This window comes from Pinus tabuliformis, chromosome 3_1 (assembly GCF_031772625.1).
Source record: "Pinus tabuliformis cultivar Carrire ecotype Pingquan chromosome 3_1, CPIR1, whole genome shotgun sequence".
Classification (NCBI taxonomy): Eukaryota; Viridiplantae; Streptophyta; class Pinopsida; order Pinales; family Pinaceae; genus Pinus; species Pinus tabuliformis.
In genome coordinates, this window is record NC_142301.1 from 889,767,001 (window position 1) to 889,839,089 (window position 72,089).

Genomic DNA, 72,089 nt, shown 5'->3' on the forward strand with positions numbered 1-72,089 from the left:
AAGATCTATCCGAGTACTACCACTTTGGGAGGCAACATCAATCCATGGACCCATGTTGCCCCAGATTCCCAAAAAAACGTCGTTTAGGGCCTCAAAATGGCTCCGGAAGTTCAGGACCCGAAAAACTGCTAAAAATAGTAAGTTGTGCTACAATTAAGGAAACTGAAAATGCTGAGAAAGACAATGGTGGGGGTCCAGGTGGACTTGGCAGGTGGCCACCAATATCCACCTGGATCATTCCTCCCCCCTTAGGAAGCAATGGTCCCCATTGCGTTGAGCTCCTCCATGAGATGAGGAAACTTCTGCTGAACTTGTTCCCTGGTGAGCCACTTGCCCTGCTGAAGGAGTTGGCCTGCTTTGACAACTCGATACAGTTGGATATTCTGTTGGCGAGTGTTCTTGATCTGTGTGTCCATGATCTAATCAGTCGCAGCTTGTTCCATGCAATCTGGATTTAATTCTGTGGGTTTGAGCTGTTCTGCAATGTCGGATGTGTCTAGCAATGGTGGAAAGTATGGCCGAAGGCAGTCCACATTGAACACTGGGTGCAGGCCAAGGAATGGGGGAATGCTGAGCTCAAATGCATTGTCTCCCATCGCCTTAGTAATGGTGTAAGGACCATATCGGAGTGGTCTCAATTTCCGATAGGCTCCAGTAAGGCGTTCCTTTTGCAAATGCAACCAGACTTTGTCGCCCACCTGAAACTTGTGTGGCACCCGGTGTTGATCATGTCGCTGCTTGTACTTGGCATTTGATTTCTCAAGAATGTCATGGACCTACTGGCGAATGTGTTGGATGCGCTCAATGAAGCTGGTGGCCTTATCTGTTTCGGACTGGACATGAGCTGAATTCATGTGAGTAGCTGCAAGTGGTATGGCCACATCAATGGGGCATAGTGGCTGGAATCCCAAACCCACTTGAAAAGGGCTATGGCCAGTGGAGCTGTGAAGAGCTCGGTTGTAGCTGTGCTGAACATAGGGGAGGCTCTCGTCCCATGTGCGTGGATGCTTTGAGTTATACATGCGCAGAATGTGCACAATCATCCTGTTGACAACCTCTGTCTGGCCATCAGTTTGAGGATGGAAGGCTGTGGACTTCGTGAGTTTGGTGTCCAGCATTGACCAGAGACTGGACCAAAATGTGCTGAGAAACCGACTGTCTCGATCTGAGATGATAGACTGTGGGATCCCAAAGTGCACCCACACTCGTTCAAAGAAGAGTTTAGCAGTGGCTTCTGCTGTGATATTCTTCTTGCAAGCCATCATAATGGCCATCTTCAAGAACCTATCGACGACCACAAAAACACAGTCATTTCCATGCTTAGTGGAAGGAAGGCCTGACATGTAATCCATGGAGATGGATTCCCAAGGTCGACTAGGGGTAGGCAATGGGGTATAGAGGCCGTGCTTCTTAATGGTCGGTTTGGCAATGGCACAGGCAGTACATGATCGGATGTACTTCCCAACATCCTGTCGAAGATTCGGCCAATAGAAATAATTTTGCAGTACTGCCACTGTTTTCTCGACCCCGAAATGCCCAGCAGCCCGACTGTAGTGTGCTTCCCAAATCATCTTGGCACGCTCGCTTGAAGGAACACAAAGGTGACCGAGGTGGCATAATAGGGCATCCTGGAGGTGAAAATCTGCAACATGCCGACCCTCCAAGAGTGTCTGGTATGTGTGGCCGAATTCTGGGTCGCTTTTGTAGAGAAGTGGCCAGTCAGAAGTCTCGTGCCCACAAAAGTTGAGCACGGTGGTTAGCGCCATGATCGGTGGCCGACTGAGGCAATCTGCAACATTATTGGTGCTACCCTTTTTATACTTGATGTTCAAGTGAAACTGTTGCAGGTATGTAGACCACTTCTGATGGCGATCATTCTGCAATTTCCCTTGGGTCTGTATGAACTGCAGAGGTCGGTGGTCTGTGTGGATGACCGTTTCCTTCCCCAAAATGTAATGCTTCCATTGTCGGCAGGCCTGTACAATGGAATACATCTCTTTATCATAAGTGGGGTACTTCCGGACTGTGTCTGAAAGTGTTTCACTGTGATATGCCACTGGATGTCCATGTTGAGTAAGGACTGCGCCAATAGCATAGTCAGAGGCATCTATCTCGACCTCAAATGGTTGTTGTAAATCTGGTAACGCGAGCACTGGTGCCGTGCAGAGGCGATCCTTCAACTCCCTGAATGCCTTCTGTTGAGATTCAGACCAAAAGAATTTTTCTTTCGCCCCGCCCTTGGTGACTTGACTCAAGGGCCAAGAAATATGAGAAAACCCCAACACAAACCTGCGGTAGAAGTTGGCAAGACCTAGAAAGCTGCGGAGCTCTGTTAGAGTGGTTGGAGAGGGCCAATCTCGAATGACTTAGATCTTGGCTGGATCGACATGCACCCCCTGTTCATCAATGATGTATCCCAGATACTGAACCTGGGTCATGCCAAAAGTGCATTTCTCCAAATTGGCACATAGCTTGTGTTGCCGCGGTGTTTGGAGAACCTGACGGATGTGGTGGAGGTGCTCTTCCCAACTCTGGCTGAAGATCAGAATGTCATCCAAGTATACTACTACAAAGGAGTTGGTGAATGGCCGCAAGATGTCATCCATTAGCCTCATAAAGGTTGCAGGAGCATTCGTCAATCCGAAAGGCATGACCAACCATTCGAAGAGGCCCTCCTTGGATTTGAAGGCAGTCTTCCACACATCGGAGGGTTCGATTGGTACCTGGTGATATCCTGACTTCAGATCGATCTTGCTGAAATATTTCGCCCCCTTTAGTTGGTCTAGGAGGTCATCAATCCACGAGATCGGGTACCTATTACGGACAGTGATCTTGTTCAGCGCCCGATAGTCAATACAGAGTCTCCACGTCCCATCCTTCTTCTGTACCAACATGATCGGGCTCCCACAGGGCGATGAACTCGGACGGATGTGACCTTTCTGCAGGAGCTCCTGAATCTGCCTCTTGATTTCATCGTTCTCCAGAACGGAGCGTCGATAAATTGGTCCATTGGGTAGCGGCGCACCTGGGGTCAGATCGATGGAGTGCTTGACTTGACAGTGCAGAGGAACCCCTGTCGGGGAGGTGAAGATGTCCTCGTACTCCTCCACAACCTTGTCCATCTGTAGTTGTCGTGCAGAGGGACCCCGTTTGGAGGCCGCGGCCACTGTCTTCTTCTTTCCTTGAGGGCGTATCATCAGGAAAACAAATTTCCTGGTTTTGGAAATGATCTTACTGCATTGTTTTGCAGTAATCAAAGAGATGGCGGCAGGTGGTGCTACCTCTGGTATCCTGAACAACTTATTTCCCAATGTAATAATAACAGCACGGGGCCTTGATTCATACACAGCATGTCGCTTCCACAAGTATGGTTGTCCTAGTAATACATCACAAACTTCAAGGGGAGCAATGTCACACAATACCTCATCCGTGAAGGGCTTGATGTTGTATGGAAGGCGACACTGCTGGCTCACGCGAAGATCTCGCCCTTGGTGAAGCCACCCAATGGTGTATGGTTGTCGATGTGCTGTGGTCGATAAGCCCAACCGCTTCACGACCTCTGCCGAAATGAGGTTCTTTTGACTCCCACTATCAACAATGAACTGTATCGGGGAGCCCTTTACCCACATCTGGGAGTGGAAGAGACGCTCCTCCTCCTCTGGATCTTTGGGTTCATTTTTCTGGATCTTTGCGGTAGCAACAGTGGCACTGGGATCCGCATCAATGATCTGCTTCCCTTTTTCATACCCCTTATCAGGTTCTGACTCAGAGTCGGAACATGCATCTGATTCTGAAACCTTTAGCTCAGCCACCAGTGACTGCTTGGCCCGACACTCACTTGTGTTGTGAGTGGAGCTCTTATGGAACTCGCACCATTTTCCAGTGTCCTTTCTCGGCTTCGCGGCGCTGTTCTTTGCTTGCAGCTTCGGCTGGTTGTCTTGGGCTGTCCCGCCTTGGCTTTGTCCTTTGTTCTATGGTTTAGGGGCACCTTTCCCCTGCTTTGGATTCGCAGATCCAAAGTCTCGCTTCTTTTGTTTAAACTTCTGCTCGACCTTGACGGCATATCGGTATGCTGCGCCGAGCGAGGGGATGTTTAGGAACTGTATTTCTTCCTGGATGTACTTGTGTACGCAGCCACAGTATTTGAGTATCAAATGTTGCTCCGAATCCTTGATACCCAACTTTGTGCGAAGGGTATGGAAAAGATTGGTGAACTCCGGCACGTCTTGGTCCCTGCCCTGCCGCAGCGTGGTCCACTTTATGTATTCATCCTCATAGCTTCCGACAGGGTAGTACTGCTCCTTGATGGCATCCCGGAACGAATCCCAGGTGGGTGCGGCTGAAAATAGTGAGCCAGTACTTTCATCCTTCTGCTCGCAGTAGGTTTCCCACCAGTCCTTGACGTGGGGGGCTGCTTTGAGAAGGGCAAAAACAATCTTTTCCCGACTCGAAAATTCATGAACAGAAAAATAACCCTCTAGCAGATTTAGCCATTTATCTACGGCATCTGCGTCTATCTGACCCTCGAATATGGGGATTTCAAAATTAACTTGTACCTTAAAGGGTGTGGCGTTTCCAGAGTAGCTGTTGGAAGCCGATGCGTTGCTTCTGGGTAGCCGCTGAAGGATCTGGGCAAAGCTGTCCATCATCGCGTTCCGTTGTCGCTCGAGGGCTTCTTCGAGCAAGATTTTGATGGGATCTCCTGCCCCCTCGTCTTTCTTCTCGTCCGCCATGGGAGGCCGTCGGGATTTGCGAGGCTGGTCTTGCAAAGGTCCAACCAGTTCAAGCCCTAACTCCTTATATCCCGACCTTGTTGGGGACATGCAAAGAAAAACAGAGAAAAAGCAGACTGCTCTGATACCACTGATCCGGATTTAAACAGGAACGCAATAGATTACAGAGATAACCATAAATATAGAGATGCGATAACCATAAAAACAGAGATGCAGCGGAAATAATACTTCATTTCATTACTGTAAAATACTGAAATATGCTTACAAATAGAAATAACCCAGCTAGGGCGATGGTAGCTTATCTCTGAGAAGAGATGTGTCGGCTACATGCCTATGAACTGTGTTACAATGAGGCTCCAAGGCCTATTTATTGTTGAGAAACAATGAAAAACCCTTCACATCCCGAAACCTAACCCTAGAAGATGAAACACCAAATTGTGGGCCCCGTTTGGGTAAATTGGTACATCAATTTCCCGGGGTCGTAACTTTGGCATACGATCTCCGTTTGACGCGTACAATAGCTCGTTAGAAAGATCTATCCGCGTACTACCACTTTGGGAGGCAACATCGGTCCATGGACCCATGTTGCCCCAGATTCCCCAAAAAACGTCGTTTAGGGCCTCAAAACGGCTCCGGAAGTTCAGGACCCGAAAAACTGCTAAAAATAGTAAGTTGTGCTACAATTAAGGAAACTGAAAATGCTGAGAAAGACAATGGTGGGGGTCCAGGTGGACTTGGCAGGTGGCCACCAATATCCACCTGGATCAGGAGACCAAGACTTCATAACTAGCAGCCACCTTCCACTTCATCCACCTTAGCCATCCCTTGTTTCACCATCACCCTCACTAGTTTTTCATCATTTTTCATTGAAATGTCCCTAAACACATTGAGTGAATATAGCCATCTCTTATCTTGGATATTGACTCTTGAGTGCTCCTAGACCTTCTAACACTCCATTCCACCCATCACGCACCTTTCCTAAGCTACCTTCTAACACTCCATTCCACCCATCACACACCGCGAACACCTCACAATTAGCTCTCGGCTGTATCCTGTAGGTTTCTTGTAATTCCTACAAGATCATCCTGTAGGTTTCTAGTACATCCTGTAGGTTTTCCTAAAATGACCTATTTTGAGGCCGAATTGATGGGAAACCTCTAGGAAGTCACAAAAAGCCTCCTAGGACCCCTCCACACCATCCAACCACTCCATAAACCTTCTAGCCATCCTCAAACACCTTCCATCCACCTGTCACATCCACAGAACAATTAGTTTGCATACTTGATTTTGCCTTAAAAAACCAAAAAAGTGAAAACATATTTAGTTTAGTTTCTTTGCTTTCACATTAATATGGTTTGATGTTTTTTACTTCTGCAACTTAGATAGTAGCATTTGTTTATTGTTGATTTAGCATTTCTGCTTAGCATAGCTTCTTAAATGGTTGAATAGGGTATGGTGTGGTTTAGCATTACATGTTGGCCTTTTCCATTACTATAGTAGAGTAACTCTCTTAGAGTATATTTTCCTTTCTTCCATCAAAGAATCAAGCTTCTTTTGACTCTATAGAAGTCTGGCTTGGAACCCCAGTGGTCTCTTGCCCGTTGAATAGTGATAACAGGCTGAACCATCACTTTTACCTGTGCATACAGCACTGTCACCTCCAAGTTTGTACGAACCGTGGGTTGATAAGTAAAGTTGGTAGGCCAGGAGTTGCAACATCCTTGCTACAATACTAGCGCTCATCAACAAGATCCTCCCAATGTATTTTTTGTATCAACAATTCCCCCTAACTTGTGGATAGGGGTGTTGGAGTTGTTAGGCATCAAATTCAAACATGTTTGGTCTATTATCTACAATTATACCTCACTATTGGTTATTATACATAGATAGTAGATGATTTAGTTTAGATCTATTTCTTCTAAGAACTCCTTTCACACTCCTATTATCTATTAATGTTGTTGCATGTAGTGACAATTTCATGGTTAGTAGTTGGTTTGACATTGATAAACTACTTTTATCTTATCTTATATTATCTTAATATGATGATTTACAAAAATATCATTATTGATGAAGTCCTTGTAATAGAATTTTTCCGAATTTATTGAAATATGTATTCTTGGCCAAACTTTCCAAGGTGTTGTCCTCACTATGGAACTAAACATAAAAGCACAAAACCATAACAAAAGACAATACAACTATTAAATTGTTGAATATTAATAGATAAATCAATGAGGATATGAGAAAAAAGAAAGAAACTTAATGAGTCCTTCATCAAAATTTCCAGTGGAGGAAGAATGGTTGAGAAAGGTAGCTTGGGGATTGTTGATTAGATGCATGATAGAAAAAAAATGCTTCTAAATCCTTAGGAAGGAGAAAGTGTAAGCACAAACCTTCTAGTTGGAAATGATGTTTAGTAAGAGAGAACATTGCATGGAATACTTCAAGCAAGATTTAGAAAGAATAAAGTTAGAGAAGAAATCATTTTGAAGAAAGTTGATAACAAAATAGGGTCCTGCAATGATAATTTTTATTATTTTCCCTACTTCAATTTCACACTTGAAGTAGAACCCTTTCTCTTCACTAGAAGACATATTCTGTGTCATTAACCCTTGTACCACATGCTTCTATAACCTCCAAAGCTTTTCTCCCTTAATATTCGGCTATCATAGCCCCAAATGCTCAATATTATTTCAAGAAACCGATAAACTTATTCATTTTTACGAATTATCATTTTCAGCAAGTACAAGAAGACACAACAATTCTTATTGGGTATACAACCCATAATCACATTCTCACTATTATAAAACCTCTCTTAAATTAGAAAGATAATTAAGACATTGTCTAATTAAACTAGGAAAACCAAGTACAAGAACCTAAAAGATAATTAAAGCATTGTCTAATTAAACTAAAAAAAAGGTGATACAAAAACCTAAAAAATACTAAATAATATAACTTAATTAATATTTTATAAATAAATACAAATCTAAATATTTAACAAAAATATTATTTAATAATTAATAATCCATTCTTCTATATCATTTTTTCCTATATAAATATTCAAATAAAAAATACTCCTTTTGATCCTATCTCTCTTTTATTTATATACTCCTTTTGATCCTATCTCTCTTTTATTTATGTATATTATATATGGGGACATAGTCAAATATGACATCCTCTCTATATATAAAAGAGATAGTCAAATGAGACATCCTATTTTGTATTTATATACCTTAAAAAATGAATGTGTATAAAATATTAAATTTATATCAATAAATTAATAACTATTTTATTTTTTAATCTCTAAACTATTAAATTCTATATCAAATGTGAATAATGCAAATGATTTAAAAGAGAATCCTTTAATAACTTTTCTATTTAAGGGCATGCCATATGCTACGTCCAGATAGACTAAGGGCATGCATGCGATGAGTACAATTATGGACTACACAGGAACGTGTGTTGGATATAAATTATTTTTGATATTCTTACATAGTATTCTAGTATTACCAACATAGATATATCCACATGGTAATAGTACACATTCATTTGTAACATCGCTTGGATAATGACGTGTAACTTATGATTATAGTAAATTTGTTCACTTTAAGACTGGCTGTCTATATATATATCTATATATATAGCTTTGAACATTCAAAATGGGCCACAACATAAACCTATCAACCATGAGAAAGTGAAATTTCAACAAAGTTTTAACTCTAGCGTTTTAAAGGTCAAAAAAAAATGAGCGTTTATGGAAATATATTTGATGCGCTGTCACTGTATTTCAACACATGTATGGAAATATGTACAGCCAACAGTGGAGAGCAGATGATCTTGAGTGTTTGAATTTCTCGGTCCACTTACACGGCTACGATAAGAATTATTTATTTTTGATAAATTGTATTGTTTTTAAAACTAGAAATTATAGAATGATTTGAAGTTTTTTTAATCAAAGAAACCAAGTAACTCAAAATTTTATTTTATGTAGAGAGATGAGAAGTAACTAATTAGTCGGAGACACAAAATATGATATACACAAGTAAGAATTTGGCTTAAGTAGCAGTGTAGAAAACCAATAACAACAAAAAGAACTAGAAAGAATAGATATGATAGAAATTAGGAAGAAGGGTTTAAGTTTCCCATAACAATTTCGATGGGCTATTTGTTATCATTGAAGGTTTCTCTCGGTGAAGGGGGATGCTGAGATGTTGTTCAATATGCTCCATGAGATGTTGTTCAATATGCTCTATCTTTTGATTGAAGTTGTTCATATGTCAATGTAGATGTTCAAGGGAATGGAGAATATCCACATGATGCTTGTGCCAGTCCAAGGGAGTGTGCCTTGGTAGAAATTTCATGTGCGAGTGAAAGTCAACTCTGTGAATATATTGATTAAAACAACATTTTTGTGACTTGTGTTTAGAACCCAATTTGCACACTCAGTGAGAGAGCCTCTGTATCTTAGAGTGGAAGTCTACAAAAGGTGAGGGCTTCCTAATTGGGTCGTGGCATGAAGACACAAAAGTGAGAGGCAACGTCCTCTAGGCGATGATGCATGTGTGAACTGTATCTTAGAGTGGAAGTCTACAAAAGGTGAGGGCTTCCTAATTGGGTCGTGGAATGAAGACACAAAAGTGAAAGTGAGAGGCAACGTCCTCTAGGCGATGATGCATGTGTGAACTGTTTCTTAGAGTGGAAGTCTACAAAAGGTGAGGGCTTCCTAATTGGGTTGTGGCATGAAGACACAAAAGTGAGAGGCAACGTCCTCTAGGCGATGATGCATATGTGAACTACTCCTGTGAGCTTGCTCTTGGTAGTAGGTTGCACCCTTATGAACTCACCATTAACAAGGCACGGAGGAAAAGTCAAAGAATAGGTAAAGCTTGAGTAAAGAACAAAGTAGACACAGGGATTCAGAGAACTGAAAAGAAGTTGAGCACCAAATAAAAAATCACCACAACAAAAAGACCTCTGATAAAATAAGTCAATTAAGTTAGCACAAAAAAAAAATCAAAAACCAAAATTATTTATATATATAATAATTCTCTTTGATAAATGAATAGATATGAAATTTAAAAATCAAAATAATTTATGTCACAATTTCATTTTAAATATTACCATTAATCATATTGGACTAACCAATCAACTCTTTATTCACAATTTACCCATCCCATTTTATTCGAAACGAGAACGGGTAACCAAAACAAACTCTATCCACAAAAAAATATGAATTCTTTCGCTCACCAAAAAGAATTCTATCCACAAAAAAATATGAATTCTTTCACCATCATTTGCATAATAACAGTCAGTTACGTTTGAATATGGAACAAGGAGCTCCTTTTGACTTTTGTCCTCTTCTTGGAGTTGCATCAAATGTCACCATGATCCGGAAAAGCGTAGAATTTGTGGTAAGAGAATCTATTCTAGAAAGTCTTACACGCCTCCCACATGGGTACTGCCATGGCATTGACCTCACAAAATAAAACCAAAATGCTCGTCCTTTTCGTATCTGCCTGATGATGAAATGAATATGGTTGGTGGGGAGGGCTCAAGTCAAGGCCGGTCCTCCAGAAATTACAGACCTGGCTAGCTTGTCAACGTGGCATCCTCCATTTTCTTAGGGAAGAAAATTTGTGGCATTCTCCATTTTCTTTTGACTTCATGGACACGCTAAATGATTTTAAAGTTTAAATAGTACTCTAACTAATTTAAAGTTAGATATATATTATTTAAATTAATGCTCTCCTAATTACTAGATAGATAGATAGTTTTCATAAACTAATTATTAAATACTTTATTTTATTCCACATAAGAGTGGAAAAGTTAAAAAGGGTTTTGGCACATCTACCAAAAGCATTGTACTTTCGATCACACTTAGACTTATTTGGGTGTCATTTATATGTAATATAGTAGTACAAGTACATATTTCTTTGAAGTTGTTATCCATGATAATGGTTACAAGCATATTCTTTAGGCTAGGCTTATTAGGTTGTCATTTAGATATTTCTTAGATTTATTAGGGTGTCATGATGTGTCCATACTTTTTTGGGAATTGTGTTATCTATCTCTTCTATGATAATTGGTTAGGCTTTGTTATTCCATCACATCGGGTTGTAATAATTAATATTAATAATGGTGTACAATTATTGTCAGTATAAACCTATGTTGTTAAAAATATTTAGAAAATGTTGTATAACATTGATTGTAAATTTTTAATATGAATGTATATTTATCATAAACATAAATATACAAGTATTAGAAACACTAATATATATAATTCATTGTGTATAACTGTCACAAAGTTCACAAAATTGTAAATATTGGGATACAATTACCACAAGTACAAATATGTATGAATATTGGTGTACAACTATCATAAACATAAAATTGTAAGCATCGGTTTACAACTATCACAAGCACAAAAATAAAAGAGCTCATATATAGTGATCATAAATAATGAATATATGTTTTGAAAGTTGCCTAAGATTTGCACCTAGCCACAACTATTAATGCTAGTATTGGTGTACAACTTCCACAAACACAAACATGTGTTGTCAAATCCATCCATGACTTGAACATAGCCGTTGTGCCAAGCACCAAGATGCATTGCCAAGCACCAATGTGCATTTCCAAAGTTGGTTGAGGCCCTAATTGTTAATGCTAGCAATGGTGCACAAACATGCATTGCCAAAGTCAATGGTGCACAAATATCATAAGCCATCTTGGACTTACACATAGCCCCAACAATGAATGAAAACACTAGTGCACAATTATTGCAAGCACAAAATCTTAGCATTGATGTAAATTATCAAAAGCACAATCATATATTACCAAAGTCACTCAAGACTTGGACTTAGTCCCAGTTGTTAATGTTAGCAATTGTATACAATTGTCAAAAGCATAAACATGAGCTACCAAAGTCACCTAGGATTAGCACATAACACCAATAACAAATACAAGTACTTACATAGAACTACCACAAGCACAAAATGGCAAGTATTAGCGTACAACTATTACGAGTACAAAAAAATCTAGCTCTTGTGTACAATTATCACAAGCACAAACATGAGCTATCAAAAACATCAAAATCATCAAAGGCTTGTTCCTAGGCCCAATTGCTAATGCTAGCATTGATGTGCAACTATCACAAGCACACACATTCATTGCCAATGTCGAAAAGGACTTACACATAGCCCCAATCATTAATGCATGCATTAGTGTACAATTGTCACAAGTACAAAAATGTGCAACTATTGGAGTACAAATATCACAAGCACGAAAATGTAACCACATATATAAAACTATCTCAAGCACAAACATGACCTATCAAAACTGCCCTAAACTTACACCTAACCCCAACTACTAATGCTAATATCAATGTCCAACTATCACAATTATAAACAAGTGTTGCTAAAATTGTTAAAAACTTGCAAATAGCACCAACCACCAATGCAAACACTAAAGTATAACTATAACACACACAAATGTAAGCATTAAGTTACAACGATAACAAACACAACAATGTAAACAAAAACATACAACTATCACAAACAAAACATATCTACCAAAATTACATAAAAATTACAGATAACGCGAACTAAAATACAAATAATAATACATAATTATCACAAATATAACAATGCAAACATTAATATAAAACTATCAAAAACATCAAAATACTATCACAATCACAATTATACATACATTAATATAATATACGAATAATATATACACACAACTATTACACATATAAACTTGCAATGTCAAAAGTGTTACAATTATCACAATCACAATTATACATACATTAATATAATATACGAGTAATATATACACACAACTATTACACATATAAACTTGCAATGTCAAAAGTGTTGCACAACTATTACACATATAAACTTGCAATGCGAAAATTCTTCAAAACCTATAACTAAGTTCTATTACTAATACTAAGGTACAACAGTCACAAACACAAATATATTTATATATTACCAACCACTCATGGAAAGAGTCATACATCTTGGTGAAAGAGTTTATGTTTTCCCCAATGTTTGATAAGAAAGATTTTATGTTTTCCCCATCTCATTCTAAAAGGGCCATTACCGAGTCTTAAGGAGCCACTACTGATTTTTCTTTAAAAAACTCACATCGGTATGGCTACTTTGTTTGACCCGTCCAATTGTAAGGCATTAACTACAAATATTTGTTAGGGAAAAGTAACACGTCAGCGTGTCTAGTTTAGATAGGCCAACCGACTAAGTCACCCCCACAATAGGGGTCCTGCATGATGGGTCAACTCCGAAATGCTATGCTCGCCACATGCGCTGCTTGGTTCAGATACTTTTGCTGTTCATTTAAGAGTTTGTGTCATAATGCCATTGGAAGCAGCAACGTGACGTTTTGGCCTCCTCGTGTGGAGAAAGAGAAAGAAAAGACCGGACCGTAGTTTTCACGCAGGTAAGGTCACATGACAGGCTCAATCACCACCCAACCGCAAGTGACGGACGTAGCATGCTGAGTCATCATTTGCCTCGGGAGGGGCGGTCCCCGATGATGGGCGGTAGCCGGTTGCCCGTCCACGCGGAGTCGAAATCGAAAATGAGCAGAATTAGGTACAGTTAATTTGGTAATTGAAGGCTTAGTGTCCGCCCGTACTGCACGTTAAACTCCCCGACGTAAAAGAAAGCATAACGAGGCGGGAATAAAATGGCCGCCGGATAGGGTGGGGCGGCGGCGTCGTGAAAGAGTCAGGGTATCCGGGTTCCATTCGGACACTACCGCCGGCGACCGAATGGGTGGCCAGCGGGCACCAGCTCTTTTCCCCACCCTCAGCGGTATGATTATAATTATCATTATTATTATTCGAACTTGCGTGAGGAGGGGGAAGGAGAATATATTCAATTCTGTCAGATGTATCCTTATAATCAGCCCCATAATCATGGATAGGTTCCCCTGCGCGCCTAACGACAACGGTGTCTGGACGCTTCAGCCGCAGCAACAGTATCACCATGGAGAGGTAGGATAAGCTTTTACCAGGAATTGGTTCTTGGTTCTTGGTTCTTGATTCTTGCTCACACATACATTTGTCGTCTCTTTCTTGTTTCTCTGGTGTCCAACGACCCAGGATCGATTCTCATTGGGTAGATTGATTTGGTTTTTACTTTTGCCCGAAAAACAATACAGGCTGCAACAATCCACTTAGATCAAACCTGTGCTCCTTTGTATTGTATGTTTACAGGGCATTGAAGAGCTGAAGCATCTCTTATTCTGCGCAACCCTGGAGCTGGAACGCGCGCGGGCCAACGCAGAATCGCAGAGCCAACTCCAGGAGGCCAAACTGCGTCATCTCCAAGAACTCTTGACAGTCGCTTGCAGAGAACGAGACGAAGCGCGTGAGCAGCTGCTGCAACTGAACCACAGGCTGGCAGAATATTCCATGCTCACGAATACACAGCATCATGTCACGTCTAGCGATCGATCCCCGTGGCCCGACACCAGGCTGGCCGTTACGGAAGCCACCGAACTGAACCCATCCTCCTCCACCACCACCACCACCACCAGTACTGCCATGCATTCGAATTCCTCTCAGCTCGTCGGATTGGGCGACCAATTCCATTGGAATTCTGGTGGCCATGATTTCGACTTCCTGCATCTTGATCTCCGAGCAGACGTCCACCTGCACCAACCTCAACCTCAACCTAAACCTCCAACTTCATCTTCAAAGGTCCACTGTTCGAATCTCATGGAGTTACAAGAACAGCCGTTTTATCACCAAAAAGAGCAGCAGCTAAGTTTTGTCGAACCAGAGCAGCAGCAGCATCGGCACCGGGTCGAATCCTATCGCCCCCCTCTCGTCGATGATAAATCCACAGACTACGACTTTTGGCAGCAAGACGCAGCAGTAGCAGGCATAAGGCAGCCATCAAATCCATTTCTTGGGATCCTAGAACCATCGGCACACGGTCACATGACGTATCAGGACCCAAAACCGGACCTGCTCCATACATCTCCTGCTTCCATTCTCGACTCCACTTCCCCAACCATGCCCGCCCATCTGCCCGAGCCACCAGAGTCAGATCTTCAGGTCATGCTAAGCGCCTTGCCCGAGAGAGGCAAGCTGTTACAGGCCGTAGTGCAGGCAGGGCCGCTACTGCAAACCCTACTCTTGGCAGGTCCCCTGCCTCAGTGGATATACCCACCCCCAGCCCTGGATACAACGGAGATCCCCACTATATCTATGTCCCTCTCTGCCAATTCTCTCCCCCTCGGTCCGATGGTCCATCATGTGCCCAGCCCCAACATCCCCACTTCTGCTTTGGATCCTCTACAGGTGAACTCTCCCGGATCCTCTTCTCATCAAAGCCTCAGCCCATGTACAAGAATAAACGAACCCCACACTTCATTCATCACTTCTCTCCAGTCCACCTCAGCAGCTGCATCTAGCTCCTCCAAATTTTTGTGCGCGCCAATGTTCAACTCACAGGACTCTACCATAACAGCAGGCCCTCCTCTAAAGTTTGCCAAGATACACTAAACATTATTATAGTATTATGTTTCAACAGAGCCTGCATGTTTCGTGTTTCTAAAAATGGCCATCGAATTAAAACAATAGTGATTCATGGTCTAAATGGTTATCGCAGGCACTGAAAATTCATTGCTTCATTCATTATTCCAGAAACTCTGAACGGTTCATTTTGTCAGTATTGGTAAGATATGGTTTAAAAGATACTCTTCCCAATATTGTTCAACAACCTAATGAGACATTGTTTTTTTGTTGGCTTCTGTTTATACATCTGGGATAAACTCTAAGAATGAGATAAGTTTGTTCTTTCTAATGGTGTTAGTTTTTTTTTTTATCCTGTGTCAATTTGGTATTAGTTAAGTTTACAAACAATATCTATCTGCTATTTCAAGAAATCAAGTAGATAATAGCGTTGTAAAAGTAGGAAACAGGTTATATTGTCATAGCATGAAATTTATCTGTTCTTTAGAGTTTTGGTGTTTAGAATTGATTTATAAATAATTTCATCTTTATTGTACTATTCCAAAAAACCAAAATAGATATTTTCTAGAATTTTGGTATTTAAAACCAATTTACAAATAGTCCCACCCTTATTGTAATATTTGAAAAAATCAAAATAGAAAGAAAGAAAGAAAGATTTTGTTAACGTCCACGAGGCTAAAGATAGCCTAGGGGACAGATTGCTTCTTCATCTGCTTGATGTAGTCGGCCCTTTTTCTGTGAAGCCTCACAATAAATGCTCCCAGCTTCTCGACAAACCCCTCGCTAAATAGATTATCCCAAGAGTTCGCTACAGCATATCTGCATAACTTTCCCTGCTGTCTTTAAAGGCCTCACATTCTAAAATGAAATATTTTTCTATCTCCACTTTTCGGGAAAAACAAAACATGAAATAAGCATTATATAACATGTTCCGGAAAAACAAAACATGAAATAAGCATTATATGAACAAACATGTCATAGCATGAAATAAACTGACTATAGCAAGTTATCTTAATCCTGTATTTTTGTTTTCTGAAATTTATTTCACTCTCTTCATCGGAATATCATAGTTTCTTTTCAAACCAGTTTCATTCCGTCTTCATATGAGATATTTTAGGAAACTTTCTTGTAATCATCTACATTCATGTGCTTATTTCTATAGAGCGCCAATGTTTTTATAAAGATAAAATGTTATTTATAACTTCAAAGTTCAACCTATATGAAAGATGCAATCTTCAAGTAGAATTAATCAATATTTCTTTTCCACAATTAATATTTCTCTCATCAAAGGTGAAAAATACTCCATTATCAATATACACAGAAGCAAGTTAAAATTTTGCCAACTCAAGCCAGCCAAACCACACCAATTAGTTATATTAAGCAATGTGTTTTACCTTTTAGTCCAAATAGTAATAAAATTTTGCCAACTCAACCCAGCCAAACCAGACCAATTAGTTATATCAAGAAATGTGTTTTACCTTTGAGTCCAAATAGTAATCTACTGCGTATTTATGACTTCGGCGTGTCTGCTGGTTCCCATTCAGGTTTTTGAAAGTCTTTTGGTAATCTGTATTCACGGGTCTTTTGTATTTTTCGTTATATTCAAAATTCAGAAGCGTGTTGTATTTTGTTAACAGGGACATTTGTATTTTTCGTTATATTTATAATTTTAGTCCAACTCTTTTGTATATTTCTATATTTTTAAGTTGATCTTACAGGTCGTGTATACAAGCCTTTGGAATCTTTCTTTATATTTAAGTTTTGTATTCCAACTCTTTTGTATCTTTCGATTCTGCACTGCACATGAAATGATTGTTTGTACTTTATTTATATATTTTCAAATTTTACTTCATTCTATTTTTAAAATGTCTTTGAATGAATGATTTTTCTCTGTTTTTAATATATTTTATTTACTTAGCAAACATTAACATTATATTTATAAAATTTTAATAAACTAATCGCCAAATTAATACTATTTAAAACAAATCAAAATGACTTTGGTTATATTCTATACAAGTAATGATCTTAAAAATATTTTTGCTTTTCTAAATTCTTATACATTTTGTATCCAATAATGTTTTCGAATAAATGGAAACCATATTGATTTTTTTAGTACATAGAAATACTTTTTATCCTAGGAAAGTAATAGCTTATCTATTAACTATACACAAATTTTATATTAAATAATGGTTTTAGTGCATTAATATTTTAATACATTAAATAATATTTTTAGAAACTAATATTATATATTAAAGGGAAATTTTTGTTTTAACTAAATTATTAATTTAATAAATTAATATTTTTAAATTTAAAATATAATAAAATAATTTCTAGTCCTTATTTATGTATTATTAATTTCACATCTAAATTTTTTTAAGAAATTAATATTTTATTATATATTTAATAAATATTATTTTTTCAAATTATTTTTCATTAATAAATTAATTATATTAATATTTCTCTTTCAAATTACATTTCATTAATAAATTAATTTTTTAAATTACATTTTATTAATAATGATGATAATGATAGTTAACATCCACTGAGACCAAAGTATATTAATATTTCTCATGTTTGTTAAATTATAATAAAATATTTTTTTTATGATATAACATAAAATCTTGTAATTTTTTATATTCTTTTAATTTTTTCTTATTCTCATTCTACATCTTGTACTCTTTTATATTCTTTTATTTTTTCCCCTTATTTTGTACCATACAATGCATTGAATAAATAGCAATCATACACTCATTTACGTATACGTAATTAGCTTCCTTTACATGAGAAAATAATTTTTGTCATATTATTATATAATTAATAAAGTAAATTAATATCATTTTTATTTTTAAATATATAATGAAACAACTTTCACTAAATTACGAGAAATAATAATAGATAAATATCAAGTTATGTTATATCATTTGACTTTTTAATTAGAAAGAATTTTAATATATTATTTACAGATTAATACAATCTTGTACTCTATTATATTTTTTTAATTTTTTTTCCTTATTTTGTATCATACAATGCATTTAATAAATAGCAATCATACACTCATTTACTTATATGTAGTTAGCTTCCTTTACATGAGAAAAATAATTTTTGTCATATTATTATATAATTAATAAAGTAAATTAATATCATTTTTATTTTTAAATATATAATGAAACAACTTTCACTAAATTACAAAGAATAATAATAAATAAATATCAAGTTATGTTATATCATTTGAATTTTTAATTAGAAAGAATTTTAATATAGTATTTACAAATTATATAAAAGTAAAAGAGATAAATTTTAAATATTTAATATTTATTAAAAAAAAAATTATAATCATAATTTAAATTAATGATTTTATTAATTTGTAAATTGAATTTAAAATGTATTTTTATTTATATTTAATAATTTCACTTTCAGATAGAAGTTATTATTAATTAAAATTTTATTTGGCATTATGCTTATTAATATCTTACTAAACATTATTATAATTTGATATTAAATTGTGAATGTCATATATAGTACTATTTAATAAATAATACATCATACTAAATACTGCTATAATAATTTTTTCATTATAAAATTAGTTATACATTAGTTCATTTTCTTAATGGGAAGTTATATTTTAAAATTTATTGGCGTGTAAACAAAAATATGTTATGTAGAAATATTTGGTGCTTTATAAATCAATACTGACATTTTAAGAACTAATTAGATATTATAATAAGAAAATCAACATTGCCGACATTATAGGTTTTATATTCTACATAATCTAATCTTTGATTTTGCAACAATAATTCATCTAATGAGCAGAGTCGAAATCGAAAATTATTTTTAGGTAAGGGGAATTTTTTTTTTTACTAAATTATTAATTTAATAAATTAATACTTTTAAGTTTAAAATATAATAAAACAATTTCTAGTCCTTATTTAATTCCACATCTAAATTTTTTTAAGAAATTAATATTTTATTATATATTTAATATATTATTTTTTCAAATTGTTTTTCGTTAATAAATTAATTATATTAATATTTCTCAAAAAATTAATATTTTATTGATGATGATGATGAGGATGATGGTTAACGTCCACTGAGACCAAATAATGGTCTATCGGACCTAAAGAAACAAATTATCTATTTTGATTTAAGATTTTATTCCTATGCTCAAAAAGCTTGGAGAGAAGCCTCCTGAGCTCACTATAATTTTGACATTGTAAAAGGCTAGGAAGGTCAGTATTGTAACAAAGATTGTGAAACTGAGATCTAATGTGGTTATACGCGGGGCACTCTAAGAGGAAGTGGTTTTCATCCTCGATGTTCCTATTCTTACGTATATGGCAGATCCTTTCCATCCATGGCGTTTTAGGAATTGCCCAACGACTTGTTTCACTATGGAGCTCATGAGAATTCGTTCTAATCTTTGCTATATTAATTTTCTTCTTTGAGCTAGTTAAAATAGAGAGATACTTTTGATCTTCTAGGGTGGGGCTGATGACCTTCTTATAATAACTTAATTTTCTTTTAGCCGCTAAGTCTTTCTCACACCACATTTTTTCTTTGAACTTAGAAGTAACAATATCTTTAATGTTATTTATGTTTTGCAATGCATCATTTTCGTTGATCTCCCAATAGTTTAACCAGACCCTTGTGTCTTTATGCCACCCTTGATTGAGCCTTAGGTGGTTTTGGCTAGAATTTAAAGCTAGCTTAGGAAGTCTATGATCGTTTATGTTACTGATTTTGTGCTTGTACAATAGAAACCTAAGCATAGCTAGGCTCTCAATAGGGGAAAGACCTACTTCTATAAGGAGAATATGATAGGGTGTATTACTTTTAATTTTCAGGTTATAAGTTATAAAACGCTTCTGGATTTGCTCAATCTTTCTCCATGATTCTCTGGAGATGCTACAACCCCAAACCTCACAGCCATATAAGATAACAGGAGTGACTAAAGTTTCAAAGAGGAACTTCTTTTTATCCCACATTACAAGGTTTGCAATTTTACAATTATTTTCAAGACCATAGTAAGCTTTCCACCCCCCATTAATCCTTTTCTCAATGCTATGGTTCCAGTTGAGCTTGTGATGAATATCAATTCCTAGGTACTTGTAAGAATACACTTCCTCCAAGTTATTATTGTCATACATAAAATTAGCGTAAGTGTCCTTCTTGGATTTGATAATCATAACTTTTGTTTTGTCAGTGTTAATAGTCATACCCATGGTAGAGCAGAAATCCTTAAGAAGCCTGAGTTGCTTATTAAGATCAGATGGGCACCTTGCCAAAAGAACAATATCGTCAGCATAAAGAAGAAGGATGACGACTATCCCAGCTAAGATCGTGCCATCACATCCTGCTTCCTCTAAATAGCCTTCGAGCTTATCGATGTAAATGCCAAATAGGGTAGGGGAGAGGGGGCAACCTTGTTTAACTCCGATGTTACACTTAATATCTTTCGACCACCCTTCATTGCTCTTTAGCTTGGTAATTACATTCTCGTATAACCTTATAGCGACAGCTCTCAACTCGAGAGGAACCTTTAGCTCTTCTAATCTATTCCAGAGGTTGGATCTAGGAACCGTATCGAAAGCCTTTCTAAAGTCCACAAAGCAACAAAATAAATTGGATTTATCATTACGACATTCCTCCGCAATGATCCTAAGCATAACAAGGTGGTCTATTGTTGAGTGATGCCTTCTGAAACCTGCTTGGCCTTTAGCCCGCTTACCTTCACTTTCAAGCCATATGCTTAACTTTTTTTCCAAAATACTACCGTATAACTTGGCTAAGAGAGGGCTGATCATAATTGTTTGATAATTAGAGGGGTTATTTGTATCCCCACTTTTAAAAATAGGGATAATGAGGCTCTCAGTCCAAGGTTTAGGGAACCCTTGCTTGACTGCTTGATTGAAAAGCTTGTGGATGTGGGGGATGAGGACAGGACCTCCAATTTTTAAGATTTCTGCTTGGTAACCTTCAATGTCCTTAGCTTTCCCATTAGCGAGGCGATTAACCCCAAACTTAATGTCTTCTAAAGAGAAAACTTCTTTCGTTGTGAGAAGGGTTTCCAAATTATCCATGACATTTGGAGATTCATAAAGCTTTTTAAGATAGGAATTCCAATCGCAAAGAGCAATTTTATTATTATCCTTAGTCTTCCTAGTTAGAATCTGCCTCCAAAATTTCTTAGGAGCTACCTTAGAGAGGTGTAAGAGATTCTCCTGTCTTTGACGAATGTACTGCCTCTTTTTCCTTTTAGTTAGGGCTTTGTATATTTTTATTTTGTCCATTTAAGAGATTCATCAACAGCTTCCTTAATTGCTCTCCTTGCACTTTTACAATCTTTGTCATACCATGGATTGGTTTTGCTATTTCTTTTATTATTTGAAACTTCAATTGAGAACTTGTTAATAGAATATGAGAGGGTTGTAGTAAAATTATGATAGAGGTCTTCTATGTTGTCTATATTAGATAAAGGAAGCAAATTAGTTTTTAATTCATTTAGAAAGAGATCATTTTTATTTCTATCAAATATTAAGTTCTTTTGGCTATAAGTATTATTTTTTATGGGAACTCTATGCATGACAAAATTGAGAGTTATAAGTAAAGGCCTATGATCAGAGTCAGGTTCATGGTCATTTAAGATGTCAAAATTTATTATTTCGTTGTATAATGGGAGATCGGAAATAACATAGTCTACCACGCTGCTACCAAGCCCATGGATGCAGGTCATCTTGCTAGAATTGGGCCACTTCTTTAGACCGTTGCAAATTATGAGATCCTGAGCACTACAGAGCTTGACTAGCTCCGACCCAAACAGATTTTCCCCGAGATCTTCAGAGTTCCTTTTGTACCTGCTAGCCAGAGTAGGGTCTTCATCTAACCAAAGAGGATTAGGGTTGGAATGATTGCTTAGAATAATAGCTTGGTTGTTTGAAGTTCGAGCATTAAAGTCACCTATTAAAAGGATATTACCGTCATTCCTTAGGCTAGAAATATCATTCTCTAAACCATTGTAAGGGTTAGTTTGATCTAGATTCTTCTTCTTATAGAAGTTAGAATTAATGGGGGGAAAATAACATATTGCTATGTAGGACTTTTTATTATTAATGTCTTTGATCTCTATCCAACTATATTGGATGTGAGGGTTGTTTTTATAAATCCTAACATGGGGCGAGATGTTCTTCTTAATGTAACAAGATATTCCCCCAATGCCTCTACGGGAGGATCGCTTGTTCCAGGTAGACCATAGCGTAAATCCATCTATGTTAGGGACCTTAGATTCTTCGTGCTCCCAAGTTTCAACAAGCAAAATAATATCAACATCATTTGAAATCCAACTTAGCTTGGGGCCTTTGTTCCATGGGAAGCCCCGACAATTCCAAGAAAGGATCCAGAGCATGTTTAATTGCTATTGATTACTATCTTTTTGGTTTCTATCTCGAATAAAGGCTTTTCTATTTCTGATTATTGCCCATTTTCCTTCCTTTCTAGCTTCTTTTACCTTTTGAACCTCCTTTCTTAATTCTGCTTGGTCTTCTGGAATGAGATCTTCATTTATTATTCATTATATAAATATTATTTTTCCAAATTACATTTCAATAAGAAATTAAGTTTTCAAATTACATTTCATTAATATATTAATTTTTCAAATTATATTTTATTAATAAATTAATTATATTAATATTTCCCTTTCAAATTACATTTCATTAATAAATTATTTTTTGCTGAGACCAAAGTATATTAATATTTCTCATATTTGTTAAAGTATAATAAAATAATTTTCTATGATATGACGTAAAATCTTGTAATTTTTTATATTCTTTTATAATTCTTTCTATATTGTACCTTTTATATTCTTTTATATTTTCCCTTATTTTGTACCATACAATGCATTGAATAAATAGCAATCATACACTAATTTACGTATACGTAATTAGCTTCCTTTACATGAGAAAATATTTTTTGTCATATTATTATATAATTAATAAAGTAAATTAATATCATTTTTATTTTTAAATATATAATAAAACAACTTTCACTAAATTACAAGGAATAATAATAGATAAATATCAAGTTATGTTATATCATTTGACTTTTTAATTAGAAAGAATTTTAATATATTATTTAACTCTATTATATTCTTTTAATTTTTTTTTCCTTATTTTATTTTGTACCATACAATGCATTTAATAAATAGCAATCATACACTCATTTAATTATATTAATATTTCTCTTTCAAATTACATTTCATTAATAAATTAATTTTTTAAATTACATTTCATTAATAATGATGATGATGGTTAACTGAAACCAAAGTATATTAATATTTCTCATATTTGTTAAAGTATAATAAAATAAATTTTTTATGATATGACCTAAAATCTTGTAATTTTTTATATTCTTTTACTTTTTTCTTATTCTCATTCTACATCTTGTACTCTTTTATATTCTTTTATCTTTTTCCCTTATTTTGTACCATAAAATGCATTGAATAAATAGCAATCATACACTAATTTACTTATACGTAATTAGCTTCCTTTACATGAGAAAATAATTTTTGTCATATTATTATATAATTAATAAAGTAAATTAATATCATTTTTATTTTTAAATATATAATGAAACAAATTTCACTAAATTACAAAGAATAATAATAAATAAATATCAAGTTATGTTATATCATTTGAATTTTTAATTAGAAAGAATTTTAATATAGTATTTACAAATTATATAAAAGTAAAAGAGATAAATTTTAAATATTTAATATTTATTAAAAAAAATTATAAATTATGATTTAAATAAATGATTTTATTAATTTGTAAATTGAATTTAAAATGTATTTTTATTTATATTTAATAATTTCACTTTCAGATAGAAATTATTATTAATTAAAATTTTATTTGGCATTATGGTTATTAATATCTTACTAAACATTATTATGGCTTGTGGTTTGATATTAAATTGTGAATGTCATATAGTACTATTTAATAAATAATACATCATACTAAATACTGCTATAATAATTTTCTCTTATCATTATAAAATTAGTTATACATTAGTTCATTTTCTTAGTTGGAAGTTATATTTTAAAATTTATTGGCATGTAAACAGAAATATGTTATGTAGAAAAATTTGGTGCTTTAAAAAGCAGTACTGACATTTTAAGAACTAATTAGATATTATAATAAGAAAATCGACATTGCCAACATTATAAGTTTTATATTCTACATAATCTAATCTTTGATATTGCAACAATAATTCATCTATTGTAAATGGAAACTAGCTATAATAACATATGATAATATTTTCATATAACACCCAAAACCTCAACAATGCATTGTACTTCGCGATTTCAATTTTGATTTTGATATAAACTTTAATAAATTGTAAATAATTTATTCAATGTATAACCTTTTTAGCATAATAAATATAAATGTAAATTAAATATGTACAAAAATTACTTAAAAAAAAAACTTAGTTAAAACTTAAAACTTATGATAAAAATATAATATAGTATAAATTATATTCTATAATACCATAACATTACCAGTATACAATTTTATTAAACTCCATATAATAAGGTATTTATATAACTCACTAACTCACATGAAATTCACATTCTTCTATGTGAGCAAAAACTTTATTCCGATATTTTTAAGAAATTAAGTCACTTTCTTATTTTCTAAAAATAATCAATATTTACTTTCATATATATATAAAAGAATGAAATAATAAACAAACTCGACCATGTTAAGGATATGAGTTGACTAAATACTTTATACAATTTGGATGATTAAAGTTAAATGGATCAAGAATAAAATTTAAGTCAAATTTGTGTCAATTAAGTTAAACCTTTCTACCTATACATTTATTTGCAAAAGAAAATTTGCAATATGTTGTATATTGGGGTTTATATGGATTAAATATACAATATGTTGTATATTGGGGTTTATATGGATTAAATATCTCTATAATCTAGACAAACGTTTCTACCCATACATTTATTTACAAAAAGACATTTGCAATATGTTGTATATCAGGGTTTATGTGGATTAAATATCTCTATATTAACATGTTTATCTAAGGTTCTTTCCCACTTTAAATTGGTCATTCATGTTTTTAGCTCTATCTCTATATTAATGTGCTTATCACATTCTTTCAAGTCTGGTTAATTTTTCATATTTAGGACAAACTCTAGAAATAAAAGATGATTTTCATAGATAACATTTAACTTAACTTTTCAAGCTTACGTTTCTTCATGGGTTTTGTAACATTGTTATTTAACTAATCTACATTTTTTTAATCAACATCAACAAGTGACAACTTCTCCTTTTATAATATTTAATGTATAGATATTTTTAACATATTATGGGAGTTACCAGTTAACTGAGAAACCATGAGTATATAACATCTATTCCACCAATGTCATCAAGGACTAGCACCTACCCCATCCATGAAGTTTGTAAGCCTAGATGCACATAAACATGATTTCATGGATATCATTGGAATTGAACCATGGTAAAGGAAATAACATTACCCCACTTTCACTAACTTAATGCCACCATTCACTAATCTATAATTTTGTAATGTTATATATATATGTTTATTCTTCTTCTAGCAATTATTTATTCTAACTATTATTCTAAATAATGCATATAAAAATAATAAATCACGCTCTTTCCAAATTTTATAAAAATATCCTTGGTTGGCACAACCAAAAATACTATGTCTCTCATGCATGATGCCCAAAATTTTTTCCCAAGGAAAAAATATCCTTAATCAAACTCTTTCACATGTTGTATTTAATATAACCTTATACTTGTATTTAGTTAAAAATAAAGGAAATTTTTGTTTCTTATGATTATTATAACTGATAAATGTTGAAGTAGCATGGATGGTATATTTATGTGCTCAAATTTCATCCCCTATCAATTCTAAGTAGTTAGATTTAGTGAAACTAATTAATTTTGCACAAGGATTCTTAGGAAACTTTTAATGTATAACATACTAGCTTAGACCCATCTTAACCTCAGATCTATCAAGCACTGAGAGGGATCAAATATCTCGAGGGGCAAACCTCTTTTTTTACTACAAAACTTGAGAAAAGGTTTGCGCCCCAAGAGATTTGATCCCTCTTGGCGCTTGATAGATCAGCATGGTTAAGATGGATCTAAGTTGATATTAGTCATGTGCGGCCATAGAAAATATGTGGAACATCTAATTCTTCTCATCATTTGAAATATGTTAAATATGTCTAAAATAAATCTAGTCATTTTAATTTTAAATTTTCCCAATTACCTCAATTTGTTGAGATGATAAATAATGTTAATAACTTGAATGATGAATATTGATGAAATAATTTTTTTGAATACAAAGTGATAATGAAAAATGTTGAATGCTAGAAAATGTGAATAATAAGAATGTAATCAATTACAAATAGTATTCATTGTGATCATTCTCACATTATTCTAATCTACTATTCTTATTAACACACATGTTAGTTTTGTCATATTTTCATATTGATCATATGAAAAGGAAGGTTGAAATCATAGACCATTCAAATATTTAATTCATGATATTATAGTAAATTCCATACCTTATCTCTCTTTCTCTCCAATATTAATAGTATTTTTCTCCAAAGTCAATAATTGTGGCTTATAAAGTGTTAAAACCCCGAGTATGTTTCAATAGTAGTTGTTTTCTATTACCTCATTCGAATTCAAAGTGACTTACAATGTCGAATGATGGAAAATGGAAATAATAAAAATGCAGTCAATTCCAAATAGTTTACAGTTTCAAGAAGCGAACATTTTAGTTAAGTAAGCATTTTTTTTAAGATGAAAATTTAGGTATTTTATTTATGGTTGAATTACTGTAGCATAGAAATCAATGCATGTGGTCAATAATTTTTTTGTGCTTACACTTAAATCAATGCACACCATTAATATAGTTACCTTGAAATTATTGTACACTATACATCTATTTATATCAAATCAGAAATCAACATATACATTGAAATCAATGCATAGAATGCAAGCAATCAAATATGATTGGAAATCAACATCTACTTTGAAATTAATGCATCTAGTGCAAGAAATTAAATAAGATTATAAATCAACATCTACACTGAAATCAATGCATCCGGTGCTAGCAATCAAATATGCTTAGAAATCAACATCTACACTAAAATCAATGCATTTAGTGCAAGCAACCAAATAGGATTAAAAATAATAATCTACATTAAAATCAATGCATCTAGTGCAAGAAATAAAATATAATTAGAAATCAACATCTACACTAAAATCAATGCATCTAGTGCAAGCAATCAAATAGGATTAGAAATCAATATCTACACTGAAATCAATGCATCTTGTGAAAAAAAATCTTCTTCTCTTTCTAACCCCCTCCATATATATCTATATCTCCCTCTATCTCTCCTTCTTTGTCTCTCTATCTCACCCTCCCAAAGACACATGCTCTCTCTCTCCATATCTATCTATCTCTCCCTACCTCCCTCTCTATATTTATCTCTTTTTCTCTCTCCCCCCGCTCCATATATATATTTAACTTCTTTTGTCTCTCCTTCTCTGTCTCTCTATATCACCTCACAAACATACACACTCTTTCTCCATATCTATATATATCTCCCTCCCTCTTCCTCTCTCTATCTCTTCCCCTTCTCTCCCTCTCTCTCCCCTTCTATCTCTCTTCCCTCTTGCTCTCCTCTCTCCCTCTGTCTCCATTTCCCTTGTCACTCCCTCTCTCTTTTTCCACCTCTCTCTCTATGTCTTTCTTCCTACCTCCCTCTCTCTCACCTTCCAGCTCCATCTCTCTCTCTCTATCCATTTCTCCTCTCCCTTAATTTCTTTGTCTCTTCCTTGATTTCTCTCCCTTTCTCTCCCACCTCCCTTTGTCTCTCCCCCTCATCACTCTATAACAAATCACAATTTAAATATACAACTAATTAGATAAATTATGTGATTTATAATCACCACACAACTATTCAACTAATTAACATAGAATTTCAAAAAAATATAAGCAGAGACAATGTACTTGTAGTGATGATATTCCTTGTGATTTTAGAGTTAAACGTTATTTGAATCCCGCTAACCGCAACAAAAATTTGGGGATGACTCTCCACCCAACTGTAGGTTTGCTTGCACATAATCTTTCCATAGATGACCACCCCCGAGCCCTTACACAACATACTATTGTCGGGGAATTCTTTGTCTCACAACATTTTTCTCCCAAAAGAATGGATGAAGGAATGGATGCATCTCATCCTCCTCATCGTCCATTAAATAGACCAAACAATTCCAAAAATGGAAAGGGATCTGCATGCACACATTCCATGTGCTAACATGCCAACTTTTATTTCTTTATTTTAAGTTTTACTTAATTTAATATTTCTCTTAATTTAAAACTTTCTTATTTTATTTCCTTTTACTTTTTGTTAACTTTACTTATTCTTTATATATATATATATATATTATTTACTATTTTGTTTATTTATTATTATTATGTTTTCTTCATTATTTATTATTTATTTACTATTATTATATTTTATTTATTGTTTACTATTTATTTATTATTATAATCTTTTCTTTATTATTTATTATTTATTTACTTATATTTTAATATTATATTATATTATTTATTATTATTATTATTATTATTATTATGATGATGGAGAATTACATACTCCCCCTCTTTAAGGACCTTCTTTTCAAAGTTAAGTTCAATCATTTAACATTTTATTTTATTTAGTTATTTTTTACTTCACATTTTCCCTACACTCTCTGCTAAACTAGTATAACCAACAAGCATTGAAAGTTTCCACAACACCTAGGATTTCCCAAGGAATATCTGTTCTTTTTCCCAAATTTTGGAACTAGGCATAAAACCTCATTGATCTGTACCATAGCCTAAGGCTGGCCCCAAGTCTCACGTTTGACTCAAACTTCATCTGTCCTAAGGTAGGCACTCGACTTAGTACTCCATGCAGTAGTACTCCAGGCATCTCAAAATGTTGTCCCACTCCCTCCACACTCACTAAGGTGCACAACCCCATGCATCAAATTCCTTACACCCCCACCAGAATTTAGTATAATAATCCATTGTCAGACACTTGGCCTACAATATCACGCACTTGGCCTACTCAAGATGGTCCCATAACCCTTCAAGATCTATCCATCAGTATCTATAAAAGACAAAGGAACCACTGTCATATGTAGTGTTGATTGAGTTTGTCCCCAACCCATATGGTGTTACATATTCTCCCTCGCAAGTATGGGCTCCCACGAGATCGTTAAATAAACCAACCCTGTTGTCCCATTGGTGAATTTCCTATCAATCACCACATCTCAACATGCAACCAATGCATTAGTTGTAACATCATAACATCATATAAATAATCCACATCCCAAGTCTTGCATATCATCATGATAACATAACATCACTGTTAACCTCAACATTATGAATAATAGCGAATTGCATGCTCATGCATGTCATAAAAGTTGTGTATAATTACCACAAGCTTCACATCATAAAATATCATCCTAAGTTGTAACATCAACATATTAACATCAAAGATATATCATGACATCACATAATAAATAAATCATATGTCAATATACCTCATATCATAACATCATAAATATAAGAATCATGCATAAGAAATCTAGACTAGTTGACACATTTGACAAGATAACTCTAGAATAGATGTCATTATTTGTTTCATGTTCATCAATTCGTCATACTATTTTCCTTCATCCCTTCATTGTCCCATTCATCCCTTTTTGAGAAGTAACATCATCGAAACAAAGTTAAACATTAATTTAAATGTGGACACATAAATTGTTTCACAATCAATTATGTAATATCAAACTAACAAATTCCAAGCATTACCTTGAGTTGATGTTTGTGCATGTTGTTTTTATCAAGATAAATAAACGTAGTATCCACAAGGTTCTTAATAAGTATTTCTAATCCCTTCACCAAAGGGGGTTAACCATCCACTATGCTTGTATATCCATGAGTCCATTAAACTCTACTCAAATATTTATAGTCAACATTTATTATGCCAATTTAGCATTGTGCATTACAAAGTACCATGATTAAGAAGGCTAATCTTCAACATCATTATTCATTCAACTTTTATTTCCCATAGTTAAGATATCCCTAACGATGAGTGAACATGCCATGATTCGTATAACATATACACTTATATGGTAAGACCCTTAAATCCATTTTTGTTTTGTTTAAATGAAATCATCTTTTATAAACTCACTTAAAGAACAACTTCATTATAACTTACAAATTAATAGCATGACTAACTTTAAACTCACTAATTTACACTCATTAACAATTTGTATCTACATATACCATCTATTTTTTAGGTATGGGGGATTTATGCAGTGCATTATATTAGATATCATTTTTGGGATTCAACTGCGTTAAGTAAGTCATTCAAACGTATGACCATTTCCATGAGAGGTAGTCGTAACTGACTAATTTCTCATGATTTTTGAATAGTTCACTTAGCACTCATTGCATCGGGTGATGCTCACAGGGGTGAAGAAGTGGGATTGAAACTAGTGAAATGTAGTCGTAACTGACTAATTTGTATCTACATATACCATCTATTTTTTCTTATTATTGCATTTCAATACACATTTTTTCAAGTGTTACATTTTCTAACAATATTAATATATTTATCTTTTAATCTTCTTATTTTAATACAATGTTTACTATCCTTCCTTACACCCCATCAGAATTCGGCATAAGAATAATATAATTCATTTTTCCATAAAATATAATAAAAAATTACATAACCATCAAAAAAAAATCTCATTCTTTAATTTTCACCTGATTCAAATAAATAGTTTATTAACCTAAATTCATAATAATTACCATTCAAATAAATTATTTATTAATATAAATTCAATAATAATTACCTTGTATTCAATAACTAATCAAAATAGACATAATAATTTATATAAGTACTCTAATACCATCATAATAATAAAAATACATCTATAATCATTTTTTCCAAATAAAATACATCAATAATCATCTTAATATTATAACCTCAAATATTTTAGAACACCAAAACTTTTACATAATAATAATAATTCTTTCTGATCAAATTAAATTATTTAATATATATCTGTATTATTATGGAAAAGGGTTTTTCTTCCTTTACATGCCCATTCAACGACTCCAATAACTATAAGAGTAAGGAAGCATAGACATAATTTATTTTCGAATGTGTTTGGGGTCTCATATATGCTTGCATGCAATTTTAGTTGCCCTCTTACTTGAGAAATATTCTTGAACTCAAGTCACCACTATTCCCAACTTCGATTGGCTAAAATTTAAATGAGGGTTTTGATTAAACTATTCCGGAAAATCCTTCGCAATATGTTAGATTGGCCAGGAACTCCACTAGAACTTAAACCCGACAATTAAATCTGTTGCGTTCAGGTTACCTTAGATCTATTTTAAACTCTTAAACATCCATTAAATTGTTAATGGCCTCTTCAGTTTTCACGTCAATTTGTTTTTATTTATTTTTTATTTTTATTTTAATAATAATATCATCATAAAAAATTCAAATATTATTTTGAATAAAATAAATATATAAATAAAAAATAAATATATGAATAAAATTTAAATGGAAACTAAATATTTTAAATGAATTAAGTTTTAAAAGATGACTAACTAATACGCATTTGTATCATTTCAAAAAGCTACAAAATCACCTTACATTGTTTCACTTCATCTTATTTTTTACTTGTCATTTCAGAGTTGAACGTTATTTGAATCCCGCTAATTTCAACGAAGTTTTAGAGACGACTCTCCACCCAACCATAGGCTCAACTACACGTAATATTTCCACAACTAGTCACCCCCTAGTCCTCAATCAACATACTATTTCCAGGGATTCCTTTGTCTCACAACACTTTTCTCTCAATAAAATGGACGAATAAATAAATGCATCTCATCCTCCTCATCATCCATTAAATAGACCAAATGATTCCAAAAATGAAAATTCCATGTTTCAACATGCCATTTATTTATTATTTATTTACTATTATTATCTTTTCTTTATTGTTTACTATTTATTTACTATTATTATCTTTTATTTATTGTTTATTATTTATTTACTTATATTTTAATATTATGCTATTTTATTTATTTATTATTATTAGGGGCATTACATAACACACACTCTCTCTCTTCATCCTCCAACTCTGTCACTATCTCTTTCCCTCTCTCATTCTCTCCCCCCTTCTTCCCATCTCTCCTTTGTCTTTCTATCTCACCCATAAACATACACACTCTCTCTCCATCTCTCCCTTCTCACTCCCTCTCTTTCTCTCTATATGTGTTTCTTCTTCCTTCTCTATCTTTCCCTCCAACTCCATCTCTCTATGCCCTCCAACCCTGTCACTATCTCCCTCCCTTTCTCCTTCTCTTTCTCTCCCTTCCATCTTTGTGTCTTCCTTTCCCTCTCTATCTTCTCTCCCCTCTCTCTTCACTCCTCTCCTCTCTCCCTCACTTTATCTCCATCTCGCTCTTTTCACTCCCTCTATGTCTCCACCTCTATCACTCTATGTCTTCATTCTTCCCTCCCATATATATTTCGAGTTAATATATATCCCAATATATTAATATATATTATAGTATAACAAATTTAATATTACCTTAAAGTTAATATTATATTAATCTAAAATTATTAAATTTAATAATATTAATATTAAAATATATTCATATTAATATTAATATTAATATTACCTTTAATGATGTTTTTATATGGCATAATAACAAAAATTATAATAAAACTACACCAAATTAATATTTTTAAATATTATAACTTTTATTAAATTTTGACTTGGAAATATCTAATCTTCAAAAATTTTAATACATCCACAAGAGATGTTTTAAAAAAAAAAAAATTATTATGTAAATTAATAAAAGATAATAAAAAATTACTACACTAAACTATTTATAATTACAGTTTATGAAAATTTGCTGGGCATAATTACCGTGGTAAATTTAATTCACGTTGGAGTGAAATAACTAATCTAAATGGTTGAATATTCTAAACAGTTTACAGTAATTACAGAAAATGAAATCATCCTGAAAAAAAATTGTCATCCACCTCCTCTGAGTTTCAAAAGCTCAAATATGTGCTCCATAAGGTCATCGAGATTAACATCCACATTTTTCCGATTAGAAGATCCAGCGAATGGAGCTTCATCGCTTGGGTTCTCCTGAAACATCGAGATTGACATTCACATCTTCACCCTCAGATTTCATTGAAACGTTAGAAGATACAGAGGCTAGCGTTTTATTGCACCTGGGGTCCTCAAATATTATGATTGATATTCACATTTTCTCCCTCAAATTTCGATAGAATATTCAGAGATTCAGAGACTGATGGCCGCCAATTGTAGAAGCGGAAGTGACTCCTACTACTATTACTATTATTATCCAGATAAATAAAAACATTGTATTATCAGTAACTGTGCTATCAAAACATTGTACCCACCATATTTTAGACCGACCTCCGAAAGGGTACAACAAGAAGAGTTACTAAAAAATATACATACTTTTCTAGGTTTTCTATCAAATCACGTGTCATTGTTTTGTTAATATCTTACACTAAAAGATTTATACAAAAATTTATTGAACCAATATTTTATATGCTTTCAAGTAAGCAGGAAGAGTTAAATTGTGGGTATATGTTAAAGTGAAATTGAAGAAAGAATATCGTGTAGGACTCAAATACAAACATGTGTAAATCACAATGGTGGATATTTGATATTTTATAAATTTTGTTTTTAAATACTACACTAAAGATGTGGAGCTTTACATGGGTATCATGCACAAATCTAGTGACGGAGAAGAAGTGTCAAATTTGAGTATAACGAACAAGAATCTAACAAGTGTGAAAAAGATTCTAGTAAATGAACTCAGTTAGTTCTAGTTGTTTATTTATATGGTTATTTGATTTTTGTTTAAATTGACATTATGTATATGATATGGTAATTTAGATTTTTGTTTTGGTCTATAGAAAATTATTTTTATTATTTTTTGAGGACGTAATGTGCTTACACATTGCTGTCATATGGGGTTGTAGAATGTATCTTTCAGTGCAATTATTCTTTTGATATAGCTATTATAATTTTCTATAATAAAAAATTTATTATAGTTACAATAAAGATTGATATGTATATTAAAGTATTAAATATTTATATTGTTAGGGTAGTTTAGGTAAATTTGAATTGATCAGAGTGAATTTATCTTTAATAGTTTTTGGGGTCTATATTTTGATAACCCCTCCTTTTTGTTATGGTATTCTAATGTATTGTAGCCCACTCAAAGGCCTGAAAACTCCATTATATTTTTCCTTTGGACCATGGAATAATAGATCTAATATTCAAAGCTACTTTTCCCGTAAGGGTTTCCAGGGTAAAAAATATTGTGTTCATGCTTTATTATTATTATGTATTACTATTGGCTTAATTTTATCTTAGTTTTTTACTAACAAGATCAATACTAGAAGGCATTTTTGATAGTGGGAACCAACTAAAATTATGCTTCTGCTAGGTGTTTCTAATGATATGATACAACAGTAATGAATACTATGAGAATTGTGTAGCCAAATAACTTAATGGAAAATGCCTCTGGGATTATGTGGATTCAATTCATTGTAGAAAACACAGAAGAATGTAGGAGGAAACATAAAGGAAGACCATTGCTCCGCTTAGAAAGAAGATTTCTACAAACTAAACATGCATTAGTCTCTATGATTTTTGCAGTTAGTGCCTTACAAAATACTTGGGAGAAGTCTGTAAAATATAGCCCACATGTTTCCAAACAAAGTAAGCGATAACTATTCAAAACAAGTTTTTTGTGGACCTCTGAAGAGTGACCAAATCTCTCGTTAGCCTTGGTGATGCAATGTAGAGGGGTGAGAAATGATGAAGATGACAATAAGGAAGAATGGATTTCAAAGGGTTGCAGTTGTATGAATTACTATCTCCTAGATGAAATGAGATCGATTGTTAAGTGACAAAATTAGAGCATGCAATTGTCAAAACTTGTGTATAGAAAAACCCATGGACAATGTGTTGATTGTGCTAAGTTCAGTTGGGAGAAGGAAACTAGCAAGAGGAATCAAAGGTGGTAGTTTCAAATAGCTAGATGCCTAAGAGAAAATTTTTAAGGAGAAAACTTGAGGGATATGTGGAGACCATGAGGAATTGCCAAGGTTATAAGTGTATTTGTGAGAAATCACATGGATCTAGTAGGTGCAAATGATGTTGGATGGCTGGGTCAAGGTATGGATCAGTACAAGCTACAAATATAGCGAGAGAGAGGTCAAGCAACAACATTGATCAGATAATTTAAAAGGAGTCAATGGTGCCAAGGTTTGGTGAAGGAGCTAGCATGTGATGCAGAGATCTGTATGAACACCCTAAAGTTGTTTGGTCCAAGTTGTAAATCCTAGTTGTAGGTAGGTTGTATTCCCCAAGGTTGTTGTAGGACCCAAGCATACACGTAGTGTGGTAGCACATGATGTTTCAAGTTGTGGAATCAACCCCTTTAATAGATACAAAGGTGGCAGGTGTACTCATACACTAGCTTGAGGTTAGTTTGTTGCAAGACCAGTTATTCAAGCATACATCTTTGAGTCTAGTGGTGCATGGATGATTAAGTTATGGAATGAAACACTTGAATATATATGAGGGTGATAGGTGTACCCATACGCTAGATTGAAGGGGAGAATGTGAAATCTTAGGATGTGAGATGGTTAATGAACCATGTTATAGAAAAGGTATCCTAGAAAAATAGTGGATATAGCAGTTAGTTACCCATGTATTGCAATGGATGGTAACTTTTTTATATGAAATTCAACATAGTTATTGGGACTAAGTTAATCTCCTTGAGTCAAGTTTGGTGAGAGAGATTGTTAGGGTAATTCAGGCAAACTTGACTTGGTCAATTTAGTGTTCGTAGTTTCTAGGCTTTCCCATGATATTATGATGTAATGTAGCCTATTTAAAGGCCTCAAGATTTTATTGTAATTTTCCTTTGAACTATATAATAGTGGATCTATTATTCAAAATTTGTTTTCCCACAACTATTTCCAAGATAAAAATATTATATCTATGCTTTATTGTTATTATATATTATTATTGGTTTATTTTTCTATCTATATTTTTAACATATACGAGTCAAATTATATTTTTGTTTAACATATACCAGACATATTAAGAATTTTTTTATGTTTTAGTAAATTCTTTTTATTAAACCTTATTAATATGTTATTCACTTTGTAATTTATAGTTTCATTTCATTAAAAATTATTTTTAAATTTAGTATTTAAATTTTTTTATTATCTTAATTTTATTAAGATATTGGTACTATTAATATGGATGAAAAGATATCTTCAAACTTTTATCCACCTTCTCCATCAAAATATTACTACACCACTTTATGATTTATTGGTACTATTAATATGGATGCAAACTTTTATTAAACTTCTTTATCAAGATATTAATACAACACTTTATGATTTACTTTGCAAAAACTCAATAAATCACAAGTATTATTATTTCATGATTATTAATGCAAATTACAATTATATCATCAAAGTATAAACCAAACTAATGTCAACGATGTATTTTTTTAAAGCCCATTTAAAAAAAATCACTTTCATTATGTGCATGTTATAGATTTTGGCAGGATCCGTGTTACCTGTAAGTCTTTTTCACTACTTCCCCCGTTTTCTTCCTATGATTTCATGTCAGACAATTCATATATTTGGGAAAGACACATAGAGACGTGTAAGTCTTTTTCGGTGCTTTACCGGTTTTGTGGGAAAAATTTGACGCAATCCATGCCATTAAAATAAAATAACATGTGCCATAAAAAAAAAAATTGTGAAAATAAATCATTAAACATACATTTCTTCGGCATTATTTTGACCAGACATACGGCAATAATGGCCCATCCACGATATGTATTTAATAAATGGATCATTTCAGCTCCTTATAAATGAATTATTTTATAATTTTTAGTTTTAAAATAAATTGATGTGTAATTTTTATAAATTTTATTGAATTCAAAGAGTTCATAAACATTGTTAGCATATACATGTAAGAAGTTTTGCACGTAAGTGCATGATGTGACGGTCGGGTGAGTTGGTGTGTAATTTTTATAAATTTTATTGAATTCAAAGAGTTCATAAACATTGTTATCGTATACATGTAAGAAGTTTTGCACGCAAGTGCATGATGTGATGGTTGGGTGGGTTGGTTTGCACGCCTCTTGGCCGGTTTCGATTCATGTAGAGCTGCGCGTATGTTGATCCATGGAGACCCCGGTGATGGCGATTAAGCTTCGTTGTGACGCCTATCAGTGCTTTGACACATATATGTACCAATATATATGTAATGTAATAAAAGTGCTCTGACACGCATATGTACCAATATATATGTAATAAAAAAAGACCCATAATACTTCTAAAGGGAACTAGCCCCTCCCATTTTAAAAATACATGTAAGAAGTTTGACATAGAATTAGTTCTTAGAAATTTTAAAAATTAATTAGTATTTTTTAAAAATATTTGAAAATAAATTTTATTAAATAAATTTTTTTTATATTTTATTTAATATATAAATATTTTTATTTTTTATATTCTTATTTATTTTTAATTTAAATATTATTTTTTATTGAAATATATTTATTTATTTTTAAATTTTTAAATTTATTCTAAATAAAATAATATCTTATTTATATATATATAATTTCAAATTTGTATTCAACAATTTCTTTTATAAAATTTAATCTACTTAAATATTTTAGATTAGGTGTATAGTATGACTCTTTCTCTTTTTTTAATATGGAACACTATTATTGTTTGAACAATTTCCCTATATATGATTTTTTTATATAAATATAAATAAGTGATTTTTTTTGTTTTTTGAAATTTGAGTAAAATTTATTAAAATAATATATTTAAGTTATTAAAACTATACTATTTAAGGTTTTTTTAGGATTCTAAATACATTCATATATTTAAAAATTCATTTCAAACCGTGGGAAGTAATATCTCACTAAGAATTATAGTATCTCATCATTGTTCAAACTTGAATAGATCTTTGATCTTCTTCATTTTAACTTGAAAAGTATAATTCCATTTAACAAAAAAAATTGTAAAATTAATTATAATTAAATTGAAAAGAGTATATATATATATCCAAAAATTTAAATAACAATTTTAATATTTAGATATAGAGTTAAATTAAAATGTTTTTTGGACACTCATATAAGAGAGGAATTTTTTTATGTATCATTATAATAAGCGAGCATTGCAATTTAGATTCATGTCTCAAGCATATCACAGTCATGCTTGACCATGCAAGTAGTGTTTGTTGTAAATCTCATTACAAAAGAAAAAAAAATGTCATAAAGTTTAAGGTCTTTGTTGAAAAGGGTTAATTTTATCAAAACACTGTAAAAACCATGAAGAGTGCCTACTTGCTTTATTGGGCTTTAGGAATATGAAAATTTAGCATGAATTCACACATTTATGATTATGTAGGCTAAGATGTATTTAATTTGAAGATTCCTCAGGTCAATACAAAAACAAAATTAAAGCAAATATCTCATCAAGACCACCAAGTGTGTGGTTCTTATTGAAGGCATTGATTGCTCACTTTGTTTCTCAAAATATGCAAACAATGCATGATAGAGTGAATATTAGAGCATAATCGATATTAAATAAATATAAGGATAACATGAATTGTGTTACCTTCTCCATATCCTACTTAAGAATCCCAATCAAGTATTAAAAATCTTGCTCCAATCATTAAGGATGTAAATAATATATTTGATTATTCTTCGGTTTGTGATGAGACAAAGGAAAAGAAATCTAAGTATCATTCATAAATATTTGACACATAAAATATTATCACGTTCATTTCAATGTTTTTAGAGGTAAGAAGGAGTGCTATAAATAAAGATACATAAATATTGTGGAAAAGAGAATATGATGATAGGTGTAATGAATTAGAAATGTAGAAATTGAATGAATAAAATAACCATTCTCATTGTTGTAATTCAAATTTTATGTTTTGCAATGTTGAAAATGCCTAATTTATGTAGACTTATACATAAAATTAATAAAGAGAATACAATTTATAATTGAAATTAATGGTTTTTTTTTTAAATCCCAAACAAAATTACTAACACAATTTTTGCAGTAAAAAAAGAAAAATTATGCATTATCTTTAAAATGAGTTTGGAAAACCTATACATGTTTAATAGACTGTTTATCTATTTAAATTAAAGTATTCATTATATGTTTTTCTCTAAATGTTTATTACTATAACAAGGATGTAATTAATCCCCCTATGGGGGTGTGCATGCAATAATACACCTGACACGTGACTGACAATCCGAGCCTACCTCTAGCCCACGCGCCCATTAACTCTATGGCAATGACAAGACCCAACCATTACTCCACAGGCATGTCACTCCTCGTCAAGTGCTCTAAGGATATAAGCGAACCCACGTGCATGTCTTGGCTCAATTCAACGTTTTGGGCAATGATTTTGAGTGGTAAGGAGTTGGATAGAGGTCGGGTTTGTGTCTATGGCACCTCACTGGGGCTCTAGTCTTGGATGGGGAAGACAGACGACACTTGTAGCATCTTGAATTGGTTTGATATTGGTCTCTTGGTCTTCCCCTGGCACCCTGTTACGCAGACAGTCATGGTTCGGTCTTGCTCCCTTGCTTCTAGTGAAAATAAGAAATGTTCATCTCTCCGCTAGCTCTTGGATCCTCTCCCGCTCGAGCGGACCACTGCAGGTTTTTACAGGTGTGGGGGTTTTTATGTGGTTTTTGGTAACTTATGTTTGAAGGTCGGTTCTCGCCTTTGGCTCGAAGGAATTCCCATTTTCTTGGATAGCTTTTGGGGGTGGGGGTCCTGTTCATACACAATAATCTGGTGGTGTCTCAGAGGTTCTCTCCATTCCGACACCTGAGTTGGGTAATCTAGAGCCTCTCTCCTGTCCTAGTAGCAATAGTGGGATTGTGGCACATCCTTGCTCGGGACTGTGGGTTTGTGGGTCAGGTGTTTACTGTTTTCTTTACATTTATTTGATAATTTTCTCTACGGGCTCCCCCTATTGTAAGACATCACAATCTGGGCACAACAAAATGCCTCGCTAGCGAGGTAACCCTTACAGCGGATGAGGGCAGCAGGCCTAGGCAGGTTGTCATGTACTAGGACATAACATGTCCTCTACTACCTCTTCCAATCAAGAAACAAAGGAAGCCGAAGCACTTTCCCCTGTTAACTTGCAAGGATGCCCAGTAGCTCCTACATCTATGGATTCGATCGTTGAGCAGTTACAGCACATTCAAATTGACATCGACATTCTCTGGGACCATAGGTACGAAGACCGAAATGAAATTGTTGCCTATATCACTGACATTCAATACAGCCAAAACATCATCTTGGAGCAGTTGGACAACCTTTGATGCAACCAACGTTGCACAAATGACCATCTCCGCAACTTAGAGTCACACATGGAGCATATTGACTTCCACAATCATGACTTGTGGGTTACTTTGTAGCTTCCCTTGTGATTCCCCCAACCCCACACCCCCACCCATCCCCCTCCTTGATTCGCTGCCATTAATTCTGATTTCTTTTTGTGTCTCGCATAGTATTCTAAGGCCTCAGAGCCATCCAGAAATAAAATATTGTCTATCTTGGTATTTTCCAGCCCCCAATCTCAAAAATTCTAGTCAGAATGAGGGAGCGAGAGTTGTTGAGAGAATTTTTGTACGCTATGCTATTTTGAATACCTAATGAAAGTTATTTTGAACAAAAAAAAACAAGGATGTAATTAACAATAAACTAAGTAAGCCCCAAGGGTTAGCTCAACTGGTCAAATAAGTGTCTTGCCGTTCGGGAGGTCACAGGGTCAATTCTTCCTGAAGCCCTTGGGGTTAGGCCTAGCTATTGGCCGCAAGGCTTGATACCCTTGATCAAGCTCAGATATTTTCGTGGACGTAGTGGCCACCCAGTCACTGCAGGTGTCCATGAACCACACGTGAAAAAAAAACAATAAACTAAGTCGTCTAGAGGCCAATGAATGTTATTAAATAATAATAAAATATTAGATACTAATGCCATAATCATGTTAGATTTGTCAACATGTTAGATGTTTTCAGAGAGATGAACTATATAAACATGAAGAATGAGATGATCTCATTTCTTTGAGTTTAATCATTTTTTTTATTGTGTTCTCTTCAAAATTGTCATTAAATCACACATTTATAGTGAATCTTACTAATACATTTTCAATTGAATTAAAATTTATGCGAATAACCTATGATTAATTGTTTTGTTTTTTTCAAAGGCAAGAGAGGTGAAAAATATAATAAAGGAAATTACATTATGAGCAGCATGGGATCTAAACACATAAAATATAGACATAAAATTCCATGTGAATTATCATATTGACAAGGATACAAACGTACAAAACTCATAAATTAAAGTGAGGATTCGGAATTATATGACATCCAATCCTTTCTTAGAAGCTTATGGTGATAATTATGACGTTCCATACACCAATACAATGATAAGCTTATATAAGCATGATATTTGTGATGGATTTTATGTTGTGGAAGGTTGCATTATATAAATGAATAGTTGATAAAAAACAAGAATAGAGATTATTTGGTTTTTAGATACTAAAAGAAAGTAATGGTTGTTGAATTATTAACTTTTCTCTTGATTCACATCCATCTTTGTATAATATGAAAGTTATTCCTTTGTAAATGATAAGTGATTCTAAAATTTAACTTTTTTTGAGAGATTATTTTTTAAATTGCATCTCTAAAATATTTTTCTCGTTTTTAGCCATATAATGAAAAAAAATCATAAAATAATTAAACTTCACTAATTTTAAATTCAGATATAATAAAAATAGCATTCACCAAATTAAATGGAATTCAAAATTACAATTAATAAACCTGATATTTTTCATATTACTTGAAATGTAATGAATTTCCATTATGCCGAAATGGTGTTAAAGTATAATAAAATAACTTTTAGAAAATCACATAAATTTAATATTTTATATGTTCATTTTATTATTTATTTCTTTTTTTGATACTAAATCATTGATATATATAATTAGTTTTAATTTATTTTGTTATATTAATATTTATTTTTCATGGAAGAGATTGTCTTTGTAGTCGTCCCTTTAGTACCTCTTGACGCCGATAAAAACTCCATCACAATATGGAATATGACGAGGATCCTTTACCCACACGGGCCACTACTTCACCTATTCCACATGTGTCCCTTGATGATGAGTCTTCTTCTCAACAAGTCTCCTTGGAGGTCATGGATTCACCTATTACTCATCCTAAGCAGATTACGTTTTTTCATGCCTTTAGATTTTCCGAATTGGAAAAGGTAGAGATTGGCATACAAAATATTGAATCGACCCAAGGGACATCTCTCTCGGCCCTCCTTGGAAGATCCACCCTTGGACTGAGTCAAGTATTGGATTTCTAATGTTGAACTTGCCAATGAATTGTCCAACTCTTCTCCACCAATTGACAAGTGTCTTGTACCTTGTTTATGTCATGATCATCCCTTATGTCCATAGGTTAATTTTGAGAGCATGAATATGTTAGAATGTCCCTAAAATAGTCAAATTTTTCGGATTAGGCATTTCAACTTTTTATGGCATGACCCTATCATGGTGCACCATATGGTATCTCTACTTCTACATGAGCTCATGTATGGAAATCCTTGGCCTGTGCTTGGCAGTGGGCACACTTTGATGTGATCTATTAGACTAAGTTATACTTGTACATATTGTACATAGGAGTGTGATTCCTTATCTTGTTTTTGGTTTGGTGTGTGATGTGAGTATTTGTCATGCCATATTTATGAAAAAAAGCCAAAAAAAATTATATAAAAAAGAAAAAATATTTAATTGGTCCTGTTTTTACATAATCCATGTTTGATCTCTTTGATTATGTGATTTAACCATGGGTGTATTCTTTCTATATCATTTTTACAGGATGAGGTGGCATTTTTATTTCAACTTCCTTTGGGCCTAAGCAATGCCACTCTTACTGTCATATAGGGGTAGGTCCATTTTGTCATCTTCATCACATTTTTACTTTTAGTTCCATAATGCCTTAGGTTCGAAACAGTTGAGTTGTGAAATTAGCCACTCATCTTTATTCATGTTGTAGTTGGGCTGTAGATCCTACCTACTCATGGATGCCCTAGTCTAGCACTCTTTTACCATCTTGGTATCCATGAAGTCAATTTTATTCTCCTTTCAGAATCCCTCCTTCTGACCCACCATGACCTAGAATTTGGGCATCATATCTTCTTCTTTTTCATATTTCTAGCCTTAACGCAGGAGGATTCCACACTTTTATCCCTTGTGATTTCCACTTTTAATCAGCGTATTTCTGCTAAATGACACTTGGTTTCATATTCCATTATCATCATCTACTTGGCCTATCATCCGCTTTCACTTGGTGCTTCACCCTTTATTGGAGGAACCGATGTGTTGATGTCTTATTACCCAGCGTCTTAACCTCTACATGTTTTGAGTAGTTCCACCATGACAGTAACTAGTTTCTACCCTTTATACCTCTCATTCCTCTAGGAGGAGTTTCCTTTACGATCTCTTCAAATTCCTTAATTTAGAAAAGGTTGTTGAGTGAACTTGTCTCCTTCAAGCTCGTTAAATTACTTGAATGTAAAAGGGAATAACTATAAAACCAAACTAGAATCTAGCCAAGGGGGAAGTAATAAAGACCTGTCCAAAATAAAATGCTTCAATTGTCATCAATTTGGGCACTATGCTATGAAGTCTACACACAAAAATTATAGTAAGAAGAGCTTAGGAGGAGTAGTAGGTGAATCTTTGGCTTCAAAGTTTGATCTTGACTTCACCCTTATTGCATGCATGGGAAACACAATGATGGGGAGTGTACTTAGACTCTGGTGCCTTATTCCACATGACATGGTGTAGAGAGTTTTTCAGTGACTTGGAGGAGAAAGATCTCTAGATGCATATTGAGCTTGGAGATGACGAAAAGCAAAGTTCTACTGGGATTAGTACATTAACCTTTTAGAGGGAGTCAGGATCCCCTCTTCGTCTCAAAGATGTCATGTTTGTTCTAAGCCTAAAGAAGAATCTCATCTCTGTAACAGTTTTCGAAGACTATGGTTATGATGTGATCTTCAACAAAGAGATAGCATTCTTGATACACATAGCCACTAGAAAATTGATGCAGGAGCATCCAACACCCTTAGACAAAGGGAGGAATCTAAAGCGAAAAGGGAGGAAGACGTGTACCAGGGGAGTAAAACAGGGAAAATCTGTTTTAAAATAGATTTAAAGATGGAAAAAGATGGAAGTGATAAGTCTCGAGGAGACTTACCATTGTAATCTGCTATCCATGCATTATGGAGGGCTTTTGTTGGAGCAAATCAAGGAGGGGATGTGATCGGATCCTACATAGTGATTCGATCTAACACTCCTTATATATACGAATTTGTGCGTTCAACAGATAGATATAGAGAGTGATATAGATAGAGATTGTGAATTAGAGTGTTTACAATGTAGCCAGAGGAAAATCCATTCTAAGGTTATGATGCCTTAGTTCTATAATCTTATGCATATAATAAATAGATTGTGTATACTGTGGTTTTTTGCATGTCTGTGTAATATGTCTCTTTTAACTCTGTTTGTATATGCGTGAATGGTTTAAATCCCAAATTGTGAATGCATGCATGTGATTGACCATCGACCACTATAGGGTCGATGGCAATCTATTGATTGTGAGATATTTATGAACTTTTCCATACATGACAGACTATGCCAGAATTGCGTTTAACACAGAAATCCCTCAAATCGTATATCGAGACTATGTTAAAGAGGAAACGAGAAAGAATACTCAGGAGTCGTTGGATCTCTTAAGATCAACAGTCTAGATCCTTTATCACATCGGTGGAGCCTCTCGGGTGTTATCGGACTCGACCATCATCGCAGAGCGATAGTGATATGCGATGAACTTGCAACCGTCGGATCGAGGATCCAGATCAACAGTTTAAATGAAATTGGTGATTGAAATCGGCAGAGTTGAGACTGATGGACAATGGGAACGCCGATGGCCGATATGCGATGATCGACGATCGGGCCAATCGACAGTTAGATTTCGGAGAAGTAGGAGATCAGCGTAGCGGAAAATAGTAAGAGCGGACCCACCGATTTTATAAAAGTGAGCTTATAATATTTGAGGTCCGGCCATGGACCCTAAGCGGGGTTCCTTTGTAAAACCTGTGTTCTTGTCTTTTCCAATAATTGTGTTGCCTGAAGGGTTTAAGGCTCGAATGCCTTTGTGTAATGCTCCGATAAAGTGGTGGCTCTGATTCTTGTATAAGTCCGTGTTACCTGTAAGTCTTTTTCACTACTTCCCCCGTTTTCTTCCTATGATTTCATGTCAGACAATTCATATATTTGGGAAAGATACATAGAGACGTGTAAGTCTTTTTCGGTGCTTTACCGGTTTTGTGGGGAAAATTTGACGCAATCCATGCCATTAAAATAAAATAACATGTGCCATAAAAAAATGAAATTTTGTGAAAATAAATCATTAAACATACATTTCTTCGGCATTATTTTGACCAGACATACGGCAGTAATGGCCCATCCACGATATGTATTTAATAAATGGATCATTTCAGCTCCTTATAAATGAATTATTTTATAATTTTTAGTTTTAAAATAAATTGATGTGTAATTTTTATAAATTTTATTGAATTCAAGAGTTCATAAACATTGTTATTGTATACATGTAAGAAGTTTTGCACGCAAGTGGATGATGTGACGGTCGGTCGGGTTGGTTTGCACGCTCTTTGGTCGGTTTCGATTCTTGTAGAGCTGCGTATGTTGATCCATGGAGACCCCGGTGATGGCGATTAAGCTTCCATATATGTAATAAAAAAGGGCCCATAATGCTTCTAAAGAGAATTAGCCCCTCTCATTTTAAAAATACATGTAAGAAGTTTAGCATAGAATTAGTTTTTAGAAATTTTAAAAATTAATTAGTATTTTTTAAAATATTTGAAAATAAATTTTATTAAATAATTTTTTTTTATATTTTATTTAATATATAAATATTTTTATTTTTTATATTTTTATTTATTTTTAACTTAAATATTATTTTTTATTGAAATATATTTATTTATTTTTAAATTTTTAAAATTATTCTAAATAAAATAATATTATATATATATATATATATATATAGATATATATAATTTCAAATTTGTATTCTAACAATTTCTTTTATAAAATTTAATCTACTTAAATATTTTAGATTAGGTGTATAGTATGACTCTCTCTCTTTTTTAATATGGAACACCATTATTGTTTGAACAATTTCCCTATATAAATATTTTAGATTAGGTGTATAGTATGACACTCTCTCTTTTTTAATATGGAACACCATTATTGTTTGAACAATTTCCCTATATATAATTTTTATTAAATAATAAAAAGTAATTATATATATATATATATATATATATATATATATAGATGAGTGATTTTTTTATATAAATATAAATAAGTGATTTTTTTTGTTTTTTGAAATTTGAGTAAAATTTATTAAAATAATATATTTAGGTTATTAAAACTATATTATTTAAATTTTTTTTTAGTATTCTAAATACATTCATATATTCAAAAATTCATTTCAAACCGTGGGAAGTAATATCTCACTAAGAATTATAGTATCTCATCATTGTTCAAACTTGAATAGATCTTTGATCTTCTTATTTTAACTTGAAAAGTATAATTCCATTTAACAAAAAAATTGTAAAATTAATTATAATTAAATTGAAAAGAGTATATATATATATATATATATATATATATATATATCCAAAAATTTAAATAACAATTTAAATATTTAGATATAAAGTTAAATTAAAATGTTTTTTGGACACTCATATAAGAGAGGAATTTTTTTATGTATCATTATGATAAGCGAGCGTTGCAATTTAGATTCATGTCTCAAGCATATCGGATTCATGTCTCAAGCATATCACATGACTGCAAGTAGTGTTTGTTGTAAATCTCATTACAAAAGAAAAAAAATGTCATAAAGTTTAAGGTCTTTGTTGAAAAGGGTTAATTTTATCAAAATATTGTAAAAACCATGAAGAGTGCCTACTTGCTTTATAGGGCTCTAGGAATACGAAAATTTAGCATGAATTCACACATTTATAATTATGTAGGCTAAGATGTATTTAATTTGAAGATTCCTAAGGTCGATACAAAAACAAAATTAAAGCAAATATCTCATCAAGACCACCAAGTATGTGGTTCTTATTGAAGGCATTGATTGCTCACTTTGTTTCTCAAACTATGCAAACAACGCATGATAGAGTGAATATTAGAGCATAATCGATATTAAATAGATATAAGGATAACATGAATTGTGTTACCTTCTCCATATCCTACTTAAGAATCCCAATCAAGCATTAAAAATCTTGCTCCAATCATTAAGGATGTAAATGATACATTTGATTATTCTTCAGTTTGTGATGAGACAAAGGAAAAGAGATCTAAGTATCATTCTCAAATATTTGACACATAAAATATTATCATGTTCATTTCAATGTTTTTAGAGGTAAGAAGGAGTGCTATAAATAAAGATACATAAATATTGTGGAAAAGAGAATATGATGATAGGTGTAATGAATTAGAAATGTAGAAAATTGAATGAATAAAATAACCATTCTCATTGTTGTAATTCAAATTTTATGTTTTGCAATGTTGAAAATGCCTAATTTATGTAGACTTATACATAAAATTAATAAAGAGAATACAATTTATAACTGAAATTAATGGTTTTTTTAAAAATCCCAAACAATTACTAACACAATTTTTGCAATAAAAAAAGAAAAATTATGCATTATCTTTAAAATGAGTTTGGAAAACCTATACATGTTTAATAGACTGTTTATCTATTTAAATTAAAGTATTCATTATATGTTTTTCTCTAAATGTTTATCACTATAACAAGGATGTAATTAATCCCCCTATGGGGGTGTGCATGCAATAGTACACCTGACACGTCACTGACAATCCGAGCCTACCTCTAGCCCACGCGCCCATTAACTCTATGGCAATGACAAGACCCAACCATTACTCCACAGGCATGTCACTCCTCGTCAAGTGCTCTGAGGATATAAGCGAACCCACGTGCATGTCTTGGCTCAATTCAACGTTTTGGGCAATGATTTTGAGTGGTAAGGAGTTGGATAGAGGTTGGGTTTGTGTCTATGGCACCTCACTGGGGCTCTAGCCTTGGATGGGGAAGACAGACGACACTTGTAGCATCTTGAATTGGTTTGATATTGGTCTCTTGGTCTTCCCCTGGCACCCTGTTACGCAGACAATCATGGTTCGGTCTTGCTCCCTTGCTTCTAGTGAAAATAAGAAATGTTCATCTCTCCGCTAGCTCTTGGATCCTCTCCCGCTCGAGCGGACCACTGCAGGTTTTTACAGGTGTGGGGGTTTTTATGTGGTTTTTGGTAACTTATGTTTGAAGGTCGGTTCTCGCCTTTGGCTTGAAGGAATTCCCAATTTCTTGGATAGCTTTTGGGGGTGGGGGTTCTGTTCATACACAATAATCTGGTGGTGTCTCAGAGGTTCTCTCCATTCCGACACCTGAGCTGGGTAATCTAGAGCCTCTCTCCTGTCCTAGTAGCAATAGTGGGATTGTGGCACATCCTTGCTCGGGACTGTGGGTTTGTGGGTCAGGTGTTTACTGTTTTATTTATATTTATTTGATAATTTTCTCTACGGGCTCCCCCTATTGTAAGACGTCACAATCTGGGCACAACAAAATGCCTCGCCAGTGAGGTAACCCTTGCAGCAAACGAGGGCAGCAGGCCTAGGCAGGTTGTCATGTACTAGGACAAAACATGTCCTCTACTACCTCTTCCAATCAAGAAACAAAGGAAGCCGAGGCACTTTCCCCTGTTAACTTGCAAGGATGCCTATTAGCTCCTACATCTATGGATTCGATCGTTGAGCAGCTACAACACATTCAAATTGACATCGACATTCTCTGGGACCATAGGTACGAAGACCGAAATGAAATTGTTGCCTATATCACTGACATTAAATACAACCAAAACACCATCTTGGAGCAGTTGGACAACCTTTGATGCAACCAACGTTGCACAAATGACCATCTCCGCAGCTTAGAGTTACGCATGGAGCATATTGACTTCCACAACCATGACTTGTGGGTTACTTTGTAGCTTCCCTTGTAATTCCCCCAACCCCACCCACCCCCCCCACCCATCCCCCTCCTTGATTCACTGCCATTAATTCTGATTTCTTTTTGTGTCTCGCATAGTATTCTAAGGCCTCAGAGCCATCCGGAAATAAAATATTGTCTATCTTGGTATTTTCCAGGCCCCAATCTCAAAAAGTCTAGTCAGAATGAGGGAGCGAGAGTTGTTGAGAGAATTTTTGTATGCTATGCTATTTTGAATATCTAATGAAAGTTATTTTGAAAAAAAAAAAAACAAGGATGTAATTAACAATAAACTAAGTAAGCCCCAAGGGTTAGCTCAACTGGTCAAATAAGTGTCTTGCCATTCGGGAGGTCACAGGGTCAATTCTCCCCGAAGCCCTTAGGGTTAGGCCTAGCTATTGGCCGCAAGGCTTGATAGCCTTGATCAAGCTCAGATATTTTCGTGGACATAGTGGCCACCCAGTCACTGCAGGTGTCCGTGAACCACACGTGAAAAAAAAAACAATAAACTAAGTCGTCTAGAGGCCAATGAATGTTATTAAATAATAATAAAATATTAGATACTAATGCCATAATCATGTTAGATTTGTCAACATGTTAGATGTTTTCAGAAAGATGAACTATATAAACATGAAGAATGAGATGATCTGATTTCTTTGAGTTTAATCATTTTTTTTATTGTGTTCTCTTCAAAATTATCATTAAATCACACATTTATAGTGAATCTTACTAATACATTTTCAATTGAATTAAAATTTATGCGAATAACCTATGATTAATTGTTTTGTTTTTTTCAAAGGCAAAAGAGGTGAAAAATATAATAAAGGAAATTACATTATGAGAAGTATGGGATCTAAACACATAAAATATGGACATAAAATGCCATGTGAATTATCATATTGACAAGGATACAAACGTACAAAACACATGAATTAAAGTGAGGATTCGGAATTATATGACATCCAATCTTTTCTTAGAAGCTTATTGTGATAATTATGACGTTTCATACACCAATACAATGATAAGTTTATATAAGCATGATATTTGTGATGGATTTTATGTTGTGGAAGGGTATATTATATAAATGAATAGTTGATAGAAAACAAGAATAGAGATTATTTGGTTTTAAGATACCAAAAGAAAGTAATGGTTGTTGAATCATTAACTTTTCTCTTGATTCACATCCATCCTTGTATAATAGGAAAGTTATTTCTTTGTAAATGATAAGTGATTCTAAAAATCATCCATCCTTATATAATATGAAAGTTATTCCTTTGTAAATGATAAGTGATTCTAAAATTTAAATTTTTTTGAGAGATTATTTTTTAAATTGCATCTCTAAAATATTTTTCTAGTTTTTAGCCACATAATAAAAAAAAAATCATAAAATAATTAAACTTCGCTAATTTTAAATTCAGATATAATAAAAATAGCATTCACCAAATTAAATGGAATTCATAAATTACAATTAATAAACCTGATATTTTTCATATTACTTAAAATGTAATGAATTTCCATTATGCCGAAATGGTGTTAAAATATAATAAAATAACTTTTAGAAAATTACATAAATTTAATATTTTATATGTTCAATTTATTAATTATTTCTTTTTTGATACTAAATCATTCATATATATAATTAGTTTTAATTTATTTTGTTATATTAATATTTATTTTTCATGGAAGAGATTGCCTTTGTAGTTGTCCCTTTAGTACCTCTTAACGCCGGATAAAAACTCCATCACAATATGGAATATGACCAGGATCCTTTACCCACACGGGCCACTACTTCACCTATTCCACATGTGTCCCTTGATGATGAGTCTTCTTCTCAACAAGTCTCCTTGGAGGTCATGGATTCACCTATTACTCATCCTAAGCAGATTACGTTTTTTCATGCCTTTAGATTTTTTGAATTGGAAAAGGTAGAGATTGGCATACAAAATATTGAATCGACCCAAGGGACATCTCTCTCGGCCCTCCTTGGAAGATCCACCCTTGGACTGAGTCAAGTCTTGGATTTCTAATGTTGAACTTGCCAATGAATGTCCAACTCTTCTCCACCAATTGACAAGTGTCTTGTACCTTGTTTATGTCATGATCATCCCTTATGTCCATAGGTTAATTTTGAGAGCATAAATATGTTAGAATGTCCCTAAAATAGTCAAATTTTTCGGATTAGGCATTTCAACGTTTTATGGCATGACCCCATCATGGTGCGCCATATGGTATCTCTACTTCTACGTGAGCTCATGTATGGAAATCCTTGGCCTGTGCTTGGCAGTGGGCACACTTTGATGTGATCTATTAGACTAAGTTATACTTGTACATATTGTACATAGGAGTGTGATTCCTTATCTTGTTTTTGGTTTGGTGTGTGATGTGAGTATTTGTCATGCCATATTTATGAAAAAAAGCCAAAAAAAAATTATATAAAAAATAAAAAATATTGATATGGTCCTATTTTTACATAATCCATGTTTGTTCTCTTTGATTATGTGATTTAACCATGGGCGTATTCTTTCTATATCATTTTTACAGGATAGGGTGGCATTTTTATTTCAACTTCCTTTGGGCCTAAGCAATGCCACTCTTACTGTCATATAGGGGTAGGTCCATTTTGTCATCTTCATCACATTTTTACCTTCAGTTCCATAATGCCTTAGGTTCGAAACAATTGAGTTGTGACATTAGCCACTCATCTTTATTCATGTCGTAGTTGGGTTGTAGATCCTACCTACTCATGGATGCCCTAGTCTAGCACTCTTTTACCATCTTGGTATCCATGAAGTCAATTTTATTCTCCTTTCAGAATCCCTCCTTTTGACCCACCATGAGCTAGAATCTAGGCATCATATCTTCTTCTTTTTCATATTTCTAGCCTTACCCCAGGAGGATTCCACACTTTTATCCCTTGTGATTTCCACTTTTAATCAGCATATTTCTGCTAAATGACACTTGGTTTCATATTCCATTATCATCATCTACTTGGCCTATCATCCGCTTTCACTTGGTGCTTCACCCTTTATTGGAGGAACCGATGTGTTGATGTCTTATTACCCAGCTTCTTAACCTCTACATGTTTTGAGTACTTCCACCATGACAGTAACTAGTTTCTACCCTTTATACCTCTCATTCCTCTAGGAGGAGTTTCCTTTATGATCTCTTCAAATTCCTTAATTTAGAAAATGTTGTCGAGTAAACTTGTCTCCTTCAAGCTCGCTAAATTACTTGAATGTAAAAGGGAAGAACTATAAAACCAAACTAGAATCTAGCCAAGGGGTAAGTAATAAAGACTTGTCCAAAATAAAATGCTTCAATTGTCATCAATTTGGGCACTATGCTATGAAGTCTACACACAAAAATTATAGTAAGAAGAGCTCAGGAGGAGTAGTAGGTGAATCTTTGGCTTAAAAGTTTGATCTTGACTTCACCCTTATTGCATGCATGGGAAACACAATTATGGGGAGTGTACTTAGACTCTGGTGCCTTATTCCACATGACATGGTGTAGAGAGTTTTTCAGTGACTTGGAGGAGAAAGATCTCTAGATGCATATTGAGCTTGGGGATGACGAAAGGCAAAGTTCTACTGGGATTAGTACATTAACCTTTTAGAGGGAGTCAGGATCCCCTCTTCGCCTCAAAGATGTCATGTTTGTTCTAGGCCTAAAGAAGAATCTCATCTCTGTAATAGTTTTTGAAGACTATGGTTATGATGTGATCTTCAACAAAGAGAAAGCATTCTTGAGACACATAGCCACTAGAAAACTAATGCAGGAGCATCCAACACCCTTAGACAAAGGGTGGAATCTAAAGCGAAAAGGGAGGAAGACGTGGACCAGGGGAGTAAAACAGGGAAAATTTGTTTTAAAATAGATTTAAAGATGGAAAAAGATGAAAGTGATAAGTCTCGAGGAGACTTACCATTGTAATCTACTATGCATGCATTATGGAGGGCTTTTGTTGGAGCAAATCAAGGAGGGGATGTGATCGGATCCTACATAGTGATTCGATCTAACACTCCTTATATATATGAACTTGTGCGTTCAACAGATAGATATAGAGAGTGATATAGATAGAAATTGTGAATTAGAGTGTTTACAATGTAGCCAGAGGAGAACCCATTCTAAGGTTATGATGCCTTAGTTATGTAATCTTATGCATATAATAAATAGATTGTGTATTCTATGGGTTTTCGCATATCTGTGTAATATGTCTCTTTTAACTCTGTTTGTATATGCATGAATGGTTTAAATCCAAAATTGTGAATGCATGCATGTGATCGACCATCGACCACTATAGGGTCGATGGCAATCTATTGATTGTGAGATATTTATGAACTTTTGCATACACGACAGACTGTGGCAGAACTGCGTTTAACACAGAAATCCCTCAAATCGTATATCGAGACTATGTTAAAGAGGAAACGAGAAAGAATACTCAGGAGCCGTTGGATCTCTTAAGATCAACAGTCTAGATCCTTTATCACATCGGTGGAGCCTCTCGGGTGTTATCGGACCCGACCATCATCGCAGAGCGATAGTGATATGCGATGAACTTGCAACCGTTGGATCGAGGATCCAGATCAACAGTTTAAATGAAATTGGTGATCGAAATCGGCAGAGTTGAGACTGATGGACAATGGGAACGTCGATGGCCGATATGCGATGATCGACGATCGGGCCAATCGGCAGTTAGATTTCGGAGAAGTCGGAGATCAGTGTAGCGGAAAATAGTAAGAGCGGACCCACCGATTTTATAAAGGCGGGCTTATAATATTTGAGGTCCGGCCATGGACCCTAAGCGGGGTTCCTTTGTAAATCCCGTGTTCCTGTATTTTCCAATAGTTGTGTTTCCCGAAGGGTTTAAGGCTCGAATGCCTTTGTGTAATGCTCCGATAAAGTGGTGGCCCTGATTCTTGTATAAGTCCACGGTTTAAAGGCTTAGTGCTTAAAGAACGCTTCTGATAGGCTTAGTGGGCCATAACACACAGGCTTCAAGATCATTTTTGTAAAGGAAAGAGATTTTGATTACACCCCCAATTTCTCATTCCCATCATTTGGTATCAGAGCAGGGAAAGTATCCTGCGAGAAAGAAGAAGAAGGATTCCAGAGAGAAAGAAGAAGGAGCAAGAGGTACAGTTGTTTAAAGTATGAAAAGTTATGGTCTTACTATCGCATAGAGAACGACAACAGAAGGTGAGAAGATTGTAGCAATAGCCTAAGAGCAAGGAGTGCTCAAGAGAAGCTGAGAACAACTTCCAACTACAGTTGGGTAGAAGTTGTTGAGGCAGCTCCACAGTTGCGATTTTGGGTAGAGTTGTCTTAGAGATAACAATTCCAACAAAATAAGTGTTGGGTAGAATTGTTAGTCAGCAATTGGTTCCAGAGGAGAGAACCTGAAGGATGCCAAAAGACTGAGTGAGGAGGGCTTGGTGAGGTATTGTGTAGTAGAGGAAGACTGTTACTGCAGAGGTTTGGTTGTAGCTCACAGAAGACCATTAAGGCAGTTCCACTGAAGAATGCAGTGGGTAGAATTTCTAAGAACAAGGAGAAGCATATGACCAGGAGGTCATAAATTTTTGTGCCTCAGGAGTCTGATGTAGGAGCATCGAGCACCCTTAGACAAAGGGAGGAATACAAAGTGCAAAAGGAGGAAGAAGTGGACCAGGGGAGCAAAACAGGGAAAATCTGTTTTAAAACAAATTTAAAGATGGAAAAGGATGGAAGCAATAAGTCTCGAGGAGACTTACTACTGTAATCTGTTATGCATGCATTATGGAGGGCTTTTGTTGGAGCAAATCAAGGAGGGGATGTGATTGGATCCTACATAGTGATCCGATCTAACACTTCTTATATATACAAACCTACGTGTTCAACAGATAGATATAGAGAGTGATATAGATAGAGATTGCGAATTAGAGTGTTTACAATGTAGACAGAGGAGAACCCGTTATAAGGCTGCGATGCCTTAGTTCTATAATCTTATGCATATAATAAATAGATTGTGTATTCTGTGGGTTTTCACATATCTGTGTAATATGTCTCTTTTAACTATGTTTGTATATCCGTGAATGGTTTAAATCCCAAATTGTGAATGCATGCATGTGATCGACCATTGACCATTGTAGGGTCAATGGCGATCTATTGTTTGTGAGATATTTATGAACTTTTGCATGCATGAAAAACTGTGGTAGAATTGCGTTTAACGCAAAAATCCCTCAAATCGTATATCAGGACTATGTTAAAGAGGAAATGGGAAAGAATACTTAGGAGTCGTTGGATCTCCTAATATCAATGGTCCAGATCCTTTATCGCATCGGCGGAGCCTCTCGGGTGTTATCGGACCTGACCATCATCGCAGAGTGATAGCGATATGTGATGAACTCGCAACCGTTGGATCGAGGATCCAGATCGACAATTTAAATGAAATCGGGGATCAAAATCAGTGGAGTTGGGACTAACGGACAATGGGAACGTCGATGGTCGATATGTGATGATCAGCGATTGGGCCAATCAATAGTCAGAGTTCAGAGAAGTTGAAGATCAGCGTAGCAGAAAATAGTAAGAGCGGACCCGCCGATTTTATAAAGGTGGGCTTATAATATTTGAGGTCCGACAATGGACCCTAAGTGGGGTTCCTTTGTAAATCCCATGTTCCCATGTTTTCTGATAGTTGTGCTGCCCAAAGGGTTTAAGGCTCGAATTCCTTTGTGTAATGCTCCGATAAAGTGGTGGCTCCGATTCTTGTATAAGTCCATGGCTTAAAGGCTTAGTGCCTAAAGAATGCTTCCGATAGGCTTAGTGGGTTGTAACCCATAGGCCTCAAGATCATTTTTGTAAAGGAAAGGGATTTTGATTACACCCCCAATTTCTCATTCCCATAAAAAATTGAAGCAGATCAGGATTTGTGTGAAGAACCTATACAATTTGGATGTGGAAGATTGTTCTGCATTAAGTAGTAAGGTAGAGAAAGTGTAGAGCCTTGATGTTGGTGAAATTTAGCACAAGATATTAGGCCATTTGCATCATGGCACCTTGAAAATTATGCAGCAAATAACCACTGGCCTCCCTAAAGGAGAATTGAGAAATACTATGTTTGCAAAGGTTTTACCTCGAGGAATATGTGAAATCCAAATTCCATGACTAAGACAACAAAGCACATGCATTCTTGGAAAGAGTCCACTCTGATGTTTGCAGACCTTTCTTGACAACCTCCACTATGAGACACAAATATTTTTTTATTTTATGGATGATTTCTTAAGGAAATGTTGGATCTTATTCATGTGGAAGAAGGATGAGACATTCTCAAAGTTTTTGGAATTCAAGGCACTACTTGAGAAAGAGACTAACAAGAAGGTGAAGGCTCTATGGAGTGAAAATGCAAGTGAGTATGTTTCGAATTAATTCAAGTAGTTATGTATGAAAGAAGGCATTCGAAGAGAGTTGAAAGCACCCCACAACCCACAAAAAAATGGTGTAACTGAGAGAAAGAACTGGAGCATTATTGGAGCTACCAGAGATATGCTATAGGAACAAGGCATACCACTACATTTGTGGGCATATGCATGTAACACAACAGTCTACTTGTAGAACCAGAGTCCTCATCATATTCTTTGGTATGATTACACTAGAGGAGGATTTCTCAGGGAGAAAGTAGGATGTGTCTCACTTCAGGATCTTTGAGCCTCTGTTTACTACCATGTCTCCAAAGATTCGAGGAAGAAGCTTGAGCTAACAACAGAGTTCGGATTTTTTTTGGGTTACACCAGAAAGCCACACAGTTATTGTGTGTAATTACCTTCCCTTAGAATGATAGTTGTGTGAAGGGATGTAAATTTTAATGAGGAGAAAGTGATGTAGCTCTCTCTTGAGAGGGATATTTAGATCCCACTAGAAGAGGAGATTTTAGCTCAAAAGGAGGAGCCTAAGGAATTTACGGAGAAACCACAAATTGAGGAGCAGAGAGTGGAGACATCTACTCATGCAGAAGCATCTAGAGAAGGTAGAACGAGGGACGCTGATATATTAGTGCATGATGTGAGGGAAAATGTGGCAAGTCCTTCAAATTTGTGCAAGAAAAGGAGGTCACTTGAGAGGTACACTGAATACATAACTCTAATGATTGAGCTTGTAGAGACTGAGCCATCCTCTTTTGAGGAAGAAGTAGAGAAACCTGCTTGGGTTGATTCCATGGTTGAAGAATATGAATCCATCATGAAGAACAGTGTTTAGGAAGTGGTACCAAGAAAATCAATTATGGGTTCAAGATGGATCTTCAAGGTTAAGCGTGCATTAGACGGAAGAATAAAGAAGTATAAGGCGAAATTTGTGGCCAAAGGATTCTCTCGAGTTGAGGGAATTAGCTACGAGGAAACATTTTCACCTGTATCAAGGTATTTATCCATTAGATCAGTTCTTGCACTGGTGCTATAGGGATTAATACACAAGTGGTGGTCAGAAAATCCTCTCAGCTTTCTTGGAGCCCGAGGTAGAAAAAAATTAAGGAACCTGAAACCATTCGAACTAGATACATGCAAACATAACTATGTTAAACTAGGAATTGACAAAGAAATGGTGAAGGGTTACCTACTTGTCCTTAGCACAAATTTGTTGGAGTTTTCAGTGTGGTGGAGAAAGGATCCTCAACCCACTCTCAAAGAAAACATGCATATAAGAAGGACACGAAGTGAATTTCATAGCATATAATAATTTAGCAATCCAATACATCAACATATAACAACATATAAAGTTAGTATGCATCAATGATAAACATCAGTCTCGCCATTGAATTGACATATACATAAAGAATGTATTGATATCAATACATTGACATAACATGAGCAAATATATATTATCGGTTATGAGAAGAATGATTAAAACCATGATTGTTGTATCAATTCTTCCCTTAGCTCCTATCTCCTCTCTGTCTCTCTCAAAAGAGTCTTGAGAGCATAACAGTACATAAATTTTGATCTCGATTACCAAGGCCTAGCCTCCAATATATAGGTAATGGGAGGCCAGAATTTTACAAATTTATTCACCAGTTCTGCTTCGGGAAAAAGAAAAAATACTGGAGGATGTTTATTATTCTTTATAGCTCTTTCCTTGTTTGATTACCTTAGTTAGGATAGGAAATTTATGAAATATGGGATAGGGTCAACCTTCTCTAGATTTTTCCAAGATAAGCTTGAGTGAATCCTAAAGTGTCAGTGAGTTAACATGTGAATTTTCCTTCCTGGACTAATGAAAGTTAGGTAACATGACCTTATAGGGAAAATAAAGCATTAGATCCTATTTTAATGCATTATGTAGGCTCTTGGCTGGGATTAGCACACTTTCTGTCAGTTTTTGGGGTGTGTTACCATGGAAATGGGCTTGTAAGCTAGGGTTTCTTCCAATCCAATTTTTTATTTTCCTTTGAGCTGATGAGGAAGTCATATCCTGTATAATAGATGCCCCCTAAAGTGTGAGGTCGGAGAAGAAGACGATGGCTGAAATGATTTACAAACTGTATCTGAAGAGAGAAAGGATTGGAGCTTCAGACTGAAGGAGACTCGAAAACAACACATATGTCATAATACATAAACATGCCATGACGCGAGCATTCCCATGCTTAGTAGCAAAATCAAAGTGATTTCTAGAGAATATATGACTGTCATGTTCACCAATAGGAATAATGTGGAGGGTTATCATAATTTTATCAATTTGGCGAGCTGTCTCCGAAAACAATAGTTGCATCTTGGAAGAGGAAACAAGGCTGAGTGATGTAAGCCTATACTTGAGTTCTTGGTTTCCATTTCTAAAAATAACATATTTCTACACGTGAATATAGGAGTTGAAGTCGAACATGTGAGAAATCGTTTGATTACTAGTCAACGATGGAAACCGTTAATAGACATGAGGATGGCCACCAATAAGGATGATGGTCTCCAAGATGCACAATATATTCTAATGAGTGTGAATAAAATGTCTTGTCCTTGAACACTCTTAGAATCATTCAAAAGGGATCCAATGATGAAAACCCCCAATCAAACGCAGGGAAACCTACCACTTAAGACTACAAGTTCTAAGGTATTGACATGTTTCTTGATATACTTCATAGATAAGATGCTAAAAGTCGATAGGAAGAGACTTGTCAAAGGTATGAAATAAGGTGTCCTATAGTAATTGATGTGAAACGGGACAATAATGATTTCTTTGGAGATAGTTTTACAACAATGGGGAAAACTGACTTAGGAAAAATATGGCATATGAGTGAATGGTTGACATATGAAGCAAAAAGTAGCTTGATCCCTTAAACAGTAGAAGGTGCAACATTAGTAATATTGTTTAGGGACAATGTTCCTTAGGCTCTTGGGTTAATACCCTAGCAGAGTGAGGGTTATCTATAAGGAAAAACAAGCATTCCACACAGCCATGATGCTAATATAAACAAACTACTCGAAGAGAGGTGCATCTAGGGGTCCTTCGTTTGGGAAGATCCAGCCAGGGTCCAAACCCTCTTAGAGTTCCTTTTGCTCCTTCAACCTGCAAAACAATCAATTCAAGAAAGCACCGCAGTATATGGACTAAACATCATAAAGAAATCAACTTAATAGCATATTGAAAGTTAGTTATGCAATTGAAATAATCATTCATTTGTAAATCATAACATTGATATCATAAGCATGAAGAAGATTCATATCAGGAGCAAGAAAAGTGTTTATTTTATTATAGATAACTAAAATACAGAAAGGAACGATTTCACCTGAGTCTTCCTTTCGTAGGCTCCAAGCGGAACCGTCCTCCAGATTCATGCAATCTCAAGCCTTCAACAAGCTCCTTCAATAACTCACTCAAGGATATCTCAACAAATGGAAAGACATCATAACTCAAGGAAACAAGGGTTTCGTGTAATGGGGGAAGTGTTGGAAGCACAAGGATCTTTAGACCTGATTAGGGATAATCTCAACAGAGTGATTTTTCTCTCTCTTCTCTCCTCCCTTAGGCCTTCCCATTGAAGCCTTTTTATACTTCTCCCAAATTAGTTTTTTAGTTGGGAATTCGTTGGGAACAGTTGGGCCACGGGAACTAATAGGTAATCAACAAGTAAAACCTGTGATCTTCACCTGAAATTAAGGAGATTTAATTATTTTAAGTGTTTTAAGACATATATTCGGGTTGGGTATACGCAGACCTGCATACACACGCGTTTAGATCAGGGCAATGTCGCGTATAGGCGGTAAAACACTATTTTTTTAAGTATTTGGACCAGGCCTGGAAGAAGGGGTTGCCCTAGGCCATGAGTGTAGCATCACAAACATCAAGAGTGAGATTTGGAGCTATAACAAATATTGGGAAACTTAGACTCAAGAACACGGGGAGTAGCTAGACACAAAGAGGTAGTGACATATGGGTATCAAATCAAGACTCATAAAATGTAGGGTTCTTATGAGAAGCTAATGTAATAGGGGAATAAGTTGAGGGGGTGGCATGTTCAAGGGATTGAAAAATACTGCTGCCAAAAAATTCTTACAAAATATAGATAGTTTAGCTATCGTTATATCTAATTTTTTCCCACTTTGTTTAGGTTTAACAAGTCCATAGAGGGTAAGTTCAGTGGTATTTTCATATTTAGAGAGTAAAAAGATCGTAAATATGACTCCAAGAGGTTCCTTTGTCATGGTTAACAATCGGGTATGACAAAGTATTAATAATATACTAGACACATTTCGTTTTCTATAAGTTAGTCCATTGATTTCAGATAAAGTGAGAAACCTATGCTTAATAAACATCTTCCTCATTTTGTTACGAGTACAAGGGGATGGAGTAAACTTGATGATCTTCATAAATTTTGTTAACCGAGTTAGATGAAGAAAACTCAAAGCATATTTTTCAGTTTTAAAGAGTGAGAAAAAGAGAGAAAATGAATTCTCAAATATTCTTCGTAGGAGTTTTACGAGCTTGCAAAAGTCCCTAAAAAGAATATGCTCATTCTGAGTCGATGTTGGCTAGGTTTGGAAAGTCACTGAAAATATCATCAAATCATAAAAAATATTTGTATTAATAGTTACCTGGTGTATGAGAAACAAAAATAAGAAAGAAATGCTCATAATAGACACAAGTTGGGTTCATTCATACCTCTAGAGTATCATAAAAAGGTAATATAGCCCTCATTTGCATGAGTTTGTGATGGTGAGAGCGCTTTGGAGAGAAAAAGATAGAAAATCTTCTTACAACAATTGTGAGAACATCGAGCAGCCATTTGACTTCTCGTCAATTCTAGGTAAGAGCATTGATCCCAAGCTAGCATTTGATTCCTTAATTTTTGTCTTTCATTAGTAATTTTGAGTTTTTTGTCTTGCCCTAGATATCTTGGTTGGATAATGCGGTCACCTAGGCGAATCAGGCACGTCAGCATGATCTTCCTATGAGGGAGGGAGGCATTAGCATACTCTTCCCATGAGGGAGGGAGGTGTTAGCATGCACTGTGGCATGAAGGTGGGACATGTTAGCCAGGTAGGCGAGGAGAAAAAGGAATTTCTTCAATTTCCAAGGTTATGCATTAGGCAAAAGACTAAGTAGGGTTTCTTGTAATGTACGAATCAAATGATCAAAATGAGCCTTTGTAGAGAAAGAGCTCATGATTTAGAGGAATTACAAATGTTAAATGATCCAGCATGTTTAACCACTCTAAGGTGATGCAGATTATTGAAGTATGCTAGACTTGATTTGGTGAAAGGTTAGGAGGATCTCTTAAGTTGGATAATCCACAATGGGATGAACATAAGAAGGTTTTTAGAATTGGGGATCATGAGCTCTCAATTGAGCGAGATGACATATATTTCCTCACGAGTTTGTTATATATAGGTGCATGAGTAAACTTGTTTGGAGGGAGAGCAGATCCTAGAACCATTATGGATTAGATCCATACCTATTTCACACCAGGAAGTCAGCTAGTTAGCAATAAAATTCCAGTAGACCGAGTGAAATAAAGATAGATGAGGTCTATACTATGGATGATAGTACGACTGGAAGGGGATAAGAGCCAACATGTGGCCATTCAAGCCCATATGTTACTGGCATTGGACTGCTTGTAGCCACGATGTTTCATTGGTGTGAGAGTGTCATCCATCAATTTAAGACAAAACTGTCAGCTTTCAAGACTCGAGCCCAAAGGGAATTTGGGTATGGTACACTGATTTTCAGCTTTATGCTAGAGAGAGTGCCCATTTTGAGGCCACAGGTGAGTTTGGGCATAACAGGTCCAAGGAACTATACAGCAGATCTAGAGCTAGTTTTTCCATCAAACATATAGTGGGGGCATCTAGGTAAGAGGAAAAATTAGTGAAAAAAGTATTTTTTGCCTTTTGATGTTTATGCAAAAAATTTTTGTTAAGGGTGAAAAACAATATGACAAGAGGCTTGTTATGACATAGATGTGGCTCTTGTTTTTCTGACAGGTATACCTTGACATGTCAGGCATGACGATCAACTACTTAGGGCTCTAGTAGTAGCAGGGGTTGTGAAAACCATTGAAGAGGGGCATGACACATAGAAATTGCACGAGGGTGCTAGGAACCTTGAAGGTTTGAGCATGGGTGTGTCGCCTCTTCCCATGAGAGAGATTCCTATCCATATGTAGCGACAAACAGTGGGTGTAGTAGAGAGATTTTTGGTGTCTCTTTAGAGGTTCACAAGAGTAGTGATCTATTACCATGAGCAACAAGCTCATTAGGAATAGAGGATAACCATAGGATGTTAGTGCGAGACTCAATGAAACCAGTCTGTATAAAACACCCAAGTTTTAGGAATTTTTTGGATATAAAAGACTGGAAATATATATATATCTATATATATATATATATATATATATATATATATATATATATATATATATATATATATATATATATATATATATCTATACATATATTTTTGGTGATTTTTTGGTGTATTTGATATGTTTGATGTAAATTTTGTTGTAAAATTATACATTCATGCATGCAACTAAAAAGAATGTGATAGATTCCAATCCATTATATAGTTAGCTAACGAATTAGCCAATGCATTAGATTCTCTTGTAAGATGTTCATAAGTAAGAAACTAGAAATTACGTTTCAACAACCTTAATATTAATAAATGACACAAGAAGATCGGATTACGAATGTGATAACGATTATTCAAATGTATAACAACTAATAGGGAGTCCAACCTAACTACTAAATTGGAGATGTTGAGAGATATAACTTCCATAAGGAGTTCAATGACAAAATATAATTAAAAATATCATTGTTAGCATAACCAAGGAAGACCCCACAAAAACTAAGTAGCTCTGACTCAGGTGTATAAAGAACCCAAGCAACTAATGCAATGTGTCGCATGTAATGACTAACACCATCCACATATCCAATGTATGGTAAGGGTGAAGTGGAAATTTGTGCAAAACAAGACGTATGAATGAGACAAATACCTAGACCCACCAAAAAGAAAAAAAAATTATATACATAAAATTAAAAAGCACATGATTAGTGCAACACTAAGCAAAATACTTTTTGAGATAGAGCCCATTGCGGGGCCCTGCAAGTGAGATTCCATCACAGTATTGAAGTTCATAGGATCCTTTTGTAAGAACCTTAATGACAATGTAGTGCCGGATCCATAATGGTTGAAGTGTTCGTGCCCCCAAGAGGTCATGATTTTGATTGTAAACTAAGACATTATCGCTTTCTTGGTAAGAACAAGGCTTGACACCTTTGTCATATTGAGCTTTGATTCGACATTTATGCGTTTCGAGAGCTAGTGTGGCATCTTGATGAGTCTCATCCAAATTATTGAGTGATAGTGATCCAAAATGGATTCAGTTTTGCCTTCGGATCAAAGTCTTCAAATGCAGATGAAAGTGGTATCAGAGCAGCGAAGCACAGTCATTGGATCAGTCAAGATCAATGAACGAGAGTGAGGGAGATAGACGACTAGGATTAAGTCACGCAAAATAAAGTTAAGAAATGAAGAGATAATATTAAGCCACATGTTAGCAGAGCAGAGGACTACTATTCGTAAGCGGTAAGCAGTATTTCGCACGCTTATAAAATGGTAAACAATATTCCTCAATTTCATGCGATTAACCTTAGCGGGCAACACGTAACATGAGAAAACCACTTTTCTCACGTGCTCTTGATATGATATCGGTCGTGCAAGAATTCACGTGAGATTGCACGATAGCCATTGGATCATGCGGGATTGATCGAGGGTGAAGATCAGCCAAGATAGTTGGTGAACGGGTGACATAATGGCCATTGGATCGGACAAGACTTGGTAATGGATATGATAAAATTGTATTTATTTTGGTGTCAGGATCTCCACCAGAAAAAGGCTAGACGATCGAGGTCAACCCCACAACCGCCGGTCCTTTGATTTTATGTTATCGCATTATCCCACATTCACCGCAGATTGCAACTACATATGGTATACCAATACCATATCACCAAAACAAAACCAACATGCCAAAGGGTGGGACTTGGTTAACCAGGCCACTAATTAATAAACCATTGCAGGTGCCGAACCTGCCCTACCACTAGTGCCCAGTCCGAGGTGGTTTTATGTAGGCCGAGGTGGTTTTTTCCAAACAGAGGGTGGATTTACAGGGAAAAAGGTGGTTTTGGACCATTCAAGGGGGTCTGGAGGTCACAGTGGCCAAATATGGTCGAGTTTATACTCGTTTGGCTCGAAATCTCAAGCTGAACGTAGTGGTGATGTCCATTTTCTTATTTGAGACTCTGTTTTCGAGCTCATATCTATAACAGTAATTTGAAGACAAAATAAAGAGGTCAACGTTGGAAGTGGAAGGACCAGGAGACATAGCTAGAAAGTCTAGTGAACTGCTTTATTAAATTTGAATGTGTTTTCAAGTTGTTTATGTGTTTATGTTATTCGCAATCTTTTCAATCCGTTGCACTAAGTAACATAAGCAAATTCACACATAGTCTATAATACCTTTTTCATTAATGGATCAGATAGAAAGTGATCCTCTTCGGTAGTGGTACCAGGCAAGAGTATAAAAACAAGTTTGAGTGACGAGATCTAACACTCAATAGGCAAAATTTCTTCCAGGCTATAAGCAAGCTGAAATGGAGTGAAACCTATAGCAGTTTTTACTGACATTCAGTATGCCCAAAGCTTAAAATATAACATTCTATGCCAACAGGTTTTATGATTTCCTACTAACTGACAGATCATGGTCTTGAGGACACCATTGACGACTTTGACCTAACCATTAGCATGTGGGTAGTAGGAAAAAGAATGATCTTGGCAAAAACCAATCATAGAAGTTAAGTTAGACATCATGTGATTATGGAAGTGTAATCCATGGCCTGTAATGATTGTGTGGGGTACACCAAAGTGACATATGACCTAATTAAATTAGCCCTGAAAGTAGTGATGGCTTCAGTCCATTTCGTAAAGTAGTCGATGGAAACAACTATGTAACTGTGACCATCAGAAGAAGTGAGGTTACATGTGATGAAGTCTATACCCCACTTAGAAAAAGGATTGACAATAACTACTGGGTGGAGTGGGGTAGGGGGCATGTGTATTTTCTTTGTAAAAAATTGACAAGGGTAGCACTGTTGGACTGCATTAATACAATCTTTGAATAAAGTTGGCCAGTAGTGTTTTGCACGTAAGATTTTCTAGGCAGTAGCCATGCCTAAAAGGTGACCTCCACATGCACCAGCATGGTAGTCATTAAGGACTTGTTTTGATTCTTCCAAGGTAAGAAAATATAGAAGAATTGAGTTAGCGCCACGTTGATACAAGGTATCATCAAGCACTAGGTAGTTATGTGCTTGGTGGCAGATGCGACAATGGTCGTATGGTGATAAATTTGGGTGGAAACATTTTGTTTGGATATACACAAGAATGTATCGATACCACGGGTCAACAGAGTCGACCAGATAAACATATTCATCTGACATAGGGTCATGGGATACTTCATTCAGATCGACTTTGGGAAGATTCGACAACAACTCTACGAAGACTAAGGATTTTTTCACCTTGGCAATGGTGAATACCAAATCAAATTGTTGGATGATGATGATCCACTTAAAATACTTCCCTCCAAAAAACTGACAAGACAAAATGTGTCTCATGGAATTCTCCAGGGCAACGATGGTAGATTGGTGTAGAAGAATGTAGTGCCATATACAATTTACAACAAAGAATATTTCTAACAAGAGTTTCTCCACATGTGAATACTGTATCTTGGGTCCAACAAGACCTTTGGAAAGGTATTATATGAAATTCTCCCCGTGATCATCATGTTTTTGGACCAAAACCATTCCTATAGAGGACGATGAGGCTGCGAGGTATAGTAAAATGTTGCACGTATAGTCAAGAGGGCTCAGAAGTGAGGCCAAATTTAGAGCCTTTTTCAAGGCATCGAACGATCATTGTGCTTGATCATCCCACAACTAGGGTAATATTTTTTTTAGTAGGCACATGAAACCTTTTATTAACTCAACATAGTTTATAATGAAACAATATAAGAAGTTTTCCTTCCCTTGCAAACTTTGGAGTTGAAGTAAGGATTATGGTGCAGGAAATTAATTAATCGCCTTAACCTTATCAAGATCAACCCTTATCCCAAGTTTGGAGACAATAAATTCAATCATACACCCGAAATTGACAAAAAATGGGCACTTATGCAGATTCAGATGGATATTCTAGAATCTACACCTAAGAAAAATAGCTCGGATATGAGCTAGGTGTTGGGCATGTTTCCTTAAATGGGTGGGAAGGACATACAAGTATGCTTGAACGATATTTATGATATCATGAAAGGTGTAGTCTATTTCCCTATGAAAATTTTCTCCCACATTCTTGAGACCTATTATCACTGATGGAAAACCCTGGCTGTAGGGGAAAACCCTAAGGTAACCTCAAACCTCTTTTAGGTTGAATCTGGCCCTTCAACCCAGAGAGGGATCTCTCCGTAAAACTCAAATACCCTATGGTCACTATAATATAAGGTTTTGTGCAATTGATTTCAGGTGGCCAGGTTAGATGTAGGGATGAGATTGGTTGGGTGATCTTCAAAACCACTGGGCATGGAGTTCAGTTCTTAAACAAATGAGATCATAGCTCCAATGAGCAGGTCGGAAAAAGCATAAAAAGTCACAATTCCTTTGACTGTTTGGGAGATTTCGAAGAAATATGACTGAAGGAAAACAAAGTTTATAAATGGCTAGAATAACACATATTAATGACTAATAATTTTAAGAAAGGAGCATCAAAGAAATCCAATATCATAAACTAACATTCTTAGGCATTGAAGAAGACAATTATATAATAGAGAAATACTAATAGGGAGAAGAAACACATGAATTTCCTACTAACTTCTCATTAAACACTGTGAATACATTTAATTTTGCTCAAATATATTTAGAATACAAGTGTTTTTCCAATAAAAAGAAACCTTGTTTCAATATTCATAAGTTGTTTATATAGTTCTTACATAAAAATTTGCAAAATAATAGTCATCACATAATTACAAAAATTGATATATTTTAAATATCTTTCAAGTTCATGTATGCAAAAGATAAACTTAAAAATATTTTGTCTTTCCTAGAATACCTATAGGAAAATATGCTTGTATTTAGGCAAAAAAGAAATACCTGGTAAACTACCTACCTTGAAAGTAGAATAGGTCCCTAAACTGTAGTTTAACATCTCTTCTATCATAACAGGCCCCTCTACGATAATCCATCAAAACTGATCCTTTGTTTTTCTCGTTCTTCTTCGATTCTGCTAGAAAATATTTAGCCTTCAAATCTAGAAATTGGTTCATTAATTTTGATCCTATACCTTGGAATCTGGAGTGGTTGAAGTTGTTTCACAAAACCTGTTAGCTTCCCTTTCAAACTACCAACTCCTTGATTCCTGCACTCAATCTCGCAGTTGTCGACCCATCCATCTATTAACACTTTTGCATTACACTATCAGAGCCCAATATGTTGGAGCTGCAATTCGTTGGAACTTCATTTTCTTAGCCCCTTTCTACATTTCTCATCATAGGACTGAGGGCTATGGCCTACCACTTAACCTTAAGGTGCTAGGGCATTTTTCTTCCTGTCAGGAGCTATTTTTCCTTCGTTAAGTGCTCAACGCCCTTGGTTCTTTGAGTCTTTGCAACCGTGGTGCCAACCCAATATTGGAGCCCCCTTATCAGAACTTTTGCAAGTATCAAGTGTTACAAAGTGCCGACATCCTCAACCTCCGATACATTGACCTCTGATATGACGTCATATCTCCATCTGGAACCTCATGAGTGGTGACACGTGTCACCCAGATTTATCCCCTTAGGCCCCTCAAAATACTAAAACCACCTGCCACGTGTCCTATCATACCACCACATCACACTGATGTCAGATGCCACTGTAGATTTATTGGAACCAATCATACACTGCCATGTGTATTTATTAGAGCCAATCATATGCTGCCATGTGTCCCACTAGAGGAGAGAGAAAAGGGCCCTTCCACCTTTGGTTTTACGATGAAATCCGTTGTTAACCTTTATCAGTGTTCCCCGATGGTTTTTAACACTAGTGACACATTATGCATATAACAACTTTTTAAAGGTTGTCACCTTAAAAAGTCTCGATTCTTCGATTTGTGATTGTCGATATGTAGGACCTCCGATATGCCATCACCGATATGTTGTACCTTTGATATGTGATTGCCGATAAGTTGGACCTCCAATATGCAACCACCGATATCCGTGGACCTCTAATATGTGATCGCCGATATCTCTTTCCTTCCTAAGGCTTCAATCCTTCAACAGAGCATATATTTTGATCCAGGAGTCCATTTTTGGACTTCCACATATTGTTGGAATTTTTTTCATAGAAATTTCGAATGGAGAGCGTCCGATGTAGGCTTTGAATCATTTTTCTACTTAGAATATGACTACAAAATTCTCTGCTTATTTACTCAGATTTCCAAAATTTTTTGATAGCTTTGCTATTAAGAAATTATCCCTGTTTATTACAATTTTAAATGCTGACACTGCAACTGTAAGCATTTTCCAAAAATTAATTTAAAATAAAAAATGTTTGTTATGATAACAACTAGCTCCATGGGGATATTTTCGATCAATTATGGAAGCAAGAACCTCCCATAGACCAGTTGCCTCATCCATTATAAAATTTAGCTAAAAGAAAAATTGATTGAGAAATTCATCTTTTAGGAGATGATTTTACAGACTTTGAACTTGGAAGTCTTAAAATACAACGGTTTCTAAAAAACTTCTTATTTTTTTGATGAATATCAATGGAACCTTAGGCCCTTTGCTTTGGGCTTCGAGTCCTTTAGAAAATTCATCCACACCTACAAGACACTTTTCAAAATATATGGATATGTAAAATGAAACTTGAAAATCATCATGTGTTTAAGAAATATAATGCTTCAGGAAACATCCATTGATTGGACCTCCTGGTAAATATTCTCCATCTGAACCTTCTAAGATGAAATTGTTTTTCTCCGGAAAGCTGCAATTCTCTATGGCCCTTTCCAAATGTTCTCAAACTTCCTGTGTTTACCTTTATCCTCAATGCGGGAATCCCATTTTAGAACTAGGTCTTGGCATTTGAAGTCATCCTCTTTGGTTTTTATGTCAAAAACATTTTCGATTTGATATTTTATTTCCTGATATTTTTAATACACCCTTTCTCTTGTTTCCTACACTTCAATTAGATGATTTATCCTTCTCTGTAGTTGATTTGATTCTTCTCCCAACTCTTGCAAATATTTCATAACAGGAATTCCAATTGAAATAGGAAACAATGCATCAACACCATATACCAATTGGAAAGGAGAAGTATTGATTGACCTTTTAATGCTAACTCTATCCACGCATAAAGAAAATTTAAGTTTTGTGTACGAACACTTTTTGTTATCTTCTAACAACTTTTTAAAAATTATGACTAAACTCTTATTGGAGGATTTTGCGGGTCCATTACCTTGAGGGTAATAGGCTATGTAATGGATGAGTATGATATGGTAGTCTTCAAAAAATCTTACTAACTTCTTAGACTTGAAACACTTTGCATTATTAGTAATTATCATGTTTGGGCAACCAAACCTAGAAATAATATTTTATAAGAATTGAATAATCATAGTAGCTTTCCTGCTTGGAAGTGCCTCAATCCATTTTGTAAAGTAATCTATCCCTATCAAGATCCATCGATGTTGTGTTGATGATGCCGGATGAATTTCATCTATAAAGTCAAGGCCCCATTGCTGGAAAGGTGCCTCTACAGAGCTAGGTTTCAAAGGTAAAGACACTTGTTTTGACTTACCCTCAAACAACTGACATTTGTGACAAGATGCTACTTCTTTTCTAGCATCAGAAAATAAAGTAGGCAAATAAAAACCAATTCTTAATATTTTATCTGTTGTGGCCTTCCAGTAATGATGCCCTCCACATGCTCCTTCATGGAAATTTTTACTCACTTTCTTAGCTTCGTCTTCTAGTAGGCAGTTCAACAAAATACCCTAAGGATATTTCCAATATAAATAACCATTCAAAAGAAAATACTTAACGGGTTTCAATCTCAAAACTCTATCCCATGTCTTATCTATTCTTGGTGGAACTTGTAAATTTTACAAATGTAAACAACATCAGTATACCACAGACATTGTTTAAAACAATATTCAACTTCAACCATTGATTCTTCATCTAACATATTTGATAATTCAAAAACAAAACTTATACCAACAACATCAAGATTTGACTCAGTCATTGTTCTGTCTATACCTTTTCCTTTAATCAACTTGGTAGGTTTTATTTCCATGTCATACTCCAATATTTTAGCAATCCATGTCCCTCTTCTGCTATCATTGTCTGGCTGTACTAAGATACTCTTTATTGCAGCATATGGTACATACAAAATCACATGAGAATGCAAAATAAACACTTTAAAATCTTTTAGTGCTTTGATCAATGCATATGCCTATTTGTCTATAATTTGTGCTTTAGTTTAGCATCCCTTAATACCCTGATAAAAAAGGAGATGATTATTCTTGTCCTACATCATTCTTCTGAAGAAACACACTAGAGAGAGTGTGTTCAAAAGAAAAAGAAAAAATCATGAAACCTTTTGAAAAATATGGAATAATGAGTAGAGGCACTTGACCTAAGGCTCTCTTGATATCATTAAAAGAATTCTTCGCTTGTTTAGTCCACTTAATTTTGCTCCCTTTCTTAAGCATTCTTGTTATTACATTTAATATTTCTGCAAAATTCGGAATAAAATGTCATAGAAAGTTTACTTTACCTAAGAAAGATTGCACTTCCTTTTTTACTTCTTGGTTGTTCAATTTTTTTGATTCCTGTCACCCTACTAGGGTCTACCTTGATGTCGTATTTTGACACTATATGTCCCAACAACTTGCCCTCTCTT

The 72,089-nt window shown here is 34.7% G+C and overlaps 1 protein-coding gene across 1 annotated transcript; it reads left to right on the plus strand.

Moving 5' to 3' along the window:
• Window positions 1–12,868: 12,868 nt before the first annotated feature.
• On the plus strand, window positions 12,869–15,518 carry LOC149190472 (uncharacterized). The gene is made up of 2 exons (XM_089413405.1): window positions 12,869–13,746; window positions 13,969–15,518. The coding sequence occupies exons 1-2, from the start codon at window positions 13,522–13,524 to the stop codon at window positions 15,262–15,264; spliced, it is 1,521 nt and encodes a 506-aa protein (XP_089269531.1). The 5' UTR covers window positions 12,869–13,521; the 3' UTR covers window positions 15,265–15,518.
• Window positions 15,519–72,089: the final 56,571 nt, after the last annotated feature.

What these genes read in the sequence shown, in the direction of transcription:
- LOC149190472 (XM_089413405.1), top strand. Translation starts at nt 13,522, where the DNA reads ATGGGTGGCCAGCGGGCACCAGCTCTTTTCCCCACCCTCAGCGGTATG. An exon ending in AACAGTATCACCATGGAGAG is followed by an intron (nt 13,747 to 13,968) that starts GTAGGATAAGCT and finishes GTATGTTTACAG; the next exon opens with GGCATTGAAGAGCTGAAGCA.